Source organism: Quercus robur, chromosome 8 (assembly GCF_932294415.1).
Source record: "Quercus robur chromosome 8, dhQueRobu3.1, whole genome shotgun sequence".
Taxonomy (NCBI): Eukaryota; Viridiplantae; Streptophyta; class Magnoliopsida; order Fagales; family Fagaceae; genus Quercus; species Quercus robur.
The window spans coordinates 10,603,976-10,676,064 of record NC_065541.1 but is presented as its reverse complement, the minus strand read 5'-3'; the positions used below and the strand labels follow the sequence as shown (position 1 = coordinate 10,676,064).

General features: G+C 38.7%; 5 protein-coding genes and 1 pseudogene across 5 annotated transcripts in view; 4 read left to right on the top strand and 2 right to left on the bottom strand.

Annotated features, from left to right (window-relative positions):
• The window catches only part of LOC126695841 (uncharacterized), a 1,617-nt gene extending 729 nt beyond the window's left edge, over positions 1-888 (top strand). The window contains exon 1 of the mRNA XM_050392645.1: positions 1-888. This exon is cut by the window's left edge and continues 729 nt beyond it. Coding sequence (XP_050248602.1) covers positions 1-888 — 888 coding nt within the window.
• Positions 889-1,684: 796 nt separating this feature from the next.
• Positions 1,685-3,171, bottom strand: LOC126695840 (40S ribosomal protein S2-3-like). The gene is made up of 2 exons (XM_050392644.1): positions 3,139-3,171; positions 1,685-2,239 (listed from the first exon to the last, which is right to left on the bottom strand). The coding sequence occupies exons 1-2, from the start codon at positions 3,169-3,171 to the stop codon at positions 1,685-1,687; spliced, it is 588 nt and encodes a 195-aa protein (XP_050248601.1).
• Positions 3,172-10,522: 7,351 nt separating this feature from the next.
• On the top strand, positions 10,523-13,119 carry LOC126694548 (G-type lectin S-receptor-like serine/threonine-protein kinase LECRK3). Its single transcript, XM_050390885.1, has one exon. It carries the CDS (start codon positions 10,596-10,598, stop codon positions 12,963-12,965), a length of 2,370 nt encoding a protein of 789 aa, XP_050246842.1. The 5' UTR covers positions 10,523-10,595; the 3' UTR covers positions 12,966-13,119.
• A 3,466-nt stretch (positions 13,120-16,585) lies between these two features.
• LOC126695839 (putative BPI/LBP family protein At1g04970) lies at positions 16,586-19,732 on the bottom strand (annotated as a pseudogene).
• Positions 19,733-23,472: 3,740 nt separating this feature from the next.
• LOC126695838 (uncharacterized) lies at positions 23,473-24,450 on the top strand. The gene has a single exon (XM_050392643.1). The coding sequence runs from the start codon at positions 23,473-23,475 to the stop codon at positions 24,448-24,450; it is 978 nt and encodes a 325-aa protein (XP_050248600.1).
• Positions 24,451-25,632: 1,182 nt separating this feature from the next.
• On the top strand, positions 25,633-26,790 carry LOC126695837 (uncharacterized). The gene has a single exon (XM_050392642.1). The coding sequence runs from the start codon at positions 25,633-25,635 to the stop codon at positions 26,788-26,790; it is 1,158 nt and encodes a 385-aa protein (XP_050248599.1).
• Positions 26,791-72,089: the final 45,299 nt, after the last annotated feature.

The following is a 72,089-nucleotide window of genomic DNA, read 5'->3' as shown; positions in this document are numbered from 1 at the left end:
GCTCATAGGTTGCAATTAGCTCTAGTTACAGCATCTAGAGAAGTAAAAGATGTTCATCAATTCTTTGATCATTTGGTCAATATTATCAATATTGTTGTTGGTTCTAGTAAGCGTAGTGATGAATTGCAACATGCTCAAGCAGAACAAGTTGAGAATATGATTGCTTTTAATGAAATTGAGACTGGAAGAGGTGCAAATCAGATTGGTACTTTGCAACGAGCTGGAGATACTAGGTGGGGATCTCATTTTCAATCTATTTGTAGTTTGATTAAAATGTTTGATGCTACTTGCAAAGTTATCAACACTATTTCTGAGGAAGGAGCTAATTATAAACAACGCGGTGATGCCGAGGGAGCTTATCAGGTATTAACATCATTTGAATTTATTTTAATCTTGCATTTGATGAAAGAGATAATGGGAATTACTAATGTTCTTTGTCAAGCTTTGCAACAACAATCTCAAGACCTTTTAAATGCCATGCATTTAGTTTCAACTACAAAATCACTTATTCAAAAGTTGAGAGATGATGGATGGGAGCCTTTACTTGCTAGTGTTATATCATTTTGTGAGCAACATGAAATTGATATTCCTGATATGAATGCTCGTTACACTAAAGGTCGAGGTAGATATCGTCGTCAAGATGACAATTTAACAATGGAACATCATTTTAGAATTGGCATATTTACAGTTGCAATAGACTTTCAATTGCAAGAATTGAAAAGTAGATTTTGTGAGCTAACAACGGAACTTGTCATTCTTAGTTCAGCTTTAAATCCCAAGGATGCTTTTAGATTATTCAAGATTGTTGATATATGCAATTTGGTTAAGAAATATTATCCTCAAGATTTCACTGAACATGAACAAGAACTTTTGGAGTCTCAATTGTGACATTATGAGCTTGATGTGATAAAACATCCAGATTTTTAGAATATGAGTACAATTTCCGAGCTATGTAGGGGATTAAAAATTTCAGGAAAGTCTCAAATATATTTTTTGATTGATAGACTTATTCGTCTTGTGTTGACCCTTCCAGTTTCTACAGCAACTACAGAACGAGCTTTCTCAGCTATGAAGTTGTTAAAAACAAGACTTCGCAATAGAATGGAGGATGAGTTTTTGGCAGATAATATGATAATTTATATAGAGAAGGAAATTGCAGGGAATTTCACTATAGAGATGATAATGGATGAATTTTATTCCATGAAAAATCGTCGTCAGGCATGATTTGATTCAGTTGATGACTCGACCTGACCCGAATAATGGAAGATTTACTGAGGCTTAGTCCATGGAGCGGAGGCTTGGGCCGACAAAAATTTTTTGGCCCGTTTTGTAACCCATTGTGAATCCTGTGCGCAGGATATAAAAGCTGTTTTTTTTGGTGATTGGGGTTTTGTCTTGTTGTTGTTTTTGAGAAAGAAAAACACTGTAGCCGCACATTGTAATTTTCTTTGATAATAGTGAAATCCCTGCAACTCTGTGGACGTAGGCAAATTGCCGAACCACGTAAATACTGTCTTGTGCGTGTGATTGTTTTACTTTTGGCGTTTTGTTTTTTCTATTTTTTTTGTTTCTCACAGGTTTGAAATTTCGGTCGAATTCCCAACATGTTCAAGTATATAATAATATATAAAAGTTGATAATTTTGTATCCAATAGACTTAAAAATTATATTTGGTATATCTCTGTTACAACCCGGCCCCCCCAAGCATGTATTCCTGGCTCCGCCCCTGTCCCCACCAAACAGAAAATCTCAAAGTACAGAAAATCTCAAATTGATCCTCATCAACTTTTTCCTTAACAGTAATGACAGAGAGCTTAGCCAAAATGATAGCGCCACGAATAGCAGTAGCAACCTCCTTGCTGCACTTGACATCGAGCCTGACGTGGCCGTTGTTGTCACCGACGACGACGAAGGCCTTGAAGCGAGTTCTCTGATCGGCACGGGTTTGTTTCTGAACGGGCATGATCTTCATGACCTCGTCCTTGAGACCAGGGCAGAGCTTGTCCACAATCTGGTGCTCCTTGATTGTTAGCGAGTGGAGGTAGATCTGCTCCAGGGATCTTATCTTATTGGAATGGACGAGGTGTCCAAGCTTTGTGACTAGCACCCACTTCTCCTCCTCCTCGCGTCTCCCACGGCGGCGTCCACCACGTCCGCGGTTGCCTCTTGGGCGTCCTCCACCAAAGCCTCCACGCTCTCCTCCTGCTCCACCGCGCTCAGCCACGATTAGATTAAGGAGCTAAGGGTTGGGTTCGTGGGTTAGGGAGCTATGAGGGCTGGGTTATTTAGGATTTTGAGATTTTCTGTTTGGTGGGGAAACGGTGAAGTTGCAGATTTTTTTTTTTTTCCTTTGGGCAAACGGCACCGTTTTGTATGTGCCAGGTCATCACTTCATTGCCAAACTGTGTCGTTTTGGGGCTTATTTGGCCAAAAAAAAAAAAACACGTCAACAAGATGACATGGCAGTTAACAGCAAAAAACTAACCGGGGGGTGATTTGCTAACGAAACCAAACATTAGAGTGTAAAATCAAAGTTCTGAAATGTTGGGGTGTAAAATCCAATCACCCCCAAACGTTAGGGGTGTACTTTGCAATTTACTCTTAAATATATTATTTTATTCATGTATTTATACTACTTTTTTTTTTTTTTTTTACTTTCTCTTTTTTTTTAAGAGAGTTTCAACTTTTGACGATGAGCGCTCTTTGTCATCAGACTAAAACACTAATCAGTTTTTGGTGTAGGCGTATATTGAATCTCAGATCTCTTATTCAACCATTAGAAACTTTACTAATTGAGCTAACTAGAACCCACATATTCACACTACTTTGTAGTGAATATACTATTTTATTCACATGTTCACACTATTTTGTAGTGAATATATTATTTTATTGTAATAAATATATTATTTTATTGTGTTGTTTATATTATTTTATTGTGTTAAAAACTAAAATAAAACTATTGATATTGAATGTTTTATAAAATAAAAAGGTAAAATAGATAAAGTAATTTTTTATGAAGTCATATGACTAAATTTACGGCTACACAAGAGTGAATGCTCTCAGAAAGAGTAAGCTCAAAGGCCTGTTTGGTTGCGTTTTGGCTGTCTGAGCTCTTTTGTTTAGTTTTTAATTTCGTACCGACAATGTTGAGTACTTGAGTGGGGCACGCATTTTTCTCATTCAGGCCTCAAATTGGTCCTTAAAGCCCCTTTCTGGAAAGTGGAAACTAATTTTAAAAACATTTTTGTGTGCGTTTTTCTTTTCTACACATTATCAACTTCTTGCTCCTTTTTAGGCGAAGATGTAGTGAGGGTTCTGCTTTAAAAGCTATACATTTTTGTGGTTTGATGCAAAAATATAGTATATTTGAAGTTTTACAACTCTGGATACTAACTCTCTAATAATCTCTCTCTCTCTCTCTCTCTCTTTTTGTTTTTGTATTTTTGGTCAATGTGTTCTTTTTTCTTTTCTTTTTTTCATTATTTTTAGGTTTATATTATAATTATAGGGCAAACTATGTATTTGGTCATTATACTTTACACCATATTTCAATATGGTTTTTATCCTCTCAATTGTGTCAATTTGGTCCATAATCTTTCATATTAATTTAGTTCTTACCGCTATCTCTTGTATAAAAATTGCTAACGTGGCTAACGGTCAAAATAAAAAATATGTTTCCGTTGATGTGGCAATAAACAAATTTTTTATTTTGTTTGTTTGCCATGTTAGCAATTTTCATCCAATAAATAGCGGTAGAAACTAAATTGGCATGACACTGAAATATTAGGGATAAAATTGAAATATGGTTTAAATGATAAGAACCAAATACATATTTTTCCCATAATTATAATATTCTAAAAAATGTGGCTTTTATTATTATTATTATTGGGTAGAAATTTGAGTTTGATATTGATATATTAGTTGAAATATCTTAACAAATTATGTGGATTTTGACCAATAATATATAAAGAAATATATGTTTCTATATTTAATTGGACAATTTTAGTTAATTTTTCTAGTTGTACTAATTATATATATATATATATACACACACACACCCTATTTATAGGAGGATTTCCCTTTTTGGATTGGATTATACTATCTATAAGATGATTCCCCTCTTTGGATTGAACTTTTATGTAGTTCATAAATACCTATAGAGTCTACATTTAATAGAGACAAAACTTGATAATAACCCGATAAAAATATATCTCTAACTCTATGTAAAATGCCTACGAAATAGGATACTTTCATGCTAATCCACGTCTTTAAAAGAAACTTATTAAAAAAAAAAAAAAAAAAAAAAAGGTAATTATAATAATCCCACCTATGATTTGGCCCAAAATCACTTTACCTACTTGCGGTTTGAAAAGTGTCACTTTACCCGCTTGAGGTTCATTCTATTAGGACTCCGTAACCCACCTCTATTAAAAATAAAGGTAAATACGTATTTTTATTCCACTTTTATGTCTCTCTCCTTCCAAAACAAAAAAAATAATATAAAAACAAGATAAAACAAGATAAATAAATAAATAAATAAATAAGGGTTTTGTAAAAATTAATATTTGGAACCTAACAACATAACAACAATTACAAGAATGTAACAAAATCAAACAAAAAATCAAGCATTTAGAAATGGCAACACTATGAAATTGAATCAAACCCAAACCAAAAAATTGGACCTCAGCTGCGGTGACCCAATCCTTGAAATCAAACCCAAAAACAATCCAAGCACCACCGTGACCCACCCCTCTCTCCTCCGATTTACTAACGTGACTGTGATGTTCATGGTGGGATTTTCTGGGTTTTGGCGTGATTTTTCATTGAGGTTTACAGAATAATTTTTTGGGTTTTGGGTTCATTTTGGTGGGAATTTATGGGCTAAAATAGAGAGTAAAGCATCAAAAAACATAGGAAAATAGATAGAAAATGAAAATATGAAGAAATCACAGCAGTAAAGAATACATGGATTAACATGTCAATATAACCCAATGGATTTCCAATTGAAGGGTTCATAAATCATAGCCAAAGAAATTTAGCCAATCTAGCTGAGAATGTCCCAGCACAGATGGCAAAGGAAAGATAAAACACGTTGCAAACAATTGACAGCACACCAGTAACCATTAAAACAATTGTAGATACCATTGCCCAGCCAAGGTACACATAGGATGCATAAGGAGAAGTAAAGCTTTTCAGGTTATCACTAAATCCCTTGTATCTTAAATCATCTAAAGGCTTTGCCGATCCGATATTATCGCACCTTGAGCTAATATAGATCTAGTAAATATTTTTTAACAAAAGCACTTTTTTTTATTTTGTTTTCTTTTTGAGAAATGATATGTCCACAATATTTTTACAACATTTTTACAACAAATCATAGATGGTTAGTTGTTATAGGTTCAAATTTGAATCTAACACTAAGATTACTTTTTTGCCCCAACAATACCAACCAGTAACAACCTGTCACTTATGATTTATTGTAAAAATGTTGTGGACGTAGCACCCCTATTTATATTATTATTATTATTTTTTTTTTTAGGTGGAGAGAGACATAAAAGTGGAGCAAAAATATGTATTTACCCTTAATTTTTAAGGGAGGTGGATTACGGAGTCCTAACGGAGTGAACCTTAAGCGGGTAAAGTGACACTTTTCAAACCATAGGTAGGCAAACTGATTTTGGGTCAAACCACAGGTATATTTACTGTAATTACCCAAAAAAAAAAACTTTTCAATCTACTTTGATATTTCCTTCAAGACCATGTTTCAACTTTTTTTTTTAAAAAATACTTTATCAAGATTCACTAGTTTCTTTTATTTAATTTTTTTTTTGAATTTCCAGTTACACGCAAAACACGAACGACGAGACTAGTATATATATATATATAAAATTAAGTAGTCTCTAATCCGCGCGATGCATAGGATAGTTAAATAAAAACTAAAAGTATTTATTTTGCTTGAAGGTCTATAACTTGGCTTATAAAAAAATGTATAACTTGAAAATGAATGAAAATAAGTAATTTTTTATTTAATATAATGGTTTAGAAAAATTATTTTTCTTTCATATCATTGGTTCCACATAACACATACTGGCGTAGGCTATTCTATGATGATGATTTCACACAATACTCAACTGTAATTAAATCTACTATCCACCACCAATTTAATCTATGTTATCTTGATAATAGATCTACAAATTGCATTCTCATATCCTCCATCATTTAGAAGGTAACTGGAGTAATGATTGTATGTAGGGCTGTCCAAACCCATCCGAGACCCGACCCACCCGGAGGATCCGACTGGAACCGATCCGAAATCGGCCGACCCGACTATTCCGGTTGTCGGCGGCAGGTTTTCTCCCCACAGAAACCGACTCCGGCGGGTCGGTTTCGGTTTCTATCCCCCAAAACCCGAAAAACCCGAACCGACCGAAGAAAAACCCAGATTCCGGCAAGAACCCCAGATTCCGGCGTGAAACCCAGATTCCGGCGAGAAAAATTCCAGAATCCAGCGAAAAAAACCCAGATCTCGGCCAAAAAACCCAAATTCAGGCGATATTTCACGTAGATCAGGCGAGATTTTGACCGGATCTGGTGAAATCTCATCAAATCCGATGAGATTACCGCCGGATCTGGCGAAATCTCATAGATTCCGATGAGATTTTTGCTAGATCTCAAGTTTTCTCACTGTTTTCTAGAGTTTTCTCCCCGTTTTCTCAGAACCCAGCGCCGACCGACCCGCCCGCCACCCATTGAAGTTTGACCCGGACCGATCCGTTTACTCCGGCGGTCGGCGGCGGTTGAGATTTTCCAAGACCCGATTCTGTCGGGTCGGTTCCGGGTTAGGCACAAACCCGACCTGGACCGACCCGTGGACAGCCCTAATTGTATGTAATGTATAAATTTTATTATTTTACAATATAAAATTATTATGATATATGATTAAAATAATTAAAACAAAATCTAATGTACGTTCTAGAAATTTTTTGAAATAGAATTTTAAATTTCTTAAAACTTAGTTAATAGAGTTTCTATTTTACCTAAAAGTGAAGATCACCTTAGTCCCAATTTTTATTTTATAGTATAAGATGTTATAGTTAGCTGTGTGTAATACGTTAGTCTATTATGATAGTTCCAAATAATATCCTAAAGCCTATCTATATGAGTTTTCTTTTTAATGATGCCATAAAGGATGGAGTTTAATAGAAGTCATTTAAGATCCAACGTATCCAATAATTAAAAAAAAAAATTAATTTCAAAAGTTTTTTAACTGTAAATTTTTTTAATCATAAAATAGACTCTATCTAAACTCTAAAGGAAAACATTCGAAATGATCACATCTTTGATTATTATTCATGATGGTTGCAAATAACAATATTATTATTCATGATTAATAGATGAACAATGAAATTATGAATTAACAATTTAACAATTCAAATACCAAGTTTAAACTACAACAACACATATACAGAAGACTCCAAATATTGGAACATACTTCTTCTTTCATTATTCAATCAAAACCAAAGTTTCAAAGATAATTCCAATTCTATTAAACCCAATACATACTGTGGGGGCCGGTTAATCAATAATTATTAAAACCGTGTTAACTGGGCCTGTGGCCCATCCGAGGACGTAAAAATGTCCAAGGAGGCCCATATCAGGTCATAAGGGTAACCAAATGAAAAGAAGAGTAGATATCACGTGAGGTGAGTTCAGTGTTCGTCCGAGGACAAAATCCTTCTCGGCAATATGTGTCCGAGGATGACCTAAACGCCATATTGTTACAAACACACTTCAAAGCTACATTACCACTAAAGGTGGGACATGTGACTAAGGGTAAGAAAGAAAAGGGTAAACAAATATCTTTGACAACAGCTGCCTCCGCATTAATTGCCTTTCAACTAACTCTCTGGCCGCATTAATGTGGAGGTGATGCCTGAACAGTGATGAAGCAGCCTTACAGCTGTTGGTTGGAGGTGCCAGAAGGTGTTGGATGGGACAGGAAGGGATCCCCCGAACCCAACCTACACGTGTGTGGTGAAGATGACACCAAGAGGGCAGTATATAACATGGAAGGATGCATTGAGAGAAAGATTGGAACTTCTAAACGAGTAGTACTGAGAGGAAAACCTTATGAAGTAAAGAACTGAACTTGTTTCAAGGAGAGATTGATCGTTATATTGGTGTTAATCTATCTATAAACGTAAAGTTTGATCGTTTTTCTTTTGGAGTTAACCTAGTTCTTTGACATCCACGCTCTATAAATTTATTGTTTGGGCCTTTAACGTTTGAACCCAATACGAATTTGGGATCGTTACAAATTGAGTTCTTACCAATGTTGTCAATTCCGTACCGTACTGGCCGGTACGGCCGGAATATATCGTACCGGAAAAAATATCGGCTGTACCGGCCTCGTACCGGCCGTACCGGCCAATTTCGGGCAATACCGGCCGGTACCGGGCGTACCGGCCGGTACAGAAAAAAGTTTTTTTTTTTGAATTTTTTTTTTGAATTTTTGTTAGGAAAGAATGGTAACTTATTTGCATTAACTTATTAGTATTATTTGTTTTCTTAGTATGCAATGGTAACTTTTAAGATTTCTATTTTATTTTTTTATTTTTTTTCCCTTTTAATTGATACTAAAGTTTAAAACCATGAATAATTATTTCTGAATTGAGGAAATATTTTATAGTAAACTTTTATATTTATTATAATATATATATATATATATATATATATTTATTTATAAATATAAAAAATAGCGGTAAACCCGAAACGGTACACCGGTATTGACCGGTATCCGAAATATATCGTATCGGTGGCCAAACCGGTACGGCCTCCGGTACGGTATTGACATCCTTGGTCCTTACACATACATACACATGAACTTCAAGAATTCCAAAAATAAAAACAACAATCTCCAAAAGCCTTTGCCTTATACAGTCATTATTTTATTTATTTATTTATTTATTTTTTTCAGATTGTGCGTTCTTTTGTTCTTTTTCCTTCTATGTTTCCTCAAACTTTTTCTAATTAAAATAAAAACTTTTTCTTTACATACCTTTTGTTTTGAAGGCGCACCAAGAACCAAAATCAATGCAAGAGACCAGTAAGAAGAAAATACCCAAACCAAAATAGCTCTCCCTCATAGAGGAGATTTTACTGTCAAAATTCCAGTGATATCAATCTACTTGTTCTTATGCGATTGTCTTCCATCAGAGCAAAATGTTTTTATAGAATACAAGTTACGCATAAGGGATCAAATCGAAGGTAGAGCATCGGTAGCAGATGTTCTATAAAAAATGTCATTTGACACGTCAAAAGCCTACTTTATTATTTTACCACATCATTTTACAATATACCATTTATCAGATGTTCTATTCTTCAATTCTATATATTAAAATAATATTTACAACACATTAAAATAATATATTAACTCCTCCCACCATCATCATCATCATCATCAAACACAACAACAACAGCGGCAACAACGCACAACCACCACTTCTGCAACAACGACCACCAACAACCACTGCCGCAGCAACACCGACAGCCACCACCGGCACAAACCCACATCCACCAATGCCAACTAAAAAAAACACAACTGAAAAAAAAAAATCCACAACAACCCGCCACATTCACAAACCTCAAAACCCATCCCAAATCAAACAAACCCACAACCACCATTGCCGCAACAACACCGACAGCCACCACCGGCACAAACCCACATCCACCAACACCACCTTAAAAAAAAAAAAAAAAAAAAGCCCAAACTTACATGCGATCTCCACTAGTCGACCTCATCGGTGAGGCCAAACTCCACGGCAACGGTTTAGGCGGAGAAAAAAGAAGAAAGAGAGACAAAGAGGCGCAGAGAAAGATAGAAAAAAGAAAAAAGGAAAAAAAAAAGAGAGAAAAAAAGAAAAAGAAAAAAATAGAAGTGAAGCTTCTGGAGAAAGAAGAAGCAAAGAGGAAGAAGAAAAGAGGAAAAGAGAGTGACAGAGATGGAGTGGCGGAGAAAGAAAAAAGAAAAAGAGAGAGAGAGAGAGAGAGAGAGAGAGAGAAGAGAGAGTAAAAAAGGATGAGAGAGAAATGAATAAATTTTTTTTTTTTTTTTAGCATTTTCGTTCATACCGTTCCAAAATGGAACAGTATTGTTCACATGTGGCAAAAATTATGAGATTTGGAACTTCTGATAAATGGAGGTTTTTTGTGTTTGGTGTGCTAAATGTGCCAAATATTTGGCATTTGACACATTTGGCACATCGGCAGCTGTAGATGCTCTAAAGTACAAAGAAAATAGAGGTAAATGCTTTATATATATAAGAGAGAGTCCTGACAGGAGAGGTAAATCTAACCCAAACCGGTTATGGTTTTATATATATATATATATATATATATATATATATATATTATAATGTAATTATATGGAGTAATATTTTAAATTAATTATAACGTAGTTCTGACTTCAAAAACTTTAAAACCTCTGCTTACGTTTTATTGACTAGCAAACCATGGTATTTTACAACTGCTCGTTAAGTGTCTCTCTTGTGTGACTCCTTAAATCTTACCTACCAGTTAAAGACAATTCTAGTATTATGTTTCTTTCTTCCCCTCCCATGGCTTTCATATCCACCATTTTCTTAGTCCTGTCCATAACCATTGTAGGTGGAATTGCTCAACCAAATCAAGCTAGCCTAATAAGCTTCGACAATTCACTTCGCTACCCTCATTCCTGGCTTTCTCCTTCTAAGCGATTTGCATTTGGGTTGTATCAGCAAGGCAGTGGCTTTGCGGTGGGAATTTGGTTGGTCGGTATGGAAAACAAAACAATTGTCTGGACAGCAAATCGTGACAAACCACTGGTCACCTCAAATGCAGTGGTGGAATTTGCCAGGGATAGTGAGCTTCTGTTAAGAACAGAGCAAGGACCGGAACTAGTCATTGCTAGTGCAGAAGTCCCCGTTTCCTATGCCGCCATGCTTGATTCTGGCAATTTTGTACTTTATGACAGGGAATACAATATCGTCTGGATGAGTTTTGACAATCCTACTGATACCATTTTAGGAGGTCAGACTCTGTTGGCTGGAAAACAACTGTACTCCAGTTTTAGTCAGAGCAATCACTCATTCGGACGGTTTCTTCTTGCAATGCAGTCTGATGGAAACCTTGTTTCATACCCGGTGAACAGTGAAAAAACTGCGCCAGATGCCTATTGGCATACTGGCACTTCTGGGAGTGGTTACAACCCGGAAGATATTTATTTTGTCCTTGATCTTAATTCTACTGGCAGATTAATCGTTTTCAATAAGAACGATTCAGTAACCGTCGCTATCTTGTATGAAGAATCAGCCAGCAACTTCAACAACAACAACAACAATACCATATATCGTGCGACTCTTGATGTTGATGGAGTTTTCCGATTGTACTCTCACACCTACTATGAGAGTAGAAACTACAGAGTATCTCGTTTGTGGTCATCGTTAAACAGTTCATGTTTGGTAAAAGATATCTGTGCCTTAAACAGCTTTTGTGCAATAAATGACAACCAAACCACCTGCCGTTGCCTTCCTGGGCATGATTTTGTAGACCACAATCAAAGTAATCTAGGCTGTAGCAGAAATTTTTCAGAAGCAGAGTGTAGAGGTGGGAAAGGGAATGCAGCTTTTTATAACATGACTACTATGGAGAATATGGAGTGGGGAGACACTCCGTATATTGCTGAACAAATGTCAAAGGAAGATTGCAGCATCTCATGTTTGGAAGACTGCAATTGTGGGGCGGCACTCTTCGTGAATAATCATTGCCAGAAACAACAGTTTCCACTGAAATATGTTAGAAGAGTAGACTACGGGTACGCAGCGTTCTTGAAGGTGGGTCTTATCCAAAAGAGGCGACAGCCACCCATTCTTTCTAAAATAGCGATGGTACAGATTGTTCTTGTAACTTCAGGTTTTACTATATTGTCATGCGTAGCTCTTGCAATCTTTGTCTGTTTCATTCTCAAAATTCGAGTTTTAACTTACAAAAGGACGTTAAAGAAGGGAAATTTGGGCCTGCCTGAGCAGGTAACCTTGAGATTGTTCACATATACCGAGCTCAAAAGAGCAACAAATAGTTTCAAGGAAGAGTTGGGTAAAGGGTCTTTTGGAACAATTTACAAAGGTGCTCTAAACAAAGGTAAAAAACTTGTTGCAGTAAAGAGACTGGAGAAATTAGTTGAAGAAGGTGAAAGAGAGTTCCGCGCAGAGATGCGAGCAATTGGAAGAACCCATCACAGGAACTTGGTTCGGTTGCTGGGTTTCTGTGCAGAGGACTCTAAAAGGCTTCTAGTTTATGAATACATGAGCAATGGTTCCCTTGCTAACCTACTGTTTGGGGCCATATTGCGTCCAGATTGGACTGAGAGACTGAGAATTGCATTGGATGTTGCAAGAGGAATTCTCTATCTACATGAAGAGTGTGAGGCCCCTATCATTCATTGTGATATAAAGCCTCAAAACATTTTGATGGATGATTGTTGGAATGCTAAAATCTCTGACTTTGGGCTGGCCAAGTTCTTAATGCCAGATCAGACAAGGACCTTCACAGGGGCCAGAGGAACAAGAGGGTATGTGGCACCGGAATGGCATAAGAACATCCCTATATCAGTGAAGGCAGATGTTTACAGTTATGGGATTGTGCTCTTGGAAATTGTATGTTGCAGAAAGAACATAGATGTTAACGCATCCGCTGAGGAGATTGTCCTTTCTTCTTGGGCCTATAAGTGCTTTGCAGCTAGAGATTTATATAAGCTTGTGATTGGTGAAGAGGTAGATATGATGAGCTTGGAGAAAATGGTGAAGGTGGGACTGTGGTGTATTCAAGAAGAACCAGCTCTTCGTCCCTCTATGAAGTGTGTTGTCTTGATGTTAGAAGGTATTACTGAAGTACCAGTTCCCCCATGTCCAACTACTCCCTCCATGTAATCGATTTCGCCTAAAGTTTAAATTTTTGTTTCTCATTTGTACAAATAAGTGGTGACACATGATGCATGGGCGTGTTGTATTTTCATTTTGAAACAAATGTATTACTTATGTGAAATTCTCATGTAATAAATGTTTAGAGAATTACTTGAAACAAGATGCAAATATTGTGCATCATGAATGCTTGTCTTCGGCAAGTTAAAATACTCACCCCAGAAGATAAAAAATTTAACAGTCTCCATTTCTAACATATGTTACTCAACAATGCGAGGCAGATACCCATGGTTCTTGTTGTTAGCAATAGCAGGCAGCTATAATATTTATACCATTTCCATGCCAAATGTATCTCAAAATTTAAAGAAAAAATCTCCAAAAGGTTCAACCAACCAATGTCTTCAACGTACCCCTTATATTTCTACCTATTGCTCTTAGAGTGTATGATGTAATTCGGGTGTTCTGTCACCAAAATTTTGGAACTAAGGTGGTGGTTGTTGTGCAAGTTACCAAAAATATAAGTGATGAAAGGGTCAGATGATCAATAATCTGCAAATAATCATAATTTGTCGTCTTGTCTGTTCATGGAAGTCTTACTGTCACAAAGTAAATAGCTGGATTTAGAACAAATTAAAGGTTATGTCATATAACAGATGTTAATCTCAAACAAGCATCTGTAACAATCAAATAACAAGATATGTAAAGGTGAATGAGGATATGATCAAAGATAAAAGGAAATAACCTGTTATGTAAACGTGAATTATTGAAACAAATCTGTTCAGTGGTTGACATGACATGAAATGAAACTTGCAAAAATACATTGTTCTTAGCAAAAAGAGTTCAGGGACTTTTAAGTTGAACTTTACTTTCTCACTAAGCAGTGCTACTTCTGTTAAGGGTGAAGTTATGGAAGTGGGGGTAATTGCAGCCCCAAAGAACTAAGAAGGAAATATCAATCTTTCTGTAATAAATTTGGATGTCATGTGAATTCCTACCCTGTTACATATGTAACTGTAAAATTTATAAATTATCAATCTCTATTTAGTGAAAAATCTCTTCCCTAAATTAGTTTCATAGTGTTACTGGCAATTAATAGTTGTATTTAAGAGAGCTTACATTTTCAAACTGCCAACAACCGTCCCCAACCCCCCACCCCCAAAGAGAGCTTACTTTAAGTTTTAAGGACATGTCAAGATCCTTTCTCACTTGAATCTTACTAACTTCAAAACAGATCAGTTACATGATAATGCACATCATATTTTATTTTTTGATGGAATATTAATCTCTGTTATTCTATTTGTCTGAAATTCATCCGAGTATACAGCATTGCAGTTTTAAATGCCACTTGTGTGGGCAATCCTGTGCTGTGAATCTGAATCTGCATTCCATGGTCTAATGCATCTTAGTATTTGAAAATATTGACTACTTATGCACTTGATTCTTTTACTTTTACTCCTGGAAGTGGATGCCTTGAAGGGTAAATAGCATCTGCAGTTGAAGATGCTATTTCCTATAAAATTAGAGAAGGTATTATAAAGCTTGAGTCTTGGAATCACTTCAAGTATACATCCGAGTATACAGCATTGCTGTTTTATATGTCACTTGTGTGGGCACTCCTGTGCTTGTAATTCTTCCATTGAATTTGAGATTAAAGGTCTAGTCACAGGCACTGCAAAGGATGCATTTGTAGTTTCAAACTATAGCCATAAAGGATGGAGGGGTTCTACTTCCTGCAGCAGTCCAGCTAAGATGAATCAGATCACAATACTAGAAACTGTCTTTAATTATGTATCATAGTTTACTTTGATGTATGTTGTTTCACTGTCTAACTCTTGCTTTCTACTTCTAACTTCATTATTCAATTACAGTTGAAAAGATCTCTTTTACTTTTGTAATAGCGCATGTAAGGAATTTTGAAAATATCAAGCTATACAACTGTGTGATGCATTTTTTACATTGTCAAGATGGGACATGTTACTTAGACTGGCTTCTGGCTTTGTTTGAGTATCTCCAAAAGTGTCTTATGCTGGATTGAAACTGTTGCCTGAGCACTAACTCACATTGGGCATATCTGAGTTGCAACCTTGAATTTTCTGTAATGCAAATTAGATTGGACATTGGATTGTTAACAAAATACCTATCAGTCCATTTTGAACACTGCTGGATGGAAATACGTACATTGTTCCTCAACTGTACAAGCAGTACTGTGTTATTTGTTGGTTCAGGAGATAAGTACTTCCGGCTCAGCAGAAATCTTGAGGAATAATTTAACTGGTAGTGTCAGACTGAAAGAATTGAAGTGGAGTGAGTTTGGCGATCTTTTTCAGGTTATTGTCATTTTGGTCAGTGTCAGCCTGTCAGGTCACTTGTTGGGAAATTGAAGACAGGTAGAAAGCCCAAAAGTGACCAAAATTTTGAATGACTAGCAGAACTGGACACCTGCCAAAAGCAGTGACTAGCGGCTACTAGTCCATTTCTAGGTCTGTAAATGGGAAACAGCCCAAAGCCCAAAACAGAAGAAGAAAATTGCACACACAAGAAGTGTCCCAAAACTGGTCTTCAAATGACCCAAGTAATAGCTTCGTGAGAAGAAGTCAGCAGATACTGAACCCTTTAATATGGGATCTTCTTCCATGTGATGTGGGGCTTTAGACAATTGTCTAAATGGCCGAATGAAAGAGACATCCCGCTACGTACAGAAAATCAGTACAAACTTATCATGTCTATAGCATTATTTACACTTGCCCATCAGAGACCCAGGGTGCAGGTGGAGTTTTAAGAAATTCTCATGGTGATTGAACTTTGAGCCATCCGTTTCGGCTTGCGATTTGCACGGGAACCGGGTTAAGACTTAAGACACATCCAAGTGAAAACCAACTCCCTCCTAGGCTGCTAGCCTGCTAGCTACAAACTGGTAATAGTCTACTACATTTGATTTTCCACCTGCACTAACAAATTTGATTGATGATTGTAGGTACCTAATCTCAATTTAACAAATTTGATTGATGTTGTAGGATTCAAAAAAAAAGTATGACCAAGTTTTTTTTTTTCCTAGCTCCTTGTAATTGCATTATAGATTTAAATTGCCTTGATTAAGGTTGAGTTTTTAAAGTGCATTTCATGAGATAACAGGTCCACTTTGAAGCATGTAATGTAACATAAGTGGAGTCACTTCAAGAAATTTTGTTCTATTGCAACTTTCTTCCACTACTAAGTGCTTACTTTTTTTGACGCTAGATAAGGATTTGAAAGCTTTTCACTTGTCCAAAAAGATAAAATGAAAATTATTTATAGATCTTTTGGTGAGACAAGTAATATAATATTAGACATGAGAACAACTTTTCATTTTCAGACTTAGTTACTTTAAAAATAAAAATATGACTAGAAGTTTGTAACTTAGTTGACATTTCTTGATATTTTTAATAAAAATATTCAGAATTCAAATCAATTATAACTTTCAAATTATCACAAATAATAAAAATAAAAATATGAATCTGTAAAGATTATGGCCAATATTTGAATAAATAGCCCAAACTCAAAAGGTAAACAAATTAACCCCTACACACGCATTGGACTAATTGTCCAACAAAAGCCCAAACCCAATTCTCGGCCCCTTAGTTTTCCTTGTCTTACTGAGGGCTCGAAGCGTCACCACTTGAGGCTCCATTGGGAGCTTGAGTTTTCACCACACTATTTAATACCCATTAGAGCATTAGCATCTAATTTCCAAAAAATATCTCATTTTACCATCTTAAAAGCTACTTTATCTATTATACCAAATCATTTTACAACACACCTAACATTCCAAACTTTATTTTTTTCCTACTTTATTTAAATATTCTTTTTTATACTCTCTCTCTCTCTCTCTCTCTCTCTCTCTCTCTCTCTCTCTCTCTCTCTCTCTCTCTCTCTCTCTCTCAACCAGCTGGCCAATCAACCATCATCGATCAACGAACACAAAAATTTACCCAGAAACACACACACACACACACACAAACCAACCAAACCAAAAATCAAGCCCCAAACTCACACAACAACCACAACCCACAACAAAAATCAACAAACATACACACAACCAAACCCAAAAATTGCCACCACGCCGCCAGCGCACAACCCATAACCCACGTGGATTTTTTTTTCCACATCAGATTGCCACCACATGCAATTTGGTTCTAAGATGGAACTCGAGTCTCTAAGACTCAAGATACTAGTTTGCTGAATAATTTTGCAAACATAACAAAGCTAAATACAAAAAAAAAAAAAAAAAAAAAAAAAAAAAAAAAAAAATCGAGCCTGAACCAAAAAATAGCACAGTACTCCTTGTACAGTTGAGGAATAATATATCTCCATCCAGCATTGTTGAAAATTGACTTATCCGGTATTTTTTTTTTCAACAATCCAGTGCATATAATCTGCCCGACCACAAAAAGAAGCATTAGTTTAGGTGTCCAATTTCAATTGCATTAAAGAAAATACAAGGTTCCAATTCAGATATGCCCAATGTGAGTTAGTCAGGCAACATTTTCAATCCAGCATAAGACATACTGAAAAAAAGCTAGAAGCCAGTCTAAGTAACATGTCCAATCTTGAAAATGCAAAAAAATATGGCTTGATATTTTCAAAATACGATATTGGCACTATTACAAAAGCAAAATTAAGAGATCCTTTCAAATATACTTAGAACAATAAAGTAGAAAAAAAAAAAATTTAATTGACAGAGAAAGAACATACATCAAAGTAAATTATGATACAGAATTAAAAACAGTTTCTTGTAATGAGATCTGAATCATCTTAGCTGGACTGCTGCAGGAAGCAGAACCCCTAGTTATAGTTTGAAACTACTAATGCAACCTTTGTTGCGCCTGTGACTAGACCATTAATCTCAAATTCAATTGAAGAATTACACAACACAGGATTGTCCACAAAAGTTACATTTAAAACAGCAATGCCGTATACTGGGACTTGATTAGAAAATGATTGCAATAAGGAGTCAAGCTTTATTATCCCTTCCCTGATTTTCTTGGAAAAGCATCTTCAACTGCAGATGCTATTCTCCCTTCAAAAGCATCCAATACCCTGGAGTAAAAGTAAAAGAATTAAGTGAATAAGTATTTAATGTTTTCAATTAATAAGACACATCAGACCATGGAATGCAGACTCAGACAGTAAGAATAATAAAATTAAATCATCAACAATTAAAAGCCGAAGTGCATTACCAATTAACTGATCTGTTTTGAAGTTGGTATGATTGAAGTGGGATAGGATCTCTATTTCTATGACATGTTTATCTTGAGGTTCTTTCAAGCAATTTGCAGTAAATTGTAGATAAATTGCTGAACTCTAAATGTCTCCGTATGAAACACTAGGAAGTGTTAGCTGAGTTACAATGCTTTGGGCAAAAGCCCTTATGTCAAGCTTGGATAAAACAGACTGCATGTACTACAAGGCTATGACAAAGGCAAACCAGTAGAATTTAGCAATTTATCTACCATTTACTGCAATTACAGCAGAAGTTAAATAAAAAGCCTGGCTGTATACCTGAACAGATGCAGCCCCATCATCTGTAACTGCAACTAGAACCAATCAAGTAATTTGAAAATTCTGCAATCTCATGCTCAAATTTGTTGCGACTCCCGAAGCCCTAAAACAATACCCGTCTCTCCAGAATCAACATATGAAGAAGCAATATCAACATAATAAACTGTAATATTTGAAAGAAAAGTATTGACTTCCCACCAAATGGGATTTTTACTAACTTCTCAATATCAAGCAGTTGAAGGGGAATAATAAAGGAAACAACCTTGTCTATGAGCACATCCTCGGCAAAATCAAGACCCTTTTTATATGTATACAGAAATTAAGCCTTCCTCATTGAATTTAATTTGGGTACTAGTAGGAGTGAATACAAATCATAAAACTATGGTTTTTCTTTATTAATTTTTGAGTTACAGTTGGCATGGAACTTGTATAAGATATTGTGGCTGTCTGCTATTGCTAACAACAAGAACCACGCATCTCGGTATTTACCTTGTATTGTAGAGCAACATATGTTACAAAACAAGACTATAAGATCTGTCATCTTATGGGGAGCTTCTATTTTAACTTGTCAAAGACAAGCATCGATGATGCACAATATTTACATCTTGTTACAAGCAATTCCCCAAACATTAACTACATGAAAACACAAACTTATATAATATATTTCAAACTTGCTAAACTTAATTAGAAATGAAACTACAACATGCTCATGCATTGTGTGTTGTCACCTATTTGTACAAATGAGAAATGAAAAATTCAACCACACGGGAAATTGTTTACACAGAAGGAGTTGTTGGACATGGTGGAACCGGAATTTCAATTATACCTTCTAACATGAAGACAACACTCTTCATAGAGGGACGAAGAGCTGGTTCGTCTTGAATGCATCACAGTCCCACCTTAACCATTTTCTCCAAGCTCATCTTATCTACTTCTTCACCAATCACAAGCTTATTTAACTGTCTAGCAGCAAAGCACTTATGGACCCAGGAAGAAAGGACAATCTCCTCTGCTGTGGACGTGTTAACATCTATATTCTTTCTGCAGCATACAATTTCTAAGAGCACTATTCCATAACTGTAAACATCTGCCTTTACCGATATAGGAATGTTCTTATGCCATTCTGGTGCCACATACCCTCTTGTCCCTCTAGCCCCTGTGAAGGTCCTTGTTTGATCTGGCATTAAGAACTTCGATAGCCCAAATTCGGAGATTTTAGCAGTCCAACAATCATCCATCAAATGTTCTGAGGTTTTATATCACAACTAGTCACAAACCCGCGCGTTGCGCGTGATAATTATTTTTATGGTGGTTTTATTAAATTTTTTTTTTACAATTTAAACTAATCTAATAATGAGTAATGTATTTCGTAATTATATTTTTATTTATTATAGGAACAATCATAAATGTAATATAGGAACAATCTAAAACACCAAAAAAACGTAAACTAAAAAAATTTAATAAAACTTAACAATGATTAATTGTACCAATATTAGGATAAAATTTTGTTTTTGATAATCTATTAAGGTTATTTTTTCTATAGAAATCATAATTTCGACCACCCAAAACATATTATCAAATAAAAAATCATTAGCAAAATCTAAGAATTAAATTTCTATACATGCATTGTTATAAAATAATAATAATTAAAATAAAATGGCAAAAGTTAAAATTTGTCACCTATCCGATTATTTTCGTTTGGCTAACCTTTACTTTTCTTTAAGTGAATGGCATTATTGAGTACTTCTAATACAACTATTAAGAATACTTTATCCACCACAAAAGATTAGAAAATAAACAAAAATTAATAAAGTCTCATAGTTTAACATCTAAATTGAGCACTATAAAAAATTATGCTATGTAACAGAATAAATACCAAATTATCCAAATCATGCTATGTAATAGAATAATATTATATTTTTATATACTATGTTTAATTCTTTAGATCGCAATAGGATAACATTTAACAATCAAAGAGAATAAAAAATAAAAATAAAACAACAACAACAATTTAAAAAACAAAACTAAATTTAACTCAAAATAGAGTTTTAAAGAATATAAAAAATTATCAACCTAAAATAGAGATGCAAGAAAAAAAAAATCCACCAAAAAATTTAGAGAGAGAGAGAGAGAGAGAGAGAGAGAAAGAGAGAACCATTTTTTTTGTGAGGGAAAACTATGCATAGAATAGAAGAGATAGTGACAAATTTATAGTAAGAGGGTGTGAATAAGAAGAGAGAAAAATAAAGGAAGATGAAGGGAAAAAGGAAGAATGATATTAATGTAGAGGGTAGTGGGGAGGTGAAAATGTAAGGGAAGGAGAAAGATTGAAGAAGTAGTGGGGAAATGAAATGGTAAAAGAGAGAGAAAGGTTAGAGAAGTGTAAATATTAAAAAATAAATGTAAAAAAAAAAAAAAAAAAAAAAAAAAAAAAAAACCTAAAGCTTGAAAGGCTTCAACATTTTTTTTTTTCCTCCTCCTCCTTTAAGCTGAAAAGGCTCACACAAAACCCTAAAACTGAACTGAAAAGATTTTGGGTTGGGCTTGATAGTAGAACTAAATAAATAAGAGGTGGGTTGGATTAATTATACAGATTTATTATAGGGTGATAGTAGAAGTAAATAAATAAGTAGTAAGCTGAATTTATTATAGGATGATAGTGGAAGTAAATAAATCGGTAGTGGGCTGCATTTATAGGGCTGAAAATTGTAAAAACCATTTTAAAATTGTAGGACAAATTATATTTAAAAAAAAAAATGACGTGGCAGCTGATGTGGTGCAACGTGAGAGCAGCAGCATTAAACGCTACGTTTCAGCTTTTAGTAATACTAGTAGCAGACTCGCGCATTGCGCGAGACAATTATTTTTTAGGGTGATCTTATTATATATATTTGGGGTAATAAGTAATAACACTCTCCCATTCTGTTTATATTAATAACAAAATATTTTAAATTTAATTAAGAATCTATTTATAAATGTTTAACCATGGTTAGTAAAGACACTACTCATAACTTTAGAATTAAATTATAAATTCATAAAATACCAAAACATTTGAAATGACAAATCTCTCCATAACTGATTGGGAAAAGAAAAGGGGGGAAAAAAAGTAAAAGACATTACATAATATTTTGAAATACACTTTAATTTAAAATTTTAAAGTAAGAGAATTTAATTTTAAAATTAAGGATAATTTTGGAACCTATCTTAAGCACAAGCAGGTTAGTACACAGTATTTTAATATTAATATAACAAAGTTTGGTCAAACAAATGTAAAGGATGAAAATATTTTTTTCCTTTCAAGTTTGGGGTAGAGTGTCATTTTCTCAAATCTTAAGGAAGGGGAATGTAATTACCCCTGTAGGGGCAAAGGCCCAAGATCATATAATGGGCCTTGGATCCCGTATGGGAAGTTCAACCACGTCCGAGGAGAATGCGTGGGTACCAAAAGGACTCCAGGCCCAATTCTTGTGGGCCTAAAAATGTTTAAAAGGCGGTTCGAGGAGATATGTCTCCTCGAACGTACCAAATATGGCGCAAACATGCACTCTGCCTGCTAGAAGGATCCACCCTAACGAGCATTAATAACAAGGATGAGTCCCACAAGCCCGTAAGAAGGAAGAAAGCGTAAGATGCCAAGGGTGAGGGTAAGGCTGCAGCTGCCACATTAAATGCATGGCAGCTACTTTTCTGGCCGCATTAATGTGGAGAGAACTTGTGAACAGTGTTGCCTTGGCCACCACAACTCACAGAAAGACGGGGGGAATGTCCGATAGGACAGACACTCAAGTGAAGGTCCAGGTGATTAGCAAGTGTAAGGCCCCGATGACTTCAAGAGAGCTATATAAGAGAGGGGAGTCCCCATGAAGAAAGAGGAGGGGGAACAGAAATACAGTGTGAGAACCATAACCTTTGAGTGGGAACCGATATACATCCCCCATGTCTCCTCGGACTGAATATCTAATGGACATGAAGGGGATTTTCTTACTTTCGATTGTTGCAAGGCCCTATCTTAGCTAGAATACACTTTGTTAAGGCCTAGTTCTGTAGCCCATTCTCTATAAATTCATTGTTTCGGGCTCCTTGGGCCAGAACCCCATACCTATTGGGCCTGGGCCCAGAATTGTGACCCTACAATTGGCGCCCACCGTGGGGAGAACTTGTGCCTCAGCAAGTGAGACCGTTAGAGATGGAAGGATTAGGTTCGCGCCAAACGGGACACGCAGACTCCCAACGGCAGGACAACTTTCTGAACCTCGAACGGGAAAGAGATCAAGACAAGCGATGAGAGGGTAGCGTAAATGCCTCCCACACGAGCAGAAGTCGCTCGAAAAGGAAAGGTCGTGCATCCCAAAAGCGGAACGATAATAGGGCTCTACAGCAGGAAATCGACGACTTGAAGAAGAAGTTGCGCTGAGCGCAGCGAAGGCGTCCTTCCTCCAGTCCAGACACCAACGATGACGAGGACAATGAGTACAGGCGAAGATCGAGAACCCCGCCAAGTGAAACCTTCTCCTATGAGGAAGAGCAACCTCGCAAACGTGGCCACAAAAGTCCGTCTTACAAGGGCCTAGCAAACGATGCCATGAGTAAGGCCCTTGACCGTATCTCTTAGTCACCCTTCACGCGCAGGATAGAGGGGGCTGAGCTTCCTTGGCGGTTTCACCAGCCCACTTTCGCCATCTATAATGGTCGGACGGACCCCGTAGAGCACGTAAGCCAGTTTAACCAGAGGATGGCCGTCCATTCCAGAGACGAGGCGTTGATGTGCAAAGTGTTTCCGTCCAGTTTGGGACCCAAGGCGATGAGATGGTTCGACAGCCTCAAGCCAAACTCCATAAATTCTTTTAAGTAGCTAACTCAGGCTTTCGGTTCTCACTTCATAACGAGTAGCAGGGTTCCTCGGCCTTTAGATTCCCTCCTGTCCTTGTCCATGCGAGAAGGAGAGACCCTGAAAGCCTACTCGGATAGGTATTGGGAGATGTACAACGAGATAGAGGGAAACTACGATGACGTCGCCATCAGCACATTCAAGAGAGGCCTGTCGACAGAGCATGGTTTGAGGAAGTCCCTGACTAGGAAACCGGTCACCAGCGTGCGCCAACTCATGGACCGAATCGACAAGTACAAGAGAGTCGAGGAGGACCAACAGATGGGAAAGGGCAAAGCAAAGGTTGTCCCTCAGGAGAGGAGGGACTTCAAGTCGGACCAATTCAATAGCAGTAACCGGCCGAGTAGGGATTACTCGGAGAAGTCTGGATCCACCGGGGTACAGGCAGTCCATGCTGTGTTCCAAGAGCCACTGCATAAGATCTTAGAGAGAGTTAAGAATGAATCGTTCTTTCAATGGCCAAGTAAAATGGCAGGCGAGCCTGCAAAACGTAACCAGAACCTATATTGCGAATACCACCAAGAACCGGGCCACACCACCATTGACTGCAGAAACCTGAAAAACCACTTGGACCGGTTGGTTCGAGAGGGAAAGCTGAGGCACCTCTTGTATCATCTTGTTGGACGACAAGAGCAGACGAGCGTCGAGGTAAAGCAAGGCACCCTGAGACCACCCATGGGCACGATAAATGTCATTCTTGCTGCTCTAGGAAGAACCGGCTCTCATCCTTTAAGAGTGATGTTAGTGGCCCGACCCCCCACTGGAATTGACGACCGGGAGTTTAAAAGGGCTAAAGGGATGGCCTCGCCCATACTCGGATTCTCGGATGAGGATAAAGTTGGAACCATCCAGCCCCACGACGATGCTCTAGTCGTCACACTCAGGATTGGAGGATATGACGTGAAGAGGGTGCTAGTTGATCAGGGCAGTGCAGTGCAGGTAATGTACCTCGACTTGTACAAGGGGCTGAAGCTGAGACCAGAAGACCTGACAGCATATGACTCCCCTTTAGTGAGTTTCGAAGGAAAAACTGTTACTCCGGAAGGCCAGATTAGGCTGCCCATTTAAATAGGCTCGGACGTAGTGGAGGTGGACTTCATAGTGGTAGACGCATATTCGCCTTATACCGCCATTGTAGCTAGACCGTGGCTTCATGCCCTAGGAGCGGTATTGTCAACCTTACACCAAAAAGTGAAGTTCCCGTCGGAGGGTCGGGTTAAAGAAGTGATGGGGGATCAAGCCATGGCCCGACAATGCATGGTGTCCGCTATCTCATGAAGACCAAGTGCCGAGCCCTCCACCTCTGCCGAGAAGGACTTATAGCAATTAATGACCCCAGCCCTGGCCCCGGGTGGTGGGGAACTCGCCGAAGAGGCAAGTTGCGAGGATTTGGAAAGAGTTCTTGTAGGCTTCGATCCGGAAAGATTTTTTCAGGTTGGCTCAGAACTGCCGCCCCAAGAGAAGGAAAAGCTGATTGATTTTCTCAGAGAGAATGTGGACGTGTTTGCATGGGACCCCTACGAGGCTCCGGGGATCGATCCGAATTTCATTTGCCACCATCTTAACGTTAATCCGGCCGTGATTCCTAAGAAACAACCTCCTCGGCGACCGTCTAAAGAACATGCAGATGCGGTAAGGGAGGAGGTGATGAAATTAAAGAAAGCAGGGGCTATCAAAGAAGTTTTTTACCCCGAGTGGCTGGCCAATACAGTTGTGGTGAAGAAGAAGAGTGGGAAATGGAGAGTCTGCGTGGACTTCACAGACCTGAATAAGGCCTACCCGAAGGATCCTTTCCCTATGCCTCAGATAGATCGATTGGTGGATTCGACCGTGGGACACCCTCGAATGATCTTCTTAGATGCCTTTCAAGGATACCACCAAATACCCCTGGCTGCCGACGACCAAGAAAAAACGGCTTTTGTCACCCCCGTCGGAAACTACCACTATAAGGTAATGTCCTTTGGATTGAAGAATGCCGGGTCGACCTACCAAAGGATGATGACCAGGATGTTTGAACTACAAATGGGCAAGAGCATCGAAGTCTATATAGACGACATGGTGGTGAAGAGCAAGTTGGTGTCTGATCACGTGAGAGACCTCGGCGATATCTTTGAAATTCTGAGAAAATACAGGCTGCGCCTGTATGCGTCCAAATGTTCGTTCGGGGTTGGATCAGGGAAATTTTTGGGTTATATGGTGACTCATAGAGGTATCTAAGTCAGCCCTGACCAGATTAGAGCTATTAACAACATGCAGCCTCCTCGGAACCCCAAAGAAGTCCAAAAGCTCACCAGCATGATCACCGCCTTGAACCATTTTATCTCTCGCTCGGCGGACAGGTGTAAACCTTTCTTCCTCTTATTAAACAAGTGGAAAGGGTTCGAGTGGATTGAAGAATGCGCCTTAGCCTTCCAGCAGCTTAAGGAGTATCTGTCTCGGCCGCCAATCATGTCCAGTCCTGAAGCCGACGAGGTTCTATTCGCCTACATTGCTGTGGCCCCTCACGCAGTGAGCCTAGTGCTGATCCGGGAGGACAATGGCACACAACGGCTTGTCTACTACGTGAGAAAGTCGTTGCATGAAGCAGAAATCCGTTACCTCCCCCTGGAAAAAGTCGTCTTGGCAATCGTACAAGCCATGCGAAAGCTTCCCCACTATTTCCAGGCACACACCATTGTTGTATTAACCCAACTCCTGCTTAGATCAATACTCCGGAGTACCGATTACATAGGAAGAATAGCTAAGTGGGGGACCATTCTTGGCGCCTTCGACATTAGATACATGCCCCGCACCGCTGTAAAGGGCCAAGTCCTCGCAGATCTGGTAGCTGAGTTTGCCGAGCCCTCACCAGAAGAAAGGGGAGGAGCACTGAGCACAGACGAAAAACTGGTCGGCACAGTCTCTCAGCAAGAGCCCATTTGTTGGAAAGCATACGTTGACGGCACGGCCAATCAAAGAGACTCTGGGGTGGAGCTCGTCCTGATTTCTCCCGAGGGGAATACCATCGAAAAATCGCTAAGACTGGGCTTCTCAGCCACGAATAATGAGGTAGAATATGAGGCACTGTTGGAAGGAATGTCTATGGTCGAGAAACTGGGTGGGAAATCCATAAACATGTTCTCAGACTTAAGACTTGTTGTAGGACAAGTAAATGGGGAATTAGAGGCACGGGATGAAAGAATGCAAGAATACCTAGTCCAAGCCAAGCGCTTGCGGGCGCGTTTTAACTTTTTCAGCCTAATGCATGTATCCAGGAGCAGAAACACCCATGCTGATTCTCTCGCCACGCTAGCCACCTTCTCGGTGCAATGCCTACCTCAAGTTATACTCGTGGAAGATCTCCACAGGCCCTCGATGGTGAAAATCGGGTCGATGCGTGTTCACAGTGTCAGGCCAGGGCCTAGCTGAATGGACCCTATAGTACTGTTTTTAAAGGAGGATGTCTTACCCGAAGAGAAGAGCGAGGCCGACAAGATTAGAAGAAAGGCAACTCGATTCTGGCTGTCCGAAGATTTGAAACTATATAAGCGCTCATTTTCAGGATTGTACTTGCTATGCGTACACCTAGATGCCACGGAGCTTATCCTGGAGGAGTTGCACGAGGGGATTTGTGGGAGCCATACAGGGGGGAGATCCTTATCCCATAGGGCCATAACCCAAGGTTATTGGTGGCTGAGTATGTAGAAAGAGGCGCACGAATACGTGAAGAAGTGCGACCAATGTCAAAGGTTCGCCCCAAACATACATTAACCAGGTGGGACCCTCAACCCGCTGTCCAGTCCTTGGCCATTTGCGCAGTGGGGCCTGGATATCCTAGGACCATTTCCTAAAGCAGTGGGGAACAAAAGGTTCCTTCTCGTCGGCACTGATTATTTCACAAAATGGGTCGAAGCTGAGCCACTGGCAAACATTAGAGACGTAGATGCTAAGAAATTTATTTGGAAGAACATTGTCAAGAGGTTCGGAGTCCCTCACACCCTAATCTCGGACAACAGTCTCCAGTTTGATAGTAAATCTTTCAGAAGGTATTGCAGCAAGCTGGGAATTGTGAACAGATACTCCACCCCAGCTTATCCCCAGGGGAATGGGCAGGCCGAGGCTGTCAACAAAGTCATAGTAAATGGGCTGAAGAAGAGGTTAGATGATGCGAAAGGAAGATGGGTAGAAGAATTGCCCCATGTTCTGTGGACGTACCGCACCACGCCACGTAGATCCACAGGGGAGACCCCCTTCTTAATGACCTATGGGGCTGAGGCCGTCATCCATCTAGAGACAAATTTCCCAACACTGAAGACCAGCACATTCTGTCCAAATGTTAACAACGGGCTGCTGGAAAAAAGCTTAGACCTCATCGAGGAAAGAAGGGAGAGAGCAATGGTCCAACTCGCCTACTACTAGCATAAGCTCAAGCAAGGTTATGATGCAAAGGTGAAGTTAAGACCCCTAGCACCTGGGGATCTGGTATTAAGGAAAGTTCTGGGCACTGCAAGAAACCCCGCGTGGGGAAAGCTCGGACCAAATTGGGAAGGCCCATATTGTATCACCTCGGTGGCCGGTATAGGGGCCTACTTTTTAGAAGATTTGGATGAACATGTAGTGCCACGTTCTTGGAATGTAAATAACCTGAAAATGTACTATTATTAATGAAAGTTTGTATTCTTGGTGCTGATTACTGTGCATTTTTTATCTAAGTGTTAAACAGAACCCAGGTCCTGCGTGGCTCCTCGGATCACAGGCTAGGAGGAAATTAACCACTACACGGTTTTTATCTAAGTGTTAAACAGAACCCAGGTCCTGCGTGGCTCCTCGGACCACAGGCTAGGGGGAAATTAACCACAGTGCGGTTTGTATCTAAGTGTTAAACAAAACCCAAGTCCTGCGTGGCTCCTCGGACCACAGGCTAGGGGGAAATTAACCACTGCGCGGTTTGTATCTAAGTGTTAAAAAGAACCCAAGTCCTGCGTGGCTCCTCGGACCACAGGCTAGGGGGAAATTAACCACTACGCGGTTTTTATCTAAGTGTTAAACAGAACCCAAGTCCTGCGTGGCTCCTCGGACCACAGGCTAGGGGGAAATTAACCACTATGCGGTTTTTATCTAAATGTTAAATAGAACCCAGGTCCTGTGTGGCTTCTCGGACCACAGGTTAGGGAGAAATCAACCATTACTCGGTTCTTATCTAAGTGCAAAATGGAGCCCAGGTCCTGCTTAATACCTCAGACCACAGGCCTTGGAAAAATTGGTCACTATCCTCATATTCATACATAGCCGTACTTCTTAAACTACAAGTAATGGGTTATCCTCGGAAGTCTAGTAACACGGTTAAAATTCGTTCATAATGAAGACAGAAATAGAAGCAAAAAAAAAAAAAAAAAATGAAGTCCAAAAAAGGGAAATTATATTATTCATTAAGCTCTGAGACACGCCATCTTACAAACACTAATAAAGACTAAGGAAATGAAAAACAAAACAAAACAATTACAAGAGAAGTCCTACACTATTGCCCTAAGCTTTTTGTAAGGTCTTCGGCTGCGGGGTGGTTATCTCCTGTTGTAGGTTTGGGTTTGGCTTCTTTGGCTTGTGCGACCACGTCCCTTATAGTGAGAGCGTCCTAAGGCGACGTGTCCTTGGGTGATGGCTGCATCTCCTCGTTCCCACCTTTCCCTTCAAGTATGGTAGGGTCGAGGACAATGTTCGGAGCGGAAGGGGACTCCTGAGGGGGATCAGAACTAGGAATCTCGCGAATATCCTCAGGGAAGAAGATATTCTCGATCCTCCTAAGGTCGGAGTCCGCAGGAACCGCTGCCCTGTCCAAGGCTACTCCCCAGGACTCGGTGACATAGTCCCTGCAAACCACGACCACCTCCTCAGTCAGCCTGGCTTCAGTATCCATCACACCGCGCTCGTAGGAGGCTGCCACCGTAGCCTCAGCCGCCTCCCTGGCCAAACGAGTTGCCTCCTTTGCCTGCAGCAGTTGAGCCTTGAGGTCCGAGACCATTTGCCTCTTAGTCGCAAGGTTTATCTCTGCTGTATGAAGTTGCTGGCGCATCTCCTCGGCCTGCTTCATTGTGGTCTTCAACCCCGCCTCGGCACTGGCCTGGGCCTTGAGTGCCTCTTTGACCTCCTTGTTCAAGCGGTCTTTATCTAGTATGAGAGCACCCGCAGCCTTCTCCGCGGCGAGACGGGCCTGAACCTCAGCGTTTAGCTCTTCCCGAGAGTGCTTCGCCCACTCCTTAGTGACGAAGACCTGTTGAGTGACCTGCATAGAAATAAAGGAGAAATCATTAAGACAAGAACGACAGATAGATGAGTAGGGAATAAGGAGTCCAAACAGGCGAGGATCCTCATTTTACCATAGCGAGATCTCTCTTCAACGACATGAAGAGGTCAGGCTTCCTGGTGGCTTGGAGCCCTTCCATATCATGAGGTAGGAGGAGGGGCTGCTGTAGGGCCTCGGCAAGGTAGGATGCTTGCCCCCGCTGAGACTCCCAAAGAGTCGCATCCCATGGAATAGGGACGCCATCCAACTCCAGGCGAGGGGACCAAGTACGTTGCTCCCTTCTAATGGCCACTTCCTCTCGGTTGTCAATGGACTTCGTCCTTTTGTCCTTTGGCTCTTTTCCTTTCTTCTGTTGTTTGGCCTTCTGAGGGCCGACCTCACCTTCCTCTAATTCTTCCACCGACCTCTTTCGCCTCAAGTTGGGAATTGGTTGTAACGTGGGGTCAGTAGAAGAAGGAGGAGGAGGAGGAGGTATTTTAGCTGGAACTTGCTCTTTAGGGGCATCCTTGAAGGACTGCCCCTTGTTCCTATTGGACATAAGCCCCCTCAGCCCAGACCTCGGTTTCAAATCCATGTCCTCCTCTTCGATTTCCTGGCTCGTGTCAATCTCAGCAATCACCAGGCCAGTAGGGTCGGCCGCCGAGAGTCGGTCAAGATCCGAGCCGGAATCTGAAAGCTCTACAGGCCTAGTTGATACCTCTCCTTCCTCAGCTAAATGAAATTGGTTGATTTCAGCCTCAAGAGATGAATGCGAGGAATCAACTCCCTCCCCCGGGATGGTTACCTCTTGGAGAACGCGCTGAACGGGTAGTTGGACTGGTGGTAGGTCCCTCTGAGCAAGGAAGCCTAGCACAGAGACGTCAATACGGGCTAATCGGGGACTTCCAACCCTTATTGCTTGACCCACGTCCACAAAAGCGTGAGAGAGGGGCTTGTAATCCAAGATAAGGGGAGCGGCACGCAGTTGCCCGTCCTCGCTGACAAAGATCTCGGACCTTAGAAGATAGTTGAGGGCTTGGACGTTGACCAAACTTAACCTCGGAGCTGTCTGATTCTTATCTGCAAAATACCCAAAGGAAGAGTTAGATCAGTCCGAGGAGGCGAACAGTCAAAACTGAAACCAAAATAAGTAAAGGGAAAGCTCAAAACTAAGATCCCCGCCGAGGGATCTGACCCTACAGTGCCCCCCCTGGTGTTCCCGCCCTAACTGGGCAGTGAAGACCGTCGTGCCATGCTCCGGAGATGATCAAATGGTCGTCCTTCAAGCCTTTGTTGGACTTGGGAAGGCAGGATATCAGCCTCACCTCGTCGGACTTGGATTGTAGGTAATACGACTCATTGAGGCAATGTTATTCGTACAAGTGAACTACATCGTGCCATGAGAGGCTGAGGTTCATCTATTCGTTCAGAGCGTCTACGCACCCTAGGATCCGGAACATGTTCGCGGCGTACTGATGGGGGGCTAGCCTATGACTGCGCAAATAATCCCTAGTTATCCTCTCCAAGGGGATCGTCATTCCTCCTTCTATGAAAGCTATCATTGGAATGGCGACCTGCTCCATCTTTCTCTTGGTTAAGATCTGGTCCGAGGAGCAATACTCTAGACCTACTCCAAGCGGGATATGGTATTTAGCCCTGAAACCTTCCATACCGGCCGGAGAATCTACCAGTTTCTCAAACTTACCCATCCTACTAACCCTAGGTACTACGAAAAAGGTTTGCTTAGGAAAGGAAGTCGGGAAAGACAACAGAGAGGAAAGGTTAAGGAATACGGGAAATGAATACTTACGGGAACGAAGATCTTAGACCTCTCGAGCTTGCGAAGAACTCGCCAAAAATCCTCACAGGAGTGGCTATGGAGTTTCGAATGTTTTGCAAAGGGAAGTGCGGGAATGCTCAGGGATGTTTGGATGCTTTTTCTAAAAAGAGGAAGTAATTCCCCTCAGAAGCCTTATATAGCAAGGAGAAACTGAACGGGATTACTCCCGCCCAAAGAATTGGGGAAATATCAACCGTTGATCAAACGCCCCACCGTTGGATGCGGGGGACATAAAGCCGCCTGGCGCAATTAATAGCGCCTCATGGGTTACGAAACACCAGTAGCAATAATGAGGCACGTGAGGCTGTATTTCCACACTTGCGAGTCGAGAAATTATAATGAGTTATCCCATAAGTATCAAAATCCCACATTTTCTCCTCGGATAAGAGGGAAAATCCAGAATTTTGAGGGGCTATTGTAGGGGCAAAGGTCCAAGATCATACAATGGGCCTTGGATCCTGTATGGGAAGTTCAACCACGTCCGAGGAGAATGCGTGGGTACCAAAAGGACTTCAGGCCCAATTCTTGTGGGCCTAAAAATGTTTAAAAGGCGGTCCGAGGAGATATGTCTCCTTGGACGTACCAAATATGGCTCAAACATGCACTCTGCCTACTAGAAGGATCCACCCCAACGAGCATTAATAACAAGGATGAGTCCCACAAGCCCGTAAGAAGGAAGAAAGCGTAGGATGCCAAGGGTGAGGGTAAGGCTGCAGCTGCCACATTAAATGCATGGCAGCTACTTTTCTGGCCGCATTAATGTGGAGAGGACTTGTGAACAGTGTTGCCTTGGCCACCACAACTCACAGAAAGACGGGGGGGGGGGATGTCCGATGGGACAGACACTCAAGTGAAGGTCCAGGTGATCAACAAGTGTAAGACCCTGATGACTTCAAGAGGGCTATATAAGAGAAGGGAGTCCCCATGAAGAAAGAGGAGGGGGAACAGAAATACAGTGTGAGAACCATAGCCTTTGAGCAGGAATCGATATACATCTCCCACGTCTCCTCGGACTGAATATCTAATGGACATGAAGGGGATTTTCTTACTTTCGATTGTTGCATGGCCCTATCTTAGCTAGAATACACTTTGTTAAGGCCTAGTTCTGTAGCCCACTCTCTATAAATTCATTGTTTCGGGCTCCTTGGGCCAGAACCCCATACCTGTTGGGCCTGGGCCCAGAATTGTGACCTTACAACCCCTATATTATTATTATTGTTGTTGTTGTTGTTGTTGTTAATATAACATTTTTCATTTTCTTTTAAGTTAATAAAAACCTTACATATACCTTTTCATTTATTTATAGAATATACATTTTTTTTAACCTTTACATATCTTTTTTTTAAATATGAATCTTTACATATACCTTAAGTAAACTCTATATATTCCACTTCTTTAAATGTGTAAAATCATAGACTACTACTTCATAATGATAGTAGCTAATTAGTTTTATCACATTTTTTTCATAATTTCATTTATAACGTTTTATTATTATTATCATATATTTACTGGCTAATCATTTTCATAACAGAGGTGTTAAATGAGATATACCATCGTTTGTTAGATTTTTAAATGTAATTGTGTATGAAGATTATATATATATATATATATATATATATATATATATAAAGTTAAATGAAATGTCAAAAAGGGATTTTAAAATTTTCTAACTTTATTTCTTATGTAATTTCTATTATTACATGAGAACATCTCCTTTTAGTTATGAATTAGAGTTTAATTAGTTTTAAGTTTATATATATTGCTATGATTGTGTTTAATTATTGATTATTGATTCAATTTTTTAAGTGAATGTAACAGTTGATTTTACTGCACTGTAAAGTTTTTAATGTTCTCCATATTGGTTATATTTATTTTTTATTTTTACTTCTCCTTACAACCTCTTTGTTTTCCAATTAATAGTTACTAATGTTCTCTCTCTCTCTCTCTCTCTCTCTCTCTCCATAGGCAACCTACTATTTTCCAAAATTTGATGATGATTTTATTGCATTAAATATGCTTTGTAGCTTTTTTTTTTTTTTTTTTCTTTTTCAAAAAAGGGATTTTAAAATTTTCTAACTTTATTTCTTATGTAATTTCTATTATTACATGAGAACATCTCCTTTTAGTTATGAATTAGAGTTTGATTAGTTTTAAGTTTAAATATATTGCTATGATTGTGTTTAATTATTGATTATTGATTCAAATTTTTAAGTGAATGTAACAGTTGATTTTATTGCACTATAAAATTTTTAATGTTCTCCATATTGGTCATATTTATTTTTTATTTTTACTTCTCCTTACAACCTCTTTGTTTTCCAATTAATAGTTACCAATTGACATTTGATTCTCTCTCTCTCTCTCTCTCTCTCTCTAGGCAACCTACTGTTTTCCAAAATTTGATGATGATTTTATTGCATTAAATATGCATTGTAGCCTTTTTTTTTCATTTAATATAACTATTCTTTATATTATATTTGGTTTGACATCCTTATTATTATTATTTTTTAATTTAGTGTTTCCAAATTGGCATTTATTTTGTATTATATTTTTTCTTTGATGTATTGGGTTTGAGAATGAGTGTGTCTCTAGTACTACTCCACTTTATGAGGACACTTTTATTTATTGAATTTAAGTAAAATTTTAAAATTTTAATTTTTTTAAATAAAAAGGAGAGAAAAATATAAATAATTTAATGATATGGAAGACGTGGGGAGATGAATAGTGATATTAAGGTAGAAGGTAGTGGGGAGATGAAAAGATAAAGGTAAGGAAAAAGCTTGGACAAAGTGTAAATGTAAAAAAAAAAAAAAAAAATGATGTGGAAGGATAATTTTATTGATTTGAATTTAAATAAAATATTCCATGTTTAATTATTAAAAATAAAAAAGAGAGAAAATATAAATAATTTAATGATGTGGAAGATGTGACTGAATTTAAATGTTGAATAACATAAGATGAGAAGAAAAAAAAAGTAAAAATAATATATATATATATATATATATATATATATATAACAATAAATACCAATAAAGAGAACAATTGCACATAAAAGATTTTTTTTTTTTTTTTGACAGGAAAAAGATTTTTGTTTTTTATTATAACTCTAATTAAGATTGATGTTTTTTTTTTAAAAAAAAAAAAAAAAAAATTTCCCATCAGAAAGTCTTTTCTTTCCCTTTTATATTTTTGATTGAATTTTGGTTTGGATTAATACTAAGCTGTTTTTGGAAATAGGAATTTGAATATGCCTACCAGTTTTTTGACTAGTAAATTATTATAAAATCTATTTTTTATTTCTTTAGTTTTATTTTAATTTTGGTTAAGTTAACATTGTAATTTTGTGATGATTTTTTATTATTATGATTGTAAGGACACAAAATCTGTAACGGCCCAGCGACGATGTTGGGCTCGCACACGGAAAGTCCCTCACAATAATATTTGTAGAGAGTGGGCTTGAAAGGCCAGCGTTGGATCACAGGGCGACACTTCGGGCCAGACTGCAGGTGAACCAACATGAGAACGAGCTTTGGGCTGAATGTTCAGGCCCTTCAATCTTGTATCCAGGAGGATTTGGCTCCTCGGATCATGTCCGAGGAGCGATGGTGCTGTCCCCGGCCACCCGTCGGTGGGTTTTTAGGTGGAGTCCGGCGTATATTCTCCCGGCTTTCTCTTTCATCAAATCTTCATCTAGAAGCCAGATGTGAGCCCCTTTTCTTGGTCACATAACATTCTCTTTTATACTAGCCTACGTTCGTTGTCCTTCGTCCACGTGTAGGGTCGATCTTTCCAGGACAGATACCTGTCCCATCAGTCTAATCCCTGAATTGTGGGGGATGATCCATAAAGCCTAAAAATCCGGCTCTGGTAGGTGCGGTGTCACGTCAATGAAGGGTATTAAGGACTATTTCCCTGAGATATTCTCTGATCTTTTAAGTTTGTCTGTATCCCATTTTCGTCAATGGGGTTCTGGATTGTCCGAGGACTGAGAGGTCCTCGGACGCATCTTTGAACCACATCGGGCTCACTATTTTTGGGCTTGGGCCCCGGCCTCCTTTAGTTTGGGGCCTGCGGACTCCCTATTAGCGAGCAAGCCGGTCCCAAAGACCATTGGGCCCCACAATAGCCCCTCAAAACCCTGCTGTCCAACGTCTTGGTTGGAGAGGTGGGTTTTGATAACTCCGAGCCTTAACTGCGGCTCGTTTAATTTGGCCCTTGATCAACGTTGGCGACTCTTCATCTCCACGAGGAATGCGCCGGCCTACGAGCCGTTTTTCTTGGATTTGCGTACGTTGCCATTATGCCGCGTGGTTATCTGCAACGTGTCTTTAATACATTCCCATTTACGAGACCTCCCAGATATAACGGTTACTGATGGTATGTGAGAATGAAACGGCGCGTCATATTCTGGATTTCCCTGGAGATCTGAATGCGTCACATACCCTATCCTTCGTCCCCTATATAAAGAGAGAAGACAGAGGGTGGCCTTTCCATATCAGAATCCCTCATGCCCTTCCCAGAATCCACTTCCTCCATCCGGTTACTCCCTATTCAATAACACTTATCTCATAATAATCCACCATGAACAAATCTTTCTTTTCCCAGAAATACCATGTCCTGATAAAACTTGAGATGGCTCGGTCGGGGCAAGGGTGGCGGAGGCTTAAGATTTGCCTCCCCATTCTTCTAGCCAAAATCCGAAGCAGGGACTCGTCACACCCCATTCTTGGTGTGACTGAGTCGAAAACATCCCTTGTCATCTCCATCTGCTCTCTCATGAGCATACCTAATAAGGCTCCCCTTCTCCCTCTTTTGCTCCTTTTACTTTCTTTTCATTGCTTCCCTCTTCTTCTCCTCCTTCCCGCTCATGTCCTCCATCTTCTTTCTCCCTTGCATTCTTCAGTGACAAGAGCTTGCTGAAGTGCTTCCATGTCTTCCAATTCTTCTTCCTTCTCCTTCATTATTTTTGTATAAGGATCTTCTCCTGATATGAACAGTTCTGAGGCATAGATTTCAGAGAGACTTTGATGACGAGTTCAGAAGACACTTGATGGTTTACTTATTTGTGTTACGGATGTTGTTACTGTTTTAGCAGCTCAAAATTTTTTTTTTGTATAGGCTTGTTTAAGCCCTTCCTTGTATGTTGTAACAGTTTTTCATATTAATAAAAGTTACTGTTACTCTATTTCATATGTCTTGTTTATATATTTTAACAAATGTGAAAGCGCTGTTCGGCACAGTAGTATAGCATTTGAATCAATAATAACTAAGGCCAAAGTAATCGTTCCTAAAAAGATGTCACGATAACTCTAACAAAAATATTATTCAACATGGCAATTCGACCAGTAAGGAATGAGACTTATCTTAAAATTGGCCGTGATGTGTATTAAATGCTTCGATAAGGTGTAAGAAGTAGCTATCCGAGGACGTGTTACCCACCGGATGAATGGCCTCTTTTGGTTGACGATCATTAGGTTGTTCTGCTATTTTCATGATGCGCGAGACTTAACCCTTTCCAGTATTGAAGCCGAGAAATTTCTTCATTCGGGCAGTTGATCTCCCAATGAGCCTGAGTCCGAGGACTTTGTAAAACCTGGGTTTTGTTCTAGATTTATGCGTTTTATCCTATGTACTTAACCTTTTTTCCCTTTAGGCTTGAGTCCGAGACTTGGGTCTTTATCGGTACTAGGTTTTCCCTTTTTAGCTTGAGTCCGAGGACCATGCAAGCCTTAGGTTCTGTCCAAGACCGATGTCTGCCTTAGTACTTGGTTTTCCCTTTTAGCTTGAGTCAGAGGACCATGCAAGCCTTAGGTTCTGTCCAAGACCGATGTCTGCCTTAGTACTTGGTTTTCCCTTTTAGCTTGAGTCCGAGGACCATGCAAGCCTTAGGTTCTGTCCAAGACCGATGTCTGCATTAGTACTTGGTTTCCCCTTTTAGCCTGAGTCCGAGGACCATGCAAGCCTTAGGTTCTGTCCAAGACCGATGTCTGCATTAGTACTTGGTTTCCCCTTTTATTAGGCATTTCACGAGGTGCCGAACAGGGTGTCCCTGGGCCTCCATGCAAAGTGGGCCTGGGCCGCGAATTCAATGGACCCGCAGATTAAGAGATATTTCTGCAACCCCTGGCCATGCAGTACTTCTCTGACGCCCCAAGGATCGAGGCGCGCCTTTACGAGGCTCTTTGAATCTCTTGGCCGCAGTTGACGTTGGAAGTTGAGCCAAGACTACTTTGCCTGTAGTGCTCCTTGGGACGCCGCATGAGTTGACTGCCATCATCTTGTCTTTTCAAATAAATAGGAGGAAGGAAAGGTTGCTTTATATATATACACCCCTCCTTTTGGTTTTCTCTTACATCACGCCTACCATATCCGGAGTCCTCCTTTCTTGGCATAACATGTTGAAAACGAGAGTTGGAAAGAAAGAACTTCCTCCGCCGCAGAAGCGCCGTGTCTTCATGAGGTTTATAACAGTAAGGTATGGGCACAGGAAGCACAAGTTCAGGAGAGTACTCCATCTCCACCGAGAGGGAAAGGAATCTTCCCCTCTTTTAGTCAAAATCCGAAGCAGGTTCTGTCCACGCCAGAGTTTTGGTGCGGCAGAAGAAGGGTTTTTCCCCATCAGCGCCTCTGCTTTGCGGTAGGCGTATATTTAGAGAAAGCCCCATCACCTCCAACTCCCTACACCTTTTCTTCAATGGTGCCAGGCTCAAGTTGGGTTTCTTTGGCTGCCTGAGTTATGGGCATGTAGGAGCGCGGGGGAAGGATAAGGTCTCGGAGCTGTAGCCAACCTCTCCTCCGACATACCTCCTCGGCTTTCTCCAGCTTTCTTGTATTTTTCTTTTTCTTGCTTATGTAGTGAGCTTTGGCGTAGGCTGATTCCAGCTTCCCATTGTACACTGTACTATTTCTTCGTTGTAATAAAAATGAAAATTTCTTTACTTGTTTTGAGCACTGTTTCTTTGACAATAATGTTTCTTGAATGGGTGTGCCCTATGTGTGTGTTTCTTCAAGAATATTTAGAGCAGAATGGCTTGAAGCATAATTCAACTAACTCCAATTTACCAACACCATCAGGCATTATATCAATAATTCATAATAAATCAAACTTAAGAAAAACTAACCGAGATACCAGTTGGATGCTCTGTGATAAGCGCGTGAATACCGTCCAAGGCCTGATGATTTCTCAGCAATCCATCTGAGCAATCGACTGGGATATAGGGGACTCCGATGACGCTTTTTTTTTTTTTTTTTGTGTTTGGTTTCCCCATAGGCTTGGGTCCGAGGACCATGCAAGGCCTTGGTTCTGTCCATTACTTGTAAGAGTTCTTTTTTGTACTTGGTTTCCCCATAGGCTTGGGTCCGAGGACCATGCAAGGCCTTGGTTCTGTCCATTACTTGTAAGATGTCCTCTTTGTACTTGGTTTCCCCATAGGCTTGGGTCCGAGGACCATGCAAGGCCTTGGTTCTGTCCATTACTTGTAAGATGTCCTCTTTGTACTTGGTTTCCCCATAGGCTTGGGTCCGAGGACCATGCAAGGCCTTGGTTCTGTCCATTACTTGTAAGAGTTCTTTTTTGTACTTGGTTTCCCCATAGGCTTGGGTCCGAGGACCATGCAAGGCCTTGGTTCTGTCCATTACTTGTAAGAGTTCTTTTTTGTACTTGGTTTTCCCATAGGCTTGGGTCCGAGGACCATGCAAGGCCTTGGTTCTGTCCATTACTTGTAAGATGTCCTCTTTGTACTTGGTTTCCCCATAGGCTTGGGTCCGAGGACCATGCAAGGCCTTGGTTCTGTCCATTACTTGTAAGAGTTCTTTTTTGTACTTGGTTTCCCCATAGGCTTGGGTCCGAGGACCATGCAAGGCCTTGGTTCTGTCCATTACTTGTAAGAGTTCTTTTTTGTACTTGGTTTCCCCATAGGCTTGGGTCCGAGGACCATGCAAGGCCTTGGTTCTGTCCATTACTTGTAAGATGTCCTCTTTGTACTTGGTTTCCCCATAGGCTTGGGTCCGAGGACCATGCAAGGCCTTGGTTCTGTCCATTACTTGTAAGAGTTCTTTTTTGTACTTGGTTTCCCCATAGGCTTGGGTCCGAGGACCATGCAAGGCCTTGGTTCTGTCCATTACTTGTAAGATGTCCTCTTTGTACTTGGTTTCCCCATAGGCTTGGGTCCGAGGACCATGCAAGGCCTTGGTTCTGTCCATTACTTGTAAGAGTTCTTTTTTGTACTTGGTTTCCCCATAGGCTTGGGTCCGAGGACCATGCAAGGCCTTGGTTCTGTCCATTACTTGTAAGATGTCCTCTTTGTAGCCTTTTCTCTATACTGATTTATTTTTCGGAGGTCAGCCCCTAGGCCAGGGAGGGAGGAGTTGGCTCGAGGCCGCAAGCCCCTAGAGCTGTCCGCTCCGTTGGCAGTGCAAGGCGTAGCCCCTAGCGGAGGATTATGGAGGAGCAACAACTGTATGTCGCCGGGGATGGGAAAAACTCGTGAACCTCCACTTGCTGGAGAGCTGACTCATGCGCTACCCGTGCCAACGCGCAAGCCTTCCCCACAGACGGCGCCAATTGTAAGGACACAAAATCTGTAACGGCCCAGCGACGATGTTGGGCTCGCACACGGAAAGTCCCTCACAATAATATTTGTAGAGAGTGGGCTTGAAAGGCCAGCGTTGGATCACAGGGCGACACTTCGGGCCGGACTGCAGGTGAACCAACATGAGAACGAGCTTTGGGCTGAATGTTCAGGCCCTTCAATCTTGTATCCAGGAGGATTTGGCTCCTCGGATCATGTCCGAGGAGCGATGGTGCTGTCCCCGGCCACCCGTCGGTGGGTTTTTAGGTGGAGTCCGGCGTATATTCTCCCGGCTTTCTCTTTCATCAAATCTTCCTCTAGAAGCCAGATGTGAGCCCCTTTTCTTGGTCACATAACATTCTCTTTTATACTAGCCTACGTTCGTTGTCCTTCGTCCACGTGTAGGGTCGATCTTTCCAGGACAGATACCTGTCCCATCAGTCTAATCCCTGAATTGTGGGGGATGATCCATAAAGCCTAAAAATCCGGCTCTGGTAGGTGCGGTGTCACGTCAATGAAGGGTATTAAGGACTATTTCCCTGAGATATTCTCTGATCTTTTAAGTTTGTCTGTATCCCATTTTCGTCAATGGGGTTCTGGATTGTCCGAGGACTGAGAGGTCCTCGGACGCATCTTTGAACCACATCGGGCTCACTATTTTTGGGCTTGGGCCCCGGCCTCCTTTAGTTTGGGGCCTGCGGACTCCCTATTAGCGAGCAAGCCGGTTCCCAAAGACCATTGGGCCCCACAATGATAATTTCCTTATTCCTTAAGAGATGAGTTCTATATTAAGCAAATGTAACACACTACAACAAAGTTAGAAGAATATGGTTCACCTTAAAAAATATTAATGAAATACACAAAAAATATTAAAATGATATATTTGTAGAGATAAAAAGATTAAAAAAAATAAGTGTAAAAACTTTTTTTTTTGTTGAAAAAAAGACAATACTTGAAGTAATTGTTACTTTTTATATATTACACTTCATTGCATAATATTTATATTCCCACGCATCGCGCGAGTTTGTGGCTAGTTTCCTATAAAAACAAAATGATTCTACAAGTCTTCTATTGGGAATAAATGCTAATCTTAGGTTGCTAAATGCAAATGTAGTAGAAATATGGTGAGAGAGAATAATGGGTTGTGCTTATGGTTAGTGTAATAAGCATGTGATATGATTGTGGGCTTCCTTTATAATAGGATCTTTTGTTACTCTTAGAGCAAACAAAATGACGCCCTTATCCCCACCCAAAATGTTTTCCTATAATGACAAGCTCTATCTTTTAACCTCAAGAAATGCAATGCAATGGCCAAATGATATGCCCCTTTAATATATTGTCTCTAATCAAATAAACAAAGGCTCATATCCCCTTTAGGTACAGTTTTATATGGAATTCAATTGTTTTCAATTTTTTCTTTTCTCTATAAGAAAGAACCATCAACCTTAACTAACCAAAAAAAAAAAAAAAGAACCATCAACATTAATTAGAGTTATAAGTAAGAACAAAAATAGGATAACATTTAACAATTAAAGAGGGAAAAAAAAAAACAATTTAAAAAACAAATCTAAATGGCATTAACCAATGTGGAGTTTTAAAGAACTCTTGGTTTACCTAGAATATAATAGAGAAAATAAAAATGAGACTAATACTAATTCTAGGAAACATATATAGAGAAATAGAAATAAGGATGCTAATTATAGAACATTGGCAATACCATCAATCCCGTTTGAAGCTTAACCATAGTTCCACTAATTTTTCTAACTTTCAACTTTTGGCTGGTTTATTTTTAGGCGTTCTCCAATGTCGTAAAATTCCTTATTGTCTAGTTTTACTTGAATTTCGGCAAACTACCCAATTAAATTAAGTGAGAAAATGAGCATAATGATTCTAGTGTAGAAAAAAAGAAAAAGAAAAAAATAAATAAAGAATTCCCAAAGATTAGTAATTTGGCATAAATAGATGAATGTATAAAAAAATTCATCAAAAAATTGAGAGAGAAAGAGAGGGAGAACCTTTTTTTGAATTCCAGTAAACTACCCGATTAAATTAAGTAAGAAAATGAGCATAATGATTCTAGTGTAGGAAAAAAAAAAAGGAAAAAAGAAAAGAAAAGAAAGGATTCCCAAAGATTAGTAATTTGGCATAAATAGAAGAATGTATAAAAAATTCATCAAAAAATTGAGAGAGAGAGAGAGAGAGAGAGAACCTTTTTTTGTGAGAGAAAACCATGCATAGAATGGAATAGATAGTTGCAAATTTATAGTAAGAGAGTATAAATAAGAAGAGACAAAATAAATGAAGATGAAGAGAAAGAAGAATAATAATATTTATGTAGACTACCAGGAAGATGAAGAGAAAGAAGATGAATAGTATTTATGTAGAGGGTAATGGAGAGATGAAAAGGTAAGGGTGGAGAAAGGTTGGAAAAAGTGTAAATATTAAAATAAAATAAAAAGTAAATGTTAAAAAAAATTATAGGAAAATTGGAAAGAAAATGATAATGAAGTGGACGCTGATGTGGCTCAACTGGAACATAGCAACAATAAATACTACGCTTTAGCTTTTAGATATATATAGATATAGATGAATGATAGGCACCTCACACTTCACGTAGATAGAGAATACCTCTTGCAACATCCAATGCGATTCTTAATCTCTCATGCCAATCTGGACGCCATATGGCCTTAAACAGAAGATCAGCAAGGGAGCCATTGCTCATATATTCATAAACTAGAAGCCTTTTAGACTCCTCAGCACAAAAACCCAGCAATCGAACCAAGTTTCTGTGATGGGTTCTTCCAATTGCTTGCATCTCTGCACGGAATTCTCTTTCACCTTCTTCAACTAATTTCTCTAGTCTTTTCACTGCAACAAGTTTTTTACCTTTGTTTGGAGCACCTTTGTAAGCTGCTCCGAAAGAACCTTTACCCAACTCCTCCTTAAAACCATTTGTTGCTCTTTTGAGCTCGGTGTACGTAAACAACCTTAAGGTTACCTCCTCGGGCAAGCCCAAATTTCCATTCTTTAACAGCCTTCTGTAAGTTAAAACTCGAATTTTGAAAACAAAACGGCCAAAGATTGCAAGAGCAACGCATGACAAAACAGTAAAACCTAAAGTTACAAGAACAATTTGTACCATCGCTATTTTCCTTGTGATCTTAGCGGGTGGCTTTTTTGGATCAAGACCCCCCTTCAAGAATCCTTTATGCCCAATCTTCAAGAACGCGGTGTACCCTCCTTTGTCTCTTCTAACATATCTCACTGGAAGCTTTTGTTTCTGGCAATAATTACTGCTGAAGAGTGCCGCCTCACAATTGCAGTCTTCCAAACATGACCAACTGCGTTCTTCCCTTGACATTGATGCAGCAAAATAAGGAGTGTCTCCCCAAGTCATATGCTTCATAGTGCTGATGTTATAAGAGGCTACATTTTCTTTCCCACCTCTACACCCTGCTTCGGAGAAGTTTCTCTGACAGCCGAGAGACCTTTGATTAGGGTCTACAAAATCATGCCCAGGAAGGCAACGACAGTCGCTTTGGTTGTTAACTTGCGTACAAAAGCTATTGAAGCCACAAAAACCGTTTACCATAAATGAACTGCTTAATGCTGACCATAAACGACATACATGGTAGTTGCCATTCTCATGGTAGGTGTGAGAATACAATCGAAAAACTCCATCAACATCAAGAGTTGCACGATAAATGGTATTGTCGTTGTTGTTGTTGAAGTTGATGCCGGATGAATATGAATCTGAATCTGGATAAATGGTATGGAAGGATTCTAGACTGGAGTTATTCATGATCATTAAACGGCCTGCATCATTAAGATAAAGGTTAAACTTGAAACCATGCCCAAAAGTACTAGTGTACCCATAGGCATCTGCTGGAGTGTCTTCACTGGTTACTAGGTATAAAACAAGGTTTCCATCAGGCTGCATCTTGAGATGAACTGTCCGGTTGAGTGATCACTTTTGAGTTAAACTAGAGAACTCCAGTGAATAGAGTCTGACCTCCTAAAATGGTATCGGTAGGATAATAAAAAATCTGCCAGATGATCTTGGAATTCTTGTCATAGAGCACAAAATTTCCAGTATCAAGCATGGCAGCGTATGAAACAGGGTCTGTTGCACTAGTATAACAATGAGTTGTTTCTGTCCTTGCTCTGTTCTTAACAGAATTTTACCATCCCTGGTAAAATCCAGCATTGACTTCGAGGTGACCGGTGGATCGTCACGATTTGCTGTCCGCACAATTGTTGTGTTGTCTTTACCGACGAACCAAATTCCAACCGCAAAGCCTCTGCCTTGCTGATAGAATCCAAATGCAAATTGGCTCGAAGGAGAAAGCCATGAAGTAGGGTAGGTAAGTGAAGTGCCCAAGTTTATTAGGCTAGATTGCTTTGGTTGAGCTCTTCCACCTGCAAAGGTTATGGACAGGACGATGAAAATGATGGATGTGGAAGCCATGGGAGGGACTGAAAGAAACATTATACTAGTATTTTTGTCTTTTAACTAGTAGGTGAGACTTAAATAGAGAGACACAAGAAAGTGTGAAGTCTTCCTTTAGAATGGATGCTGTAAAAAGTTTCTATGCTGGCTTGGATTGAAGTCTTCCTTTAGAATGAAACAGTCACACATGAAAGACAATTTATTTTATCACTTCACTTTTGTAAATTTTTTTTTTGGCTAAAGATAGATATAGAAGTACGTAGAATACAAAAAGATAGAGGAGCCAATTAACAGGTCATATCCCCCTCTATTAGTTACAACAATGTTGATAGATACGTCAACTTGATGTTTTGTTCAAGATAAAATGGCTCCATATGTAATTAAAAAAAAAAAAAAAACACAAAGGGTTACAAAGGAAAATTATTAGTTTATATTGTACTATTCATGTAAGAAATATATTGTAGAATAAACAAATGTGTACAATATTGTATATTTTTATACAAATCTATATAATGTAAATCTTACATGAATAATGTAATGTAAACCAATTATTGTAGGTGTCACAAAAACAAAGATATCTTGAATAGGTCCCTAGGATACATCAACTATATTACACGATACATATCATGAAACAACAATAGAAAGAACTGACGATGAGGGAACTGGAATATCTATGGTCCCCTCCAACATCAAGATTACATTCTTTATTGAGGGGCGCAAAGCTGGATCTTCTTGAATACATCACGAGCCCACCTTCACCATTCTTTCCAATGTCCTGTAGTCTACATTTTCATCTTCCACAAGCTGGTCCAACTCTCCCGCAGAAAAGCAATTATATACCCAATTGGAAAGCAATATCTCATCTGCGGTTGAAACGTTTACTTCTATACTTTTTCTAGAACAAACAATCTCCAAAAGCACAACTCCAAAGCTGTATATATCAGCTTTTAATGATATCAAGGAATTCTTTCCCATTCAGGCGCTAAATATCCAATTGTCCCTTCTGCACCCATTGTGGCTTTTGATTGATTTGGCAATAGAAGTTTTGCAAACCCAAAATCAGAAATCTTTGCAGTCCAATTATCATCAATGAATATGTTTTGAGGCTTTATGTTGCAGTGGATGATATGGATTTCACTCTCTTCATGCAGATAGAGAAGCCCTCTTGCCTAGTGCAATTCTTATTCTTTCTTTTCAAGTCAGTGGCCTCTCAGCCTTAAAGATAAGATTTGCAATTGAGCCATTCTTCATATAGTCATAAACTAGAAGCTTCCTGGGGCCCTCAATACAAAAACCAATCACTCGAACCAAGTTTCTATGATGAGTTCGAGCAATTGCAGTAATTTCAGCCCGAAATTTCTTCTCCCCTTCTTCCACGGCTTTCTCAAGTCTCTTAACAACAATTGTTTTGCCACCCTTAGATATAGCCCCTTTATAAACAGCTCCAAATGAGCCCCTACCTAACTCTTCCTTGAAGCCATCCGTAGCACTCTCAAGCTCCTTGTAGGAAAAAGACTGAAGAGTAAACTCTTCAGCTAATCCCAAGTTCACGTTTTCTGACAGTTTTGTGTACCTGTGAAGTTTGTGCCTGTACACAAAGAAGCTAGAGGTTGCCAAAACAAGACACAAGCATGAAACTGAGCCCAAAATTATAGAAAGAATCAAAATCGGACTTCTCTTGCTTCCAATAATGACTCCCCAGTCTTGATGGGGGTTTGAAATATTTGTACTTCTACTAATCACCTTGAAGAAAGCTGTAGTTGATTTGCTTGCATTTATTCTACCTGTTAGAGATATGTTGGTTTTTAGACTCCTTAAAACACAATTGGATTAACCTAGGTAATTAGCCAAGTTGTTACTTAGTCCAATTAAACAAGTCTAGGTTATCACAATAACAAAGATCAAATCATGCAAAGTAGCGGAAAATAAATAACACAAGATATGATCACCCAGGAAACCAAACCGGTAAAAACCTGGGGAGGATTTGACCTAGCTATCCTCAAGGTAAACTTGAATCCACTATCTTGAAAGAATTGAAGTTCATACAATAAGACTTACAAGCCCTCACGCTCAATTTCTTATTGCTACCAACCAGTAGAACTTACTGACATGACCACGTGCAAGCTCCAAATCCACGGACTCCTTTCTTGGATTCACCACCAGATACAAGCACACCCGCTTGTGTTTTCTTTAAACTTCAATGGTAGTAACTGAATTGATCATCAAGGTGTAGATAAATCTTCTCCTTGAAAACCCTAAGTTTGTGTAAAAGAAAGCTCCTCTAGATCTCACAAGAGATTTACACAAACCGCAAATATGAGCAACCTTAGAGAACTCTTGGGTACAAAACCCTAGATCTATAAAAGAGGCACAAGATGCACTCTAATCTCTCTAAACGGCACTAAAAAACGTTTTAGGGTTTCCCTTATATATAGGAGTGTTTAACTTGAACCCTAATACGTTTAAGCAGAGTTTGGGCTGAACTGGAACTCTGCAGAAAAATAAATCTGCACGTGGTTCGATCGATCGAGCCTTGCAGATTTAGTCCAATAAATTCTACAATCACTCGATTCCAATTTTACAAATAAACATACTTTGAGCAAGCCTAAACCTAGACTCTATGTTTTGATCATGGTTTGCCAACATAATACAAATTGAAGTTCTAATACATTAGTTCCTAATTTCTTAGAACCTAACAATCTCTCCCTTTGGCAATCCATGACAAAACACATCACAAACATGAAATGCTCAAAGTTACAAATAGCTCAAAAACAATTCAACCTAACTACTATCTATCAGTTGCAAGTGTAGGCAGCAGCATGACTGAATCAACCTGTATATTTCCTGAAACACTCAACAAATGCATAAACGCATGTGTGACAGAAAAACAAAAAACAGTAAATCAACAAATATGCAATCTAACTCTCCCCCTAAGTTAGATACATCAATAACAATGTTAACTCAATGTTAACTCCCCCTAAACAGAACATTCTTGTATTTTCCACACATTTCATCTAAATCTCTCCCCCTTTTTGTCACGCATTGACAAAGACAACTCAAACAAAGAGTTGACAGAAAACATACGCAACAGAGTAAGAGAAAATAGAGAAAGAAGGGAACACAAAACCATTCAACTCTATAGGAAATAGAGACAACTCCCCCTATGAACAACAAAGGTTAAAAACAAGCTTCTCCCCCTATAAAAATAGGAAAAACAAAACAAGTTTTGGGAAAAATAGTTTTAGGGAAAAATAAAGGGGGTGGGGATAAATAAAAAGACACAAACCAAGTTTAAAAAAAAAACTAAGTTGAGAATATACATGAAGAAAAAAAATATTCTCTCTTTCAATAAATGCAAACATGGCACTATGTGACCTATAAACAGTTGCATGAGTAGAGAAAATATTAGTATATTGATTATCCATCATATCTCTTAAGAAAAATATTTTCTACAGTTCACACATAAAAAAGCATATACTAGAAAGTACATAGCTCAAAAATTAATCAATCAATTTTTTGATCAAGTTGAGTACCCAATGTAGCAAAGTGTATGCATGTTATGTGTGAAAACAATGAGAGATATGACTGCAAAACTGCAAGGTGGATACAAAAAAACAATGCAATACATGTGAATCCTAAACATAAATGATGCATGGAAAAATCAAAATTTTGAAAAATAGAGCAATTTAATGCAAAAACTCCTCAAAGCACAATATTTCATGAATAAAATGCATGAGTATGAGATTAAAAGTTTTTCAAAAACACTAGAGTTTAACCCAGATCTTCCAAAAACAAGTTTTTCAACCAATTTGTCTCCAAAACTCAAACATTAAAGACAATTTGCATCAAAATCCAGGAACATGTAATCTTGGATGACCATAACAAGATCACACACAATATAATGTACCAAGTTTAGCAAAGAGTAACTCGTGTAGTGTGTGCAACTAGCAAAAGCTTGAGATACATGTGAGGTGATATGTGAATAGCAATCAATCACAAAGTCTACAAAATTCATCACAAAGAATTTAAAAGAGACTATCACCTAAAGAGTTACATCATATAACTCCCACATCTCCTAGAAAACAAGCTTGCAATCATGTAAGTTTTCTGATTTCACTACAAGAAAATGTAGTTTCAGTGACGAATTTTAGTGAGGAAAATTTTTTCCTCACAAAAGTACTATATAGCGACGAAATATATATTTCGTCGCTATTTATAAAAAAATAAGTAATATTTAGCGACGAAAATTAGATTTCGTCGCTATATGTTGTGTTGAACTCAGGCGCCAAGCGAAAAATGCTAGCGCGAAACTAAATTTAGCTACAGCGACGAAATTTTTCGTCACTAAAAGATTAAGTTTTTTGCGACGAAAAATTTCGTCGCTAAATATCACATATAGTGACGAAAATAAGTCGTCGCTAAAAACAAAAACATAAATATCAGTATATTATTAGCGACGAATCCATGTTCGTCGCTAAAGCCAGCCAATAGCGACGAAGTTTAGTTCCTCACTAAAAGTTTTATACTAATATGGACTCAGGCGCCAAGCAGAAAATTTTGGTGCCAAACTAAATTCAGCTACAGTGACGAACCGATTCATCGCTAAAAGTTTAGGTTTTTTGTGACGAATAATTTCGTCGCTAAAGGTGTTAATGAGAACACTATTAGTGACGAAAATTATTTCGTCGCTAATAGTAGTCAATAGCGACAAATTCGAGTTCCTCACTAAAGCTCTTATACTAATATGAACTCAGGCGCCAAGCGAAAAATTTTGGTGCCAAACGAAATTCAGCTACAGCGACGAAACCGATTCGTCGCTAAAAGTTTAAGTTTTTTGTGACGAAAAATTTCGTCGCTAAAGGTGTTAATGGAACACTATTAGTGACGAAAATTATTTCGTCGGTAATAGTAGTCAATAGCGACGAATTGGAGTTCCTCACTAAAGCTCTTATACTAATATGACCTTCAGCACTTTTTTTTTTTTTTTTTTTTTTTGTTTCACTTCTCTCTTTCGCTCACTCTCTCCCTCACAGCCCATTCGTAACATCCCAAAGCCATTGACAACATCCAAACGATCTCGCTGTCGCCGTCGCGACGATCCCCATTCGCGACGATCTCTCTGTTGTCGTTACGACGATCCCCATTCACGACGATCTCGCCGTCGCGACGATCTCCATTCGCGACGATCTCGCCGTCGCGACGATCCCTATTCGCGACGATCTCGCCAAATCGTTCACCGTCGCCGCCAAATCGTTCGCCGTACTTGTTGCTTTTGCTTGCTCATCGTCACTTTTGCTTGCCATCATCGCATTTACCGTCGTCGCATTTGCTCGCCGTCGTCGCTTCAGCTTCCTTTTGCCGATTCAGCTCCCGTGACCCTTCGGCTTCCACTTCAACCGGTGACCCTTCGCCTTCCCTTCAAAAAATTTTTTTTTTCCTAAAATTATATTTATTTATTGCTTTTCTACAGTCTACAATACTTCACACACACACATACAGGAATGCATATATTTCTTTGATTGTGTTTATTTGTCTAAATTGTTGTTTTTGCAAAAGGGTTTGTGTTGTGTTTGTTTGTGATCAAGTGTTAGATGGTGTGTTAAGTTATGAGGAGGAATGTGTACTGGTTTGGAGATTGGGAGTTCTATTAATGTTTGAGAGGAGAAGTGGGGGGTGGTTGTGATATATATTTTTTGGTTGCTAATTTGTTGTTGTTGTGATATTGGGGATTCTGGTGGGTTGGATTTTTGTATGACAATGCTTTTTAGGGGGCTGAGTTAGTTTTAAGGAAAATTTGTTTTGTTTTGTTTCTGAATATTTTTTATAGGATTGCATTTTCTTCTTTATTGAAATTTAATGGAGGGAATTAGTAGAATGACCTTTTTTTTTTTCAATGGATGGAATATTTATCAAAATTAATGGTAGTGTATATTAGGGTTTTAACTTTCAAGTGGCACTTTTCTTTTTCTATTTTTCTATAGTGCTGATTTTTTGTTTTTGGGTGTTTTTTATTTTATCAATTTGAAGGCTATTAAGGACAAGGTGAAGGAAAAAGAAGAACCCGCAGAGAGGCCGGGCCAGTTGGAATGCAAGGTTCTTATTATTGTTATTATGGTTCTCACAAACATCTTTACGAGTTGATTTGAACAAGAATTTTTTTAATATGCATCATATCTTCCATGACTTCTTTTTAGAATTGTTTCAAATATTTGTGTACTAATTTTATGGCCCAAGATAGACTTCATTGATGGATTTTTACTATTGTATTTATGATTCTTTGCATTTGACCCTAGATAATTAGAATATTCCTGATTCTTTGTAATTGGGCTGCTTGGAATTTTTTTTTATACTTGAGAATTCCTAACATACTAAGCAGTGAGATGTTCATATACATTTGAATCTTATGGTATTTGATACTAATGGTCAAATAAAATCATAAATATGCAAAATGAGCTGTCATGTGGACAAGCTGGTATATTTGGAGCTTGAAGTCTTGAACCTGTGAAATGTCAATCCCTTTAGGGAATGTTGTATGGTGAATAGATATTGTATTGGCTTTGTGTGTTTGCTGCCATGAGTATGGGCATAGTAGTTACTGTTGTTTTTGGTCTTTAGTAGTGTGCTCTAATTGTGTGGCCTTTGGCCTTATTTCTAGTTTTCCAACTTGTTTACGATAAAATTCTCTTGATTATCAAAAAATGAGTAGAAATGTTGGGCATTCCTTGTAATAATTAATAGTTTAATTCCATGTTGATACCCATGTATTCCTTACAGTCATCAACTAAGCTCCTAACTCATCTTCATTAATTTTCACAGGTATAATTTTTTCTTTTTTATTGTTTCTAGTAGTTGTATCATTTTCAAGACTAAAAGACTTATAAATTTAAGTTTTCTTTTGCAGGCTAAATATACATTATTTGCAATAATTTTGGATTTTTTTTTTTTTTTTTTTTTTTTTTTTTTTTTTTTTTTTTTTTTTTTTTTTTTCTGAAAGTTGTAAACTTGGCTTGAGCAAAGTAAGTAAATTCTAGTTAAAAACTTATAAAATTTTATTCTCGTGATGTTGGAAATTGGATTTGTGGTGGTATGCTGTGTTGGAGCAAGCGAGTGGCTTGCATGATGTTATAAGGTGGTTTAAATACATATTGGGAGTGTTTTACATTCTTTTGAATTATGATTGGGTATTGTTGATTAGATGTGATGAATAGTAGATTTCAATACTTGTAAGCATTATAGTTGTGATGTTTGTGTTTGATTTTCTTGTGGATTGTTGGTTTGAATGAGTATTGTTGATTAGATGTGATGAAAATTATTTTATATGATTTAAATTCTTGTAAGACTATATTTGTGATGTTGGAAATTGGTTTTGTGGTGGGTTGTTGTGTTGGAGCAAGTGGGTGGCTTGCATGGTGTTATAAGGTGGTTTAAATTCATATTGGGAGTGTTTGAGTGTGCAATTGTGAATGAGTATTGTTGATTAGATGTGATGAATAGTATTTTATTGGTTAGTACATTAGGAGTTGTGATTTTAATTTATTGGTGTGGTTACTCTTAATTCATTATCAGAAATATTTCTTATAACATAGTTAATATTTTTACTTTACGATTTTAATGTAGTAGTGTTTTTATATTTGTGCAGATTTCTTATTGGTGGCTTTAGGGGATCTCCTTTAGGCATTATTTAAAGACATATGAGGACATCTTCCGTTAGTTCTAATTATATTATGCTACATTTTTTGTATTACTATAAAACATCTTAAGTTATTGTATGTGTTGCAAACAATTATTGTATGAAAGGAGTTTGAATTGGATACTTGTTTTAATTTTAACTGGTGGAATGTATGGATAGATTTTTTTATAAATGTGTTGTTGAAATAAATGTGTTAATCAAATGTGAGGTTTTAATAATGTGATGACAGGTTACAGGTTAATATCAACGTCATAAAAATAATAAAAACAAAAAACAAGTTTTAGTGACGAATTTTTTCGTCACAAATATGGCAACAAAAAATTGTTTTAGTGGCGAAATATTTCGTCACTAAATGCAGTGGAATTTTGTAAGAAATAGTTTTAGTGACGAAAATTTCGTTGCTATATGTGCCTGGATTTTCTTGAAAAAAGTTTTAGTGACGAAATTTTTCGTCACTATATGTACCAGAAAATAGTTTTAGTGACGAAAAATTTCGTCACTAAATATGATTTAATAAACTGAAATGGTTTTAGTGACGAAATATTTTCGTCACTAAATACTGTTTTTAGTGAGGAAAACTTTTAGCGACGAAACATTTTCGTCGCTAAAAGTTAAAAAAAAAAAAACAAATTGGACTTTTAGTGACGAAATTTTTCGTCGCTAGGACTTTTAGCGACGGGGCTATAGTGACGAAACGAATTTCGTCACTAAAAGTCCACTTTCGTCACTAAAGGTTCTTAGTGACGAAAAACTGGACTTTTAGTGACGAATTTTTTCGTCACTAAAAATACATTTTCTTGTAGTGGCCTCATAATATACACACCAATTTTAATTATGTGATTTGGCATCAAGCCTAATAGTACACACCAATTTTAAGCATTAAGCAATTAAACCGAGGCTACACCTTATGTTCTTTTTGTGCATGTGCTACACTTTCTCGAGCACAAAATCTTACGATATGCATTAAGGTGTTCATGATTGGCTAGTGAACAGTGGTGAGATGGTTATTTATGCCTTTCTCAAAAGGATCAAGTCCGACAGTCAAATAACATGTGACTTCAAGATTAAGACAAAGTGATAAACACCATAAACATCTTTCCCACACAACATGCACTACAAAGCTTCAACTAGTCAAGTGCAATAAGTAAGCTCATCAAAGCTAAACAAGGTACATAAACTTGTTATGTAAAAATAAAATGGCCAATCCTTGATTATAAATCCAAGATGTGAAAATCACAAAAATCTTTTTGGTTTTAAAAAATTTATGATCAAAAACAAAAAGCACACATTATGCTAAATGAACAATGTAAATGCAATGCATGACAGTGCTTAACTAAGCTATAGAGGGTACACAAACAAGAAATATCAATTTCTTAATTAACCCATGAGTACATATACAAACTAGTACATACTCACACAAAATCAGAAATAGCTTAGCACTTATTTAACACATACTATTCAAGTTTCTCCACAATGTCAAGCATGTTCTAAATCAAGAGAGATATCATAATTCATGTAATCCTCAAGAAAAATAAAACAAGACTCAAAATAAAATATTTTTGTCTTTTTGAAAATTTTCAATGTTATTGGATTTTTGGATTTTTTTATAAATATTCTAAAAGAAACAAAACAACCAAAAACAGAAACAAGACATGTCCACAAACAATTGAAAGAATTAAATCAGGGACAAGTCAGCAACACTCACCTTGGAGAATCTTTTCTCACCCATATAGCACGAGTCTTCGGCTTTGTAGGTGAAAATCCATGTGAAGCAGAGTGTATTTGAGGAATTACACCAATCTTCTGAGAGAGACTGAAATCCTACAAATTCCTTTCACAAGCCAACAAGCTCAATTTTTTCAAAAGAATATGAAACAATTTATATGGACTTATGGCAGGAGAAATATCATCACAAATCCTAGACTGAAACATAGAATGTTTAAATTTCAGTTTATGACAATTAGGACGAATGTGACCATGGACACCACAAAAGTGGCAGACAGGAACAAATTTAGGAACATCAGTATTCCTAGTGGGGTTTCCGGTCACAAGCTTTGGTTCTTGCCTCAACAAAGAACAATTTGGTCTAATATGACCAACAACACCACAAAGGTGACAGGTAGGCACAAAAACAGATTTATTGTGCTCTTTAACAATAGGTTTAGACTTAGGTTTAGAAACTTCAGCGTCTACATCAGAACTTTTACCTTTGTCTAACCTAGCAAAATAAGCCTTTTCTTTATTATTCCTCTTAAAAGGAGGGATATAAACTTTCTCAGTTTTGGGTTTAAGAGAAACAGAAACACTTCTGTTATCAACAGCAGGCTTGGTACTAGTCAAATTTTCAATTTTAGCTTTAGATTCAACTAACTCTTGTTCCAAGCTTTTCATCTTCTTATCTTGAGAGGAAATTTGATTTCTCAAAAATTCATTCTTTTTATTAGATTCATATAATCTCAATTCCTCTTTTTCAAGATTAGCCAATTTTAACTCTTCCTTGAATTTCTTAGCAATTTTCATAGATTTCAATAATTCCTTACAAAGAGTTTCACAAGCTTCAATAAAATCAACAGAAGTATGAGCAAAAACATGATCAGAAAGACACTTCAAATTATCCACGACAACAGGGGTCAAAGATCAGCTCAGTGATCAAGAGATCAACAACAAAAGAGCAACTCGCTCTGATACCACTTGTTAGTTTTTAGACCCCTTAAACAATTGATTAAACCTAGGTAATTAGCCAAGTTGTTATTTAGTCCAATTAAACAAGTCTAGGTTATCACAATAACAAAGATCAAATCATGCAAAGCAGCGGAAAATAAATAACACAAGATATGATCACCCAGGAAACCAAACCGGTAAAAACCTGGGGAGGATTTGACCTAGCTATCCTCAAGGTAAACTTGAATCCACTATCTTGAAAGAATTGAAGTTCATACAATAAGACTTACAAGCCCCCACATTCGACTTCTTATTGCTACCAACCAGTAGAACTTACTGACACGACCACGTGCAAGCTTCGAATCCACGGACTCCTTCTTTCTTGGATTCACCACCAGATACAAGCACACCCACTTGTGTTTTCTTTAAGCTTTAATGGCAGCAACTGAATTGATCATCAAGGTGTAGATAAATCTTCTCCTTGAAAACCCTAAGTTTGTGTAAAGGAAAGCTCCTCTAGATCTCACAAGAGATTTACACAAAACGCAAATATGAGCAACCTTAGAGAACTCTTGGGTACAAAACCCTAGATCTATAAAAGAGACACAAGATGCACTCTAATCTCTCTAAACGGTACTAAAAAACGTTTTAGGGTTTCCCTTATATATAGGAGTTTTTAACTTGAACCCTAATACGTTTAAGTAGAGTTTGGGTTGAACTGGAACTCTGCAGAAAAATAAATCTGCACGTGGTTCGATCGATCGAGCCTTGCAGATTTAGTCCAATAAATTCTACAATCACTCGATTCCAATTTTACAAATAAACATACTTTGAGCAAGCCTAAACCTGGACTCTATGTTTTGATCATGGTTTGCCAACATAATACAAATTGAAGTTCTAATACATTAGTTCCTAATTTCTTAGAACCTAACAAGATATATATTAGATATATTAGCCCAATGTAATAGGCCCAAGCCCATTTCTGCTTATACTAGTAGTTTAGGGTTTAGTCACCTATATATACTCATGTTAGGGTTTATTGTAATATAGGTTATTGTACTACATTCTTATACTTAATAAAGATGTAGCCCTTAAGGGATTCCTCCGTGGATGTAGGCCGACAAGGCTGAACCACGTAATCCTCTTGTTCTCGGTATTTCTATTCTATACTTCTCCTTCCGCATCCACTCTAACATACACAATATGGTATAACACATCACGTTGCTAATAAGAATTATATTTAACATGGTATCAGAGCCAAACTTTGTTCTTGGCATCAAACAAAACATCTCTAGCAAGCAAAGAAGAATATCATGTACACACCATCATCAGAAGTCACACATGCTTCTCTGCTCGATCTTGACTCCACGGCATCTCGTAGCCACTGTGGCTCAGTGCTATGTCCAAGATCCACAAACTCAAGCAAAGCCGTGACTTAAATTATCAGATCTGCACAACTCCAAGCTTTGCCTGATGAAACCAACACCACAGACGTGCTCCAAGACCTCCCGCGACCAAAACCTAGAAATCCGGTCACCTGAAGCCTCGCAACGCGCCTCCACGCGCCGCAGTAGCCTCTGGAAAATCTCCCACGCCCCGCCATAGATTCTTGACTTCCAGATCGTCTTCTGGGCACACACGCCGCCTTGTCGGCCTCCTTGTCCGTCGATCTATGAAACCTGAGATTCCGGCCCTCATCTGAGACTACATGCACTTCTAGGATTTTTGGCATACACTTTACACGTCGGTGGACTTAGCACGCACCGAAAAATTCCTACTTATGTCATCTGACGTCACTGGATGACGTCATCATGCCACGTCAGCAGCCATGCAAGCCCTAGTCCACGTCAGCGACATGTCATAGGATGACGTCAACGGCTCTACTACTCGATCCGTGACCCGACCCAGACCATGTATCCGTTGACTTTGACCCTGGACAGTTGACTTTGACTTTTTTGTGTTGACCTTTGACCAAAAGTAAAAATTTCTGAAATGACCTATCTTACTTAGTTTTTCACGTAGATTCCAATTTCGGACTCCGTTTCTTCATTTGAAGCTCCGAAATTGGTACGCGCCTCCCTAGCTTCTGGCTTTTCCTCCACGCGCTGGTAAAATTGCATGCTCCTGCCACGTGCGAAACTGCTGCTGATGTCATCTAACGTCACATGATGACGTCATCATTCCACGTTAGCAGCCACGCAAGCACGTCCACGTCAACCTTAGTCCACATCAGCGACACATCATTGGATGACGTTAGCGGCTCTACTACCCGATCCGTGACCCGACCTGGAAACTCGGAACCAACTCGGACCAGTATCCGTTGAATTTGACCCTGGACCAATTGACTTTGACTTTTGCGTTTACCTTTGACCAAAAGTCAAAATTTCCAAAAGGACCTATCTTGCTCAGTTTTTCACGTAGATTCCAATTTTGGACTCGTTTCTTCGTTTGAAGTTCCAAAATTGGTCAATTGGCACATTTTTCATTGTGGTTTCTTCAAAGGCATTCTTCAAGGTATCTCCAAGTGATCTTCTAATGCTTATCCAACCTCAAGCCTTCATTGAGCTTCTGCCTTGAGTTTGAGGGAGGGTGTTAGAGATATATATTAGACATATTAGCTCAATGTAATAGGCCCAAGCCCATTCCTGCTTGTACTAGTAGTCTAGGGTTTAGTCGCCTATATATACTCATGTTAGGTTCATTGTAATATAGGTTTTAAACTACACTCTTATACATAATAAAGATGTAACCCTTAAGGGATTCCTTCGTGGATGTAGGCCGATAAGGCTGAACCACGTAACCCTCGTGTTCTCGGTGTTCTTATTCTATGCTTCTTACTCTAGAATATACAACATAGTATAACACATCACGTTGTTAATAATTATATTTAACACTACCATATCTAAGCGGAAGCTTATATTTGCTGCAATAATCACCCGTATACAGTATTGCTCCACAATTAGAGTCTTCCAGGCAAGATGTGCCACAATCTTCCTTATCCATTGGCATAACTGAATAAGGGAAATCACTCCACCACAAATTCTGTAAGGAAGTGACATTGTATAGCACAGTTGGATCTTTACTGTGTAAGCAATCATCTTCATTGAATTTCTCGTTGCAGCCCAGGAACTTATTGCTGTCGTTGATGAAATCGAATCTAAGATAACATTTACATTCAGCTTTGTTGCCCCTACTTGAGCAGTAACTGTTGAATCCACAGAAACCTCCGACTTCACACTGATTAGGCAGAGCGAACCACTCAATTAACATACTAGAGCTATTTTCACTCTTAAATTGGTGTAAATACAATCTGAAGATCCCATCTACATCAAGTGTTAAACAGTGGATAGTTGTAGTTCCATTCTTGTTTGGATATTAGCTTTTTGCCAAGATGAGTTTCTTTTCCAATAAACCATAGTGAAGGAATAGAATGCCTAAACTAGTGAGTTTGAGTTGTACACCGGGACCTTCATTATAAGTACCAGAGGCCCAATATGCTTCATTCCTGTCATCTAAGCTATTTACAAGGTACGCAACAAGGTTTCCATCCATCTGCATAGAAAGTAAATAATGTCCACTTGAGTGGTCTATGAATGTTAAAAGAGTGTGTAAAACACTTATGAACGTTTAGACCCCCAATTTACAAATTATTAATTCAAGTTTATTATCAAATAATGTATGTGCTGAATATGAAAACAAGCTAACACAGAATTGATAAAACAATCTAAACCAAAATTAATCACAACCACAGCAGTAATTAAATGGCAAATATTAAGGGAAGAGAGATGCAAACACAAAGATAACACAACGATGTGTTATTGAAGAGGAAACCGAAGTCCTCGGCATAAAATCTCTTCGCCGCCCTCCAAGCGGTCAATAATCCACTAGAGAATGAAATTGGGATACATGAATAGTAGAAAACCCTCGAAGCCTAATCTACCCAGTGTACCTAAGCCCTCCAAGCTTCTTGCTCCAACGAGGTTACGCCGAACCTTTGTCTTCTCTAGCTTACCAGATTCTACTATAGCCCATAGCATCAACCAATATCAATTGGTCCCTTCCTAACTGCTTCCCAAACACCAAATAACCTTCTCACAGATATGGGTATGGTGAAAAAAGGATTTGGCTAAATGTACCTCTCAATGATGTAACAATGGAGAGGGTGAGAGTAGAGGAATTTGGAGAATCAAAGGATGAAGATTGTGGATGAGTCAATCTTGTTTTTCTCTAGGGTTTCTCTCTCAAAATTCTCTCTGGAAGCTCTCTACAATATGTGGGTATAAGGGGTATTTATATTGGTATGTGTTTGGAATGCGAAAGGTTAGTTTTTCCCACATAAAGTGGTCTGGCGACTTGACCTCGCGACTTGACTAAGTCGCGAGTCTGAGTCGCAAGCTAACTACCTGGCCAGACTGGAAGTTTTGTCCTGTAGTGCTCCAGCTGACATGACTCTTCAACTCCTTTGCATGCTTCACACGTGTGCCTATTTTAGCGACTTGCAAGCCACGAGCCAATCACAAGATCCAGTCGCGAGGCCCTGTTGAGTGCACACTCTTGAGCTTTTCTTCACACTCTCTCACACACTACCCTTACATGATTCCCACCTAAATACGGGGTTTCTAAATGCTAAATTACAAGAAAATTGGCACGGAATAAAGCCAACAAAATGGTTGATTAAATTCAACCTTACAATCTGATATAGACACACTTGAAACCAATTCATCGCCATCAAAGGGACTCTAACCTCCTAATATGGTGTTAGTTGGAAAATCAAAGCTTTCCCAGATAGTATGGGAATCATTTCCGTAGAGCACAAAATTGCAGAATCAAGCATAGCAGCTAAAGTTGCAGGTTCAGACACATTAGCGATGGATTTTTCTTTGCCTTTCCTAGTTCGAAGCAGCAGCTCACCAACTATAGTTAAGTCCAATGTAGCATTGGATGAGACAGGTGGGTCATCTCGATTTGCAGTCCAGATGATGGTCTTCTCAGTTTGATTAACCAGCTATATTCTGATTGCAAAGCCATTTTCTTGAGGATAGAAACCAAATGCAAAAATGCCAGAAGGTGAGCGCCATGAAGTATGGTTTTCATTGGGGCTAAGGGAGGAACCTAAAAGTATCTTGTTGGAGTTGGATTGGTTTGATTGAGGGCTTGCATGAGGGGGAAGTAGGAAAACAAGCAGTAAGAGCAGAACTGGTATGGAAGCCATGAGGCAGTATAAGGGTAGAGAAAGAGAAATTTGGAATACTGTCCAAATACAAGTGACTTATTACCTAGTACGAAAATGAAATTTTTCACAATCCTCCATCATATATTTGTATATTAAATGACTTGTTTATATAGTTGTGCAATATAACTCTTATTCTATGAGTACCTACTTACTACTTTGCTCAGAAAAGAAAAAAGAAGCAACTACCGGCTACTATTGCTACTAATGACGGTCATAACAACAAATCATCAATTGAATTATATGGGCCAAAATGGCCAAATACCACGAATTTTTGAAATATTTTGGAAAAAAACACTGTTTCGGAACTATATAGGGAAATACCACATTTTATGGAACTCGAGTTCCTAGGAGTTTTGCCATCGTGGCGCTGCTGAGGTGGAAATTGGGCCATTAAAAAATGCTTTTTTTTTTTCCTAAGGTACTCGAGCTTGGTGAGCTCGAGTACGTTGTAAGGAACTCGAGTTTAATAAACTTGAGTTCCTTATAACTTTTTTTTTTTTTTTTGGTTGTTGGGATTATTGACAAATAAACATAAACATAAAAATAAGTAGCTTTTTTTTATATTTTTATTTATTTAAATAGAAGTATTGTAAAATATAGAGATTTTAATTTCAAAATATAAATTTAATTTCTACATTAAGTAAAACTGTTCATTGTTTTCTCATAAAATTTTTCTCGGGGGCGTTGCCCCCGGACCCCCAAGAAGCTTGTCCATGAGCGCTCCGGCTTGGGCCTATCGGCCCAAGCCTCCATTCCATGGACTAAGCCTCAAAAAATCTCCCATTAAAAACCACACAATATTATTCGAGTCGGGTCGGGTCGTCAACATGAATCAAATGATACCCTTAAAGTGTGGATGAAATGTTTTATAATGCTTAAATTTATAAAAGATACTAGTGAAAGTTCCATGCATTGCATGGCTTTAATCCTGAATTTTCTTTACATATTTTTTTGAGAAATTATAACTAAATGAGTTATTATTACATAATTTTAGAATTATTTTTTAACTATATATAAGACAACTGATGATTATGTACATTCAACTTTTACAAATCTAAAGATTAACTGTTCATTAGTTTTGACTAAGTTTATATGAAATCATTGTGTCATTTTTTCCCTGCTATTCTTTGTTGCTACATATGATTCTTGTGCTTTGGTTGGACAATGTTTTTTGCTTTGTAATGTAGGAAACACCTTAGGAAGTGAAATGCCTCCAGTTAGGTATGTTGATGTTTCCAATATTTGTGTAATTTGAAATGTTAAACACATAACACTTATCACCCAAATTAGATTTATTGTACATTACTTGTAGCAAAAATTAATAAATTCAATACATACAGACTCATCCAAACCACACAGACCAACCACTCTACATAAACTATTTCTAGGATTTTGCATAAAATTATTTTCTATTCAGCATTATTTAAAAAATTGTTCACTCTCTTTTCTGCATAAATTATTCTTTGTTCACTGCATAAATTGTTAATTGTTTTCTCATAAAACACCTAGTGAAATCGTGTTTTCTAAATTTAAACGCCAAATCTGAATGCTTTTTCTTGTTTAAATTTCACAATAATCGAATCTATTTTTCTGCATTGATAAAATCTGTTTCTACATTAATATAATTTGCTCTCTGCACATTATGTTTACTGCATATTCAAATCTACTTATTGCATTCATAAAATCTTTTTGAGGGGGAGAGAGTACAAAAGTCTTTTTGAGGGAGAGGGAAGGCTATTACAAAAGGCTTTCTAAAACTTGGAACTTAAACGCTTAGAATCTTAGAAACTTAGAAAATTGTCTTCTGTCTTTGTAGTCCGTCTCTTTTATAGGTGAAATGAACCAGGGTAAAGTAGGTAAATTTAACTCAAGTTAATCTGTCGGTGGTATGGAAATTAGTACTGATGAGTAGTAGTCTGTCTGCGTCTGTCTGGGAATCTTTCAGATCTCAGGAATCTATCAGATCTCTTTTTACGCATGCTAGTAAACAGTAGTAACTTTTGAACACCTGTCTGTATCTGTCTGAACTGTCTGTATCTGTCTGGACTGTCTTGATTTTTCTGGAAGCTATTCACGCATGCTGGTGAATAGTGATCTGTCGCCAGTGAATAGTGATCTATCACTGCTGGAGAGCATTCTGTCTTGGCATATCTGTCTGTCTTTCAATCTGTATATGTGTAGTTATCATAACCTAGCGGATCGGAGTTATCCTCATACTGCTCACCAAGCTTAGGAAAAAAAAAAAAGCATTTTTTAATGGCCCAATTTCCACCTTAGCAGCACCACGGTGGCAAAACTCCTAGGAACTCGAGTTTAAGAAACTCGAGTTCCATAAAAAGTGGTATTTCCCTATATAGTTCCGAAACAGTGTTTTTTTCCAAAATATTTCAAAAATTCGTTTAAACTCGAGTTCCATAAAAAGTGGTATTTCCCTATATAGTTCCGAAACAGTGTTTTTTTCCAAAATATTTCAAAAATTCGTGGTATTTGGCCATTTTGGCCGAATTATATGGGTCCAAGTACTAAATTACAACACTTTTCTAAAGTTACCTTTGGTCATTTCTCACATACAAAAGTTCTTATTAATTTGGTTACCAAATTGAAAGGCGAAATTCCTAGATCTATGAAATGGAAAAATAAAGAAAAATATGCTACAAAGAAAAACAATCATACAAGACAATATTTACATAGTTCGCTAATTTGCCTACGTCTACAAAGTAGAAGGAATTTCACTATTCTCAAGGAAAAACACAAGATGCAACAGTACAATTTTCACTCTAAAAAACAACATAAAACCCTAATTTCCAAAACCATAGTTTTTCTATCCTTCGCACAATATTATTTCAGTTCGGGTCATAATCCAAATAAAAAATAACTAAGATCCACAAAGCCCAACACAAATAAGGGTAACAACTTGTGAAACACAATTCCAATAAACAAGAGAAGAAGGAAGGGGGTGCTAAATAAGGTTATACACTATGTTAGAAATTTTGATCACCCATAGACTCATTAGTTGCTTTTGGCTCAAACTCAAGTGAGAGGAAGTTTGAAGATTCTTGAGGTAAACATCTTAGAAATCCGTTCTTTCTTCTTCTTCTTCTTCTTCTTTTTTTTTTTTTTTTTTTTTTTTTTTTTTTTTTTTTGATACCTTAGTAATTGATTAATTATATTGGAGTGTTCTTGAGGAATTGCAAGAGTTTTTGAGTGGTCATCATTTATTTATTGTATATTTCTTTGTCTTTCCTCACAAGTTTTATTTAACTATTTTAGCTATGTTCATTTAAAGAGAAGAATTGGAATTTCTTCAATATTAAAATATTATAGATTCATTTGACTCAGTTGGTTATTTTGAAAGGTTTCTTTTCTCCAAAAGTAACTAGATATTTTATTGAAATAATTTTTTCGAATTATGATTTTTGGATATGGACTAAAATTGAATTGGATACATTCTAGAACTTGATTGTACAATTTGATTGTGCTTTAGTATACACTAGCTCATAACCCCATGCATATGCATGGATATACTTAAAGATATACGATAAAATGCATAATATAATTCTTATACATATATATATATATATATATATATAATTTAAATACTATTGATAGTTATTTTTATATTTTGTTAACTCTTTAAAAAAATTTGTAAGGATATTGTTAAGTATAAAATGTAATTTCTCCATATTATTATTATTATTTATTATTTTGAAACACTTTTTTTTTTAATGATTCACTTATCCTAGACTTTTTGGTTTTTATACTTGATAACTCATTTGGATGAATATTTATGATGTGGTCCTACATTTGATTCTAAAATTAAGAAATAAAATTCTTTAAGAAAAAATAATTTAGGACACATGGTACAGAATTAGAACTCTAATTTGGAATTCTAATTTGAATTTCTCTCAGTTTCACCTATTATTGTATATATAAATATATAGATTGGTGCATAAAGTAATTTATAGGGTATATCATGGGCCAACATGTAATTTGGGCCTAGTCACGAGTAGTTTAAAAATGATAAAGTTTAGCTATAAAATTAGTTGTAGCCTAAGGCTACAAAATACCAATTGCTCCAATAAACTGATATGTGTAAAAAATGGTATGTGCATTACACATGATTACTTAAGTAAACTTAACCCAACTAACCCTAGTTAACTACACCACCTATGAAAAAAAAAAAAAACCCAATTTTATAATATAATTAAATGCCAAAAAAAAAAAAAAAACCACTAGAAAGCCCAATCTTCAGCCTTAAATCATCGGATTTCAACATAATAATTAAAATATATATTAAAAAAAAAATTGGCTGTTACTATGCACCTGTCTCTCTGTCACACTTGCATATTCTGATTTGTGTTTTGTATTTTAGCTAAGCTTTCTCAACTTTTTCAACTCGTGGCTGTTAATGTTTTCCCATTTAGGTATATCATATATGTGATATCTCTTGAATTGTGAATTACAACTGAAGTAAATCTTGAATTTTGAATTACAATTGTGCTTCTCCTTCATGCTTCATAACAATAACATTGTTTTAGAAGAGATGTCATTGATCTTTTCTAATATATGAAACTGCAATAAAAAGAGGGATTAGGGTGGTCGGCGGTGGAGACAGGAGGGTTTGGGGTGACCGGTGGTGGAGGAAGAAGAGGGATTGTGTTTTTGGGTTCACGAGAAGTCGGAGAGAGAGAGAGAGAGAGAGAGAGAGAGAGAGAGAGAGAGAGAGAGAATATGTATAGGTGTTTTAGTTTTTATTTTTTATTTTTTTAGTAGGTGGTGTAGTTAATTAGGGTTAGTTGGGTTAAGTTAACTTAAGTAATCATGTGTGATGATGCCAAAAATTGTCAGTTAGTTACATGGTCCTCACGTGCTCTAGACAACGCCTACACACCACAAAACAAGAAGACCTTAGGAGAGTACCAGTGTGGTATTGGCCAAAAACTCTCTGAAGGTTAAGTTAGAAGTCTTTTTACAACTCTAGAGTGCCAGAGTTGGAGTGAATTATGCGTACCTTGTTTTCTAAGGGCTTTGGGCTTTTATAGTAGTGTAGAGTCTACCTTTGTTTCTTGCGTAGAAATGTGTTTCCTTACGGGGAAGATCATCATAAATGTGCGTATATTACGAGATCCTTCTCATGTTAGGACTCTATTGATTGGGGTTAACCATGGGACACAAATTATTTCCATTTAGGATTCCTTGGAACCCACTCAAAACCACGTAGGTGCCATGTGGCCTTCGTATCTGTCCACCTAGTATTGGTGCGACTTGAATCCATCCACTTCTAGAGATTATCCGTCTATCATGGGGAGGAGTCCATCCATCATGTGTCCTATCCAACCGATGACCCTCTGTTGCCTTTTTTCTAATAGCCCACTAATCTAGTACCGTCAAGTATACTTAAACGGATCCGTCATCCCAACTTTCGTACTCTTCAGTTGCCCCCTCACTCCAGGGGTCCGTCACCTCCTTTGGATGGACTCGTGGAGTGACAGTTTGAATCGTCCTCTGAGAGGTGCGCACAGATTGACAGGCTAGCCTAGGGTCATTAATGCCATAGGGGAACGTGGCATTTCTTCAGTGGTTAATCTCTTGGAACGAAGCGTCCCTTATTCTTCCATGCCGTTCCCTTTATATAAACCTACTTCTTTACCTCTCATTCTTTACTTTCTGCAGCGAATTACAATCAGAGCGAAACTGTCACCTTTAATAAACAAGCATATCGTCTATTTGGTGCATCCATTATCTACACCTTTCATGGTGCTTATCTTCAACTGGTAAGTACTCTTCACCTATTGTTGAATTCTTGTCATTTTTTAGACTTTGCACACTTGTCGTCTATGTAGATCTGTCAGTGTCTTAGGGTTTACCCGTCACATGTAGGTGACAGATGTCTAGTGCGTCAAGTAACCAATCGTGTGTCCGCGAGGGGGTGAACTACGATGAGGTGTTCCCGTCACGTCAAAATGACCCTGGCACCTCAAGTGAAGAAAGGAATCCATCAGCCACCTCACCTTCCACAAGGGATGAGGATTTGGACACAGATAGGTCAGATGGTGATTCTATTGATGGCCTAGTTGGTGCTAAACCCCCAACCCAATTCATCGTAGGTCCTGATGAACTTAGGGAGTTTATAATACTTCCCTTATGGATGGTCAGCGACTTCATTTCTACCATCAGGGAGTCACACTTCAACATGCTTAGGGAGAAGTACCAAATACCCGACCACATACCCCTCCGTCTGCCCTACAAATTAGAGAAGTGTTATTATGAAGGTGTTGAAGTCTATGAGAAAATTCTAAAAGCAGGGCTTAGATTCCCCCTGAACACCCTCCACCATCGCCTCCTTCAATACTTAGGGTTAGCCGTCACCCAAATCGCCCTAAACGCCTGGAGGGTTTTCCTTGGCCTGGAGGTCTTGTATGAGGCCATGTCTGACGGGGCGCGTAGGTTGATGGTGGAGGAATTTTTTCACTGTTACCGTCCGACTGAGATCGTTCAGTCCAAGGACATGTATAGTTTTATGCCCAGGAGCCTGTTGCTGAGGCTCGTGTGTGATACCCTCGACTTTAATAGGAACTAAAAGAGTTGCTATTTTTTAATGGAAGGTGACGAGTGGATGTGTTACCCTGGTGACCAAGAGTTTATGTCAGTGGACAAAACATGGGGTATAATGCGCCCATTTGGTATGCACCCGTCCGCATTTAGGTTCTTAATTGTTTTAGCTTTTACTTGTTACTTTAATCGTCTCCTTCTGCAACTCGGGACCGTCCACAAGTCTCACTTGAGCAGTGGAGCTTTTTGGAAAATTTTTTTTAACAAAACCAAGCTGTTAGAGAGGACATGGGCTAAGTTAGTCAACTTAGATACTCTCTACTAGTATTGTGACGGACTAGAGCCCACAACAGCTGCCCATCGCTATGACTATCAAGTTCACCAATGTAAGTTCGTCACCCATTACTGTGGTTTCTTTCTTTGTTTTTACATTATCTAACTCCTAATATCTGTCCACCTTTGTGCAGAGATGGAAGACAGTAAGAGAAGGGCCTACATCAGGCAGCAGGCTACAAAGAAAAAACAAGATGGGAGCCAACTCCCTAAGGGGATGGGTCCGGCCAACTTGACTACCAAAAGGAAGCTGTCGGAGAAGACTGACCGTCTTCCAAAAAAGCCCAAAGTTGTCCCCGAGTTCGTTGTGGGGTTAAAGGCTGAGGCTATGAAGACGGTCACTCCGCTTGCTTAAGGAAGGGGCAAGGGACTCATGACGGGTCCTGTCCCCGTCACTGAAAAATCACCTATCCTCCTTCGCGCGGATTCTAAGTATGCTTTGGAGCAGCTCTTGTCCATCATCACAGCTAATGACTATGAGGACTTAAGCAACCATGCAACTGAAGCCATGGGGGAGACGGGTCTCTTTAGCATTGCGCAGGTAACTGTGTCTGTTCCCTTTCTCTTTTTCTTTCCTTCAACTTATTAACCCCCTCTTTTGTTCCCAGGCGATGCTAATGATGAAGGGGTTGATGGGCCGTTGCCTAAACCACAAGACGGCACTGGACCGTATTAAGGCAAAGGCGAGGTCGATGGAGGATGAGCTTGCTGAGCTAAAGGCCTGGAAGATGGTTTAAGAGAAGTAGCTTGCTTTCTCAGAGCAAGTCTGAGGTGAGCTGGAGAAGCAGACGGAGGTACTGCAGTAGGTCCTTGAGGACAAGGAAAAAGAGATCAAAACTATCAAGGATTAGCTCCGTTTGGCCAAGGAAGATGCGATGCATGAGTATCGTGACTCCGACGAGTACCTGACGGAGCTCGGTGGCACTTATGCGGACGGTTTTGACAACTGCCTCTGTTAAGTCAAGGCTTCTTTTCCTGACCTAGACCTGTCACATGTTTCCATTGATGCGCAGGCCCAAACCCCAACTCAGCCCATCCACTCCGAGAGCACGGATGAATTATTCACTGATGATGCCTTCGTTGACGACCCTTGTGGTGACGGAGAGACTGCTCCTGTTGAAAGCCAAATCAAACCCATCGAGGATAGCACCCATCATCCTGATGAAGTTCAAGTTGTAGAAGAGAAAGATGAAGATACTCTTGTCCAGTAGTATTTTTTTTTTTTTTTTTTTTTTTTTTTTTTTTTGTGGGCTAAAATGTAAAGATTTTAAAGAACAGTTTATGTTTAATTTATCCATTGGTTTTTGTATCTAGACTTCTCCCTTTGTGGGCTTCTGTAATATACTGATTACTTACTTTAAATTATCCGTCTACTTTTATTCCTGTAGATGAATTTGTTTAGTTTATAGTTATATAAATATAACTTATTCTTTAGGATGAATCCGTCTACCTTGTAGGTTTTAGCAAAAGTTTTTGAGCTTGACGGGCTTAAGTCATCCCCTTGGGATGATCCGTCCGCTATATGGACTTGGTAAATTTGAGCTATATTTTTGTGATGATTTTGTCCACTTTATGGACCTGTTAAATATAAGCTCTTTCAAGATGAGTCCGTCCACTTTATGGACTTCATATGTTTCTAATCATCCTTTTGGATGAACCTGTCCTCTTATGGACCTGTAATTTTAGCTCATGTGGTTGAACCCGTCCACTTTGTGGACTTGAGGTTGAACCTGTCCACTTTTATGGACCTCATATTTTTCAAATCACCTTCTTGGATGAACCCATCTTTTTTTTTTTTTTTGGGATAAGCCCGTCTATTTTTTGCTCAACTTCAGATCACCTTCTAGGGGATGAGTCTGTCCGCCAGGTGGACTATAATCAACTTCCAATTATCTCTTATGGGATAAGCCCGTCCACTATGTGGGCTTAAACAACTTGAGATCATCCCTTATGGGATGAGCCTGTCCACTATGTGGACTTATATTTCCAAATCACCCCTTTGGGATGAATCCATCCCTTTAGAACTTTCAATGAATATGTAGACATGTGGATATCATACACGATATTGCTTTAAACAACTTGAGATCATCCCTTATGGGATGAGCCATCCACTATGTGGACTTATTTTTCCAAATCACCCTTTTGGGATGAATCCGTCCCTTTAGGACTTTCAATGAATATGTAGACATGTAGATATCATACATGATATTTCTGAATAACTCCTCTTATTATGGTAAACATGCGTGTAAAAATTGTTTTTAAAAAACCTGCCCTTTGGGCTTAAAAGAAACTACAAATAATAAAAACTTAACTAGAAAGCAATAAACTGGAAATAAGGAGTATTATATTATTGTTCATGTTGTTGCCTACTGGTAGTACTTCTTCAAGTGCTCTGTGTTCCATGAATGATGCAACTTTTGCCCGTCCAATGTCTCAAAGTGGTATGTTCCCTTCCTATGCCATGATGCAATTCTGTATGGCCCTTCCCAGTTAGGCCCTAGCTTTCCTTAGGAGGCATCCTTTGTGACACCTGTTACCTTTCTCAAGACAAGATCTCCAACCTAGAAGTCCTTGGGTTTGACTTTGGAGTTGTAGTGTTTGGCCATGAGGTTCTGGTATCGTGCTAACCTTTGCTTAGCCGTTGCTCTAACTTCATCAACCAAATCAAGCTGCAGGCACATAGCTTCATCATTCTTGCACTCGTCGTGGTTCCCTTCTTTGTAGCTTGTAAGTCCTACTTCAGTCGGGATGACCGTCTCACTTCCGTATGTCGAAACGGTGTCTCCCCTGTAGGCGTTCTTGCCGTCATCTTGTATGCCTATAAAATACTTGTTAGTTCGTTTGACCTTATACAATTTGCTTGCTCGAGCCTAATCTTGATGATTTTGAGCAAGGATCGGTTTGTGACCTCAACTTGTCCATTGGCTTGAGGGTGAGTGGGTAATGAGTAGTGGTTCTTGATCCTTAGCTGCGAGCAGAAGTCTCTGAACGCGTCGTTGTCGAACTGCTTTCTGTTGTCTGAGACAATCACTTTAGGTGTACCATACCTGCAGATAATGTTTTTCCATACGAAGTTACGCACATTCTTCTCCGTGATGGTGGCCAGGGCTTCTTCTTCTACCCATTTGGTGAAGTAGTCAATGCCTACTACCAGGAATTTCAACTGTCTAACCGTTGTTGGGAAGGAGGCCCATGATATCCAACCTCCATTGAGCAAACGGCCACGGGGCCGTCATTGGGGTGAGCTCCTTTGTTGGTTGCCTTATGAGGTTGCCAAATCTCTGACACTTGTCGCAAGCTTTGATGTATGCATGGGCATCCCTCTGCATGGTTGGCTAGTAGTACCCTGCCCGGATTAATTTACGCATCAACAACCGTGATCCAGAGTGATTTTCGTAGACTCCTTTATGGACTTCTCTCATGACATAGTTTGCCCCCTCAGGGACAAGGCATTGTAGGTACGGTCAGGAGAAACCCCTCTTGTATAGAACGCCTTTAATTAAAATGAAGCGAGTCGCTTGAACCTTCAACTTCCTTGTAACCTCCTTATCGACTGGTAGCATGCCGTCCTTCAGGTAGGAGGCTATTGGTGTTGTCTAGTAGTTCTCAGAATCTATCTCCTGCACACTGGTATTGTCTATTAATGATGAGATTTGAATGAAGGACAATACCTGACTGGGATGACCATGTGCTCTGCTGAAGCAACTTTAGCAAGTCGGTCGGCGTGCTCGTTCTCCTCTCTTGGGATTTGAACAAACTTTATTCGGAGGCTGCTAACTCGATCCTTCACCTGCTCAAGGTACTTCTTCATCCGTTCATTCTTACATTCATAGTTGCCATTAACTTGACTGGTTACTACTTGGGAATCGCTGTATACGACCAAATTTTCAGCTCCTGCTGCCTTGGCAAGGTCTAGCCTTACTATCAAGGCTTTGTAGTCTGCTTCATTATTGGTTGTAAGGAAGTCCAGACGGACCATGCATTCGATCTTATCTCCTTCTAAGCTGTGGAGTATTGAACCAGCTCCACCTACTTGCCTATTAGAGGATCCGTCTGTATGGATGCTCTATAGTGGGATCTCTTCTGCCCCCTAGCCTTCCACGAGAGTGAATTTTGTGATGAAGTCAGCTACTACTTGCCCTTTGGTAGTTGTGCTTGGTCGATACTGTATGTCAAATTCACTCAACTCGATTTCCTATAATGCCATCCGTCCTGCAGCTTCAGGAATACTCATAACTCTACGCAGGGGCTTATTCGTCAAGACGATCACAATGTGTGCTTGGAAATACGGCTTGAGCTTTTGTGCCACAATTACTAACGCGAAAGCAAGCTTTTCCATTTGTGGGTACCTCTCTTCCGCTCCTCGGCGTGCTCGGCTCGTGAAGTATACGGGCTTTTGCTCCCCATCCTCTTCTCTCATTAAAACCGCACTGACAGCGGCCGGGGAGACGGCTAAGTATAGGAATAGTTCTTCCCCTGGCTTAGACGGGCTTAGTAATTACGGAGAAGAAAGATATGCCTTCAGATCTTCAAACGCTTGTTGGCACTTGGTTGTCCATTTAAACAACTTCCTCAATGTGCAAAAGAAAGGTAGGCATTTATCTGTTATTCTTGAAACGAACCTGTTTAATGCAGCTACCTTGCCATTCAGGCTCCGTACTTCCTTAACTGTCTTTGGCAGAGCTAACTCCATTATGGCCTTTATCTTTTCCAGGTTGACCTCAATACCCCTTTGGGATACCATGAATCCTAGGAACTTTCTTGCTGTCACCCCAAACACACACTTTTTTGGATTTAGTTTCATGTTGTACGACCGTAGGGTGTGGAAGTTCTCTCGGAGGTCGCTCAAGTGGTCGTCCTCTTGTACACTTTTTACCAGCATGTCATCCACGTAAATTTGCACATTCCTTCCAATCTGAAGCGCGAACATCCTATTCATCAGTCTTTGGTACGTGGCGCCTTCGTTCTTGAGTCTAAACGGCATCACTTTGTAGCAAAAGAGCCCCTGGCTGGTAACAAATGAGGTCTTCTCCTGATCAGCCTCATTTAGTTTGATCTGGTTGTAACCAGAGAATGCGTCCATGAATCTTAGCAGCTAGTGTCTTACGGTTGAGTCTACCAA

Excerpts from the sequence above, each read along its gene's own strand:
- LOC126695837 (XM_050392642.1), top strand. The coding sequence starts at position 25,633 with ATGCAGCCTCCTCGGAACCCCAAAGAAGTCCAAAAGCTCACCAGCATG.
- LOC126695838 (XM_050392643.1), top strand. The coding sequence starts at position 23,473 with ATGTACAACGAGATAGAGGGAAACTACGATGACGTCGCCATCAGCACA.
- LOC126695840 (XM_050392644.1), bottom strand. The coding sequence starts at position 3,171 with ATGCGTGCCCCACTCAAGTACTCAACATTGTCG. Across the intron at positions 2,240-3,138 it reads TCAAGTACTCAACATTGTCG|CTCCTTAATCTAATCGTGGC; the intron begins GTACGAAATTAA and ends CCCAACCCTTAG.
- LOC126694548 (XM_050390885.1), top strand. The coding sequence starts at position 10,596 with ATGTTTCTTTCTTCCCCTCCCATGGCTTTCATATCCACCATTTTCTTA.